Source organism: Bos javanicus, chromosome 15 (assembly GCF_032452875.1).
Source record: "Bos javanicus breed banteng chromosome 15, ARS-OSU_banteng_1.0, whole genome shotgun sequence".
NCBI lineage: Eukaryota > Metazoa > Chordata > Mammalia > Artiodactyla > Bovidae > Bos > Bos javanicus.
The window spans coordinates 79,661,729-79,733,817 of record NC_083882.1 but is presented as its reverse complement, the minus strand read 5'-3'; the positions used below and the strand labels follow the sequence as shown (position 1 = coordinate 79,733,817).

Genomic DNA, 72,089 nt, shown 5'->3' with positions numbered 1-72,089 from the left:
TTTGAAAAATGTTATTTTCTGTCTCTAATATACATTAGAATGTAACTTGTAACACTGACTGTCTTGGAACTATGCCACATGCCGATATGTTGTTTTTATTATCTTTGATAGGTTAATTTTACCATTTTTGTATGAGCAAAATGACGTTGCACATGTGTTCTATTTTTCATATAATTTATAAGTAAGATAAAAGGTTTAAAAGATTATAATGCACATTTTTAACAAATTGCTACTATTTGCATATGTGACACTTGATAGTTTTGGCCTGGATAGTTTCTATTTTACTGATAATAAGATTTAGCCACTGCTTTCAAAAATGCTTCTGTTTTATACATTGTGGAGACAGAAAAAGGGAGGTGGTAAAGGAAGTTTCTTGTCCATCCCCACATCATTCCATGTAGCAGCTGTTCCTCAACTGTATCCTGTCTGCTAAAAATCATTCCTCTCTGCTTCTGACCCCCACTAGATTCACTGTTGGTCACTCTCTGTAATTATTTGGTTCTCATGTTGTTCAAAAAGATGTCATTATTTGCCATGCAGATCTGGGAATCAGGGTCAGCTTTTGGAAAGTCATACTCTCTTTTTCTGTATCAAAACAAAAATGAAGACATTACCCTATATTCCCTCAGCAAAGCTTAAGATCCTTTTATATTTTAGGGATTTGAAGAAATTACAATGGGTTGAAGGGACAGGAAGTGGTAGTGTAAAACCAAGTTATAAATGTGGTTGCTGTCAGATGTCAGGAATATAGTTTTACGTTGGGATGGTTGTAAAGTGATGTAATCTAAGACCCACTTAAACCGTCAACTGGAATGTTTTTTGTTTTTTGTTTTTTAATTTAGATTCAAATATTTGGTGTCTACCATGTGGGTGATATTGTGAGCTATTCTTGTAGGGCAAAATCAAAAACATTCCTGAATATGCTGAACAGTTTGCTATTTTTGGAAATACTGGCCAAAAAAAAAACATGATTGTATAAGTTATTCAGAAACATTTTAGCTTATTTTATCCAAGTTATCTTAGTACACATTTCATTGTTAGATTTCAGATTTATGTGAAGACATCAATATTGCCATGTTAAATTATTTATATTAAACTTTATTTTAATATATGCCTCTATTTTAATATATGCCTTTAATATATGCCATTGTTAAAGCAGCAACAAGGTGTTCTAAGTGGAGGTAAATTGTACAAATTCTAAAAAGAAGCAATGAATTACAATCCTGATTTTCAAGTTCTTAAATCAACTTCTTTCGGAGTCAGGGAGCATAGCTGCAGAGAAATCAATCTTGGAAATCATGACTGTCAATTGCCAAAGATAAAACTCAAGTAAAGAGAACATCTTTGTTGTTGCTATTTTTTTTTAAATAATTCCAAAAGTATAATTTAAATAGTTAAAAGCACAGCAGCAAGCTTCTATAGTAAACTGCAGAGTAAGGGCTAAACCTGAGATTGGTGATGTGAGAAGGGTTTAAAGGTCAGTGAATCTTTCAAAAGGAACCTGGTGCCCCTTCTGGGTAGCACACTGGATTCAGGGGAGGTTGCTGCAAAACCACACGTTTACCAAAGAAACTTCAGATACAGTTAAAGAGCTCCCAGAGCAGAATGGATGATAGCCTGGGAGGCTAAACAGAGACTAAAGTAAAACCAAAGTCCTAACACTGAAGCAAAACTGTAAAGAAATATATTAGTTTCATCGGTCTGCATTAACAAAGTACCACACACTCATTGACTTAGAACAACAAAGATTATTTTCTCACATTTCTGGAGCCTACAAGTCTGAAGTCAAGGTATTGGCAGAACCATGCTCTCTATGAAGCTCTAGGGGAGGTTCCTTCCTTGTTTTTTCCAGCTGCTAGTGGTCCCAGGCATTCCTTGGCTTGTAAGCATCTTTCCAGTCTCTGCTGTCTTCTCATGATCATCTTCCCTCTATATCTGTGTCCAGATTCCTTCATTCCTGTAAGGACATCACTCACACTGGATTAACAGTCCACCTTACTTCAGTATGACTTCATATTAACAATTGCATCTTCAACGACCCTATATCCAAATACTGACCCTATAACCCAATGATCCTATAAACAAAATCTGAAGTTCTTCAGGTTAGGAACTTAACACATCTTTTGGGGGAACAATTGCACTCATAATAAGTGCATGTAAGTGTGTGCATGCTCAGTTGTGTTCGACTCTGTGTGACCCTATGGACTGTAACCCACCAGGCTCCTCTGTCCATGGGATTTTCCAGGCAAGAATACTGGAGTGGGTTGCCATTTCCTTCTCCAGGGGATGTTCCCCCAGGGATTGAAACCATGTCTCTTGCCTAGCAGATGATTCTTTACTGCTGAGCCATTGGAGAAGCCCACTAATAAGTAAAGACAGTTAAAGATGTGCTGGCTCAAATGTATGGTGAAAACACACCTTATCTACACCTGCAAGCACAGTGAAGAAAGAAAAAAAAAAAAAGTGAGATTTCCTAAGCTTAAGAAAGAGATATATAAGTACCTAAAAAGGCTAGCAAAATGACCTAGATGACAGGTCAAAAGGGATCCAAAACCATTTAATGTGAAAACTGAAGGTCTTAAGACTTCCCTGTTGGCTTAAAAAGCCCAAGGATTCATCAAGTAATTAGGACAAAGGGATATATAGCCTAATATCTGAGATAGATCAGAAGTTTGAGTTTTCTCCTTCTGGTTAAGACAGAATACAAGATGACCTTCTCTCAATACCAGAATAGTTTCTGAAGAGACTTGATCATTCTCAGGTAAAAATCGTCCTAGTGAGTGGTAAGAGGCAGAAGTGAAGTGCCAAGTATATGTTTATGGAAAGTATTATAAAAGCAAATATAGCACTATAGCTAAGTGAACTCCCAAGATGCTGTGACTTAATAAAGTAATTTATTCCTTTCTCAGACAACAGTATGAGTTAAGGGGTTTGGGAAGGGCAATTAGACCCTCAATATATGTTTTCCATCTTTATCTAAAAAGTGATCATTTCAGCGGCAACATTTTCAAGTGGGAAGGAAGAGAAAAAGTCTGTATCTAATGGCTTTAACATACATAAGGTGATCTTTAGGTTTCAGGCATCACTTTCTACTGATGGCTCATTGCCAAGACTTGTCAACATTATGTATCCCACTGACAAGTGGCAATGGGAATGTGGTGAACAGCTGGATGACAAAGGTTTTACTTATAAAATAAAACATCAAATAGTGGACACTGAGGAATATGTCTGCCATAAGCATCACAGAAAATGTGATCTTAAAAGGTAAAGCTATAATGAACTCTGTCAATACGATTGTTTCTTGAGCAGCCTATTGTTTCATACTTGACACCAACTTGTTAGAAGCAAACTTGGATGATTTGAAAACATTAAAAAAAAAAAAAAACTTTGTTAATGTAGTTTCCAATACTAATCAAATGGTACTCTTTCTTCCTGCTCAGAACCTAAAGTTATGAAAAGGAACTCTCCTCCCACCATTTGCCTTTTCTCAGAACCAATCTGAGGGAATGTGACTTGTGGGCAATTAGTAAATTAGCCTGAGTAACAATACTTTCTGTGCTTAAATGAATACATCTTTCCAGTGATATTACCACAAGTAAATGTTACTTCTCAGAGTCTTTCTACACATGTTCAATTGTCCACCCCTTTTAATTGGATTAGCCCTTAAACAAGAATAAACTCATTCATGAGAAATTACTTCTACTTCTGATTTGCTTTTATGCTGGTATTATTAGCAAGAGTCAACAAGGACAAAAAATGTATTCCACTTATATTAAGAATGAAGGTAGAATAAGTGGACACCAGTGAACATAAATTGAATAGGAAACTTGTAATCAGATCCCAATGGATACCAGTGTGAGCTGTGCTGATCACATTTTAACACATGTCTAGTGCAATGGCATTCAGTTTTACAGTGATTCTTATCTGGTTGATCCACTCTAGTTATTAAAAGCTTGACTTAGGCAGCTAAACCGGAGAAGGCAATAGCACCCCACTCCAGTACGCTGCCTGGAAAATCCCATGGATGGAGGAGCCTGGTAAGCTGTAGTCCATGGGGTCGCTAGGAGTCCGACACGACTGAGCGACTTCACTTTCACTTTTCACTTTCATGCATTGGAGAAGGAAATGGCAACCCACTCCAGTGTTGTTGCCTGGAGAATCCCAGGGATGGGGGAGCTGGTGGGCTGCCATCTATGGGGTCACATAGAGTCGGACACGACTGACGCGACTTAGCAGTAGCAACAACAAACAGCTAAACACAGACCTAAGAATGTAATGTTAGTGACAAGAATTTGGAATCAAACAATAGCTTCATCATAGCAATCAAATGTTTAACAGGACATTCTTCTGATTAAAAGATTTTAAATGACAAAAATCCACATTGCTTCATCTTTTTAAACTATGAGAAGGACATGATAGGCTTTAGTCATAAATATTTCACCTATTTAAATTAATAAAGAGAAAAACAACTAGCCAAAATCCAAATCAATGAGTAGAATCACGGTGAGTCAACAGATTGTTTGAAACACAAATAGTATTAATTCTAGAGCAATATATACTGAGAATTAATCTTCTGAATTCATGACACTAGTTTGCCGGGGTCCAGCCCCGGGGGATCCAGGGAATTCAAAGGGGAGACAGCTTCAGCGATCAGGATACGATAGAATTTAAGATATAAACAGTGGTTAAATAAGGATAGCTCAGTGAGAAAATTCAGTGGAGAAAAGAGGCTGAATAACTTGGTTTATGTGGAAAGCTAATAAAATTCCAAGACAAGGAATTTGCATCACCTACATTGGCCGCAGGCGTCCTCCCGTTCTCCCAAAGGAGAGGAGACACTAAGGCCTCCCCGGTCAGATCTTAGAAGCCCAGGCATAATTAGTAGGCTTGACGAGCCTCCATTCTTCAGATGGGAATTCAGCCAGAAGGTGAGAGAAAGAGCGACATGGCGAGACCAAGCTTTGGTGAACAAGGCCCGCACTTTATTTTCCAAAGTAGTTTTTATACCTTAAGTTGTGCATAGAGGACAATAGGGGAAGGGGTAGAATCATGCAAGGACAGCAGTCCTTGATCCTTATTGAAGCCAGGCTTTCAAACTTATCATATGCAAAAGTTTAGGTGATTTACATCAACTTCTGGTCAGAAGGCCTGTTAACATTTTATGACCCTTTCTTCAGAAAATTTATTTTTCTCTAAAGGTGATTATTCTAAAGTCAGGCGCCACCCTCTGAAAGCATTAGATAAAGTTGCATTCCTATAGGGCAAAGGTGTGGTGGGCTATATCAAGAAAAGAATTAACTCAAGGGTCCAAGGTTACAAACAAAAAAGCTACTACTTACATTGCTATACACCGATTTTATTAATCAATACACTCCCAGGGACACAGTAGGTAAGGGATATGGAAACTTAGCAGCAAACATTGGCCCAACAAGTGAAAAACCCTTCACCAATACAATTTCTAATCAATCTTTTAACTGCTCAAAGGAACCTGTATTTAGACAGTTTAGAACATCTCATGTCTTTCATGGTTGGGAGGCTGTGAACAATCACATGTGGCCAGAAGAACCTGTTCAGGCAGGCTAGAGGACTTCCAAAGGAGTTGGTAGGTTGAAACACTCTTGTCACGCCCAGGAACTTTATTAACTGGAGCTGTAAGTTAACTCTTTTTCAGAGAGAGGTGGTGGGGGACAGTCTCCTGTAAAGTCAGAGGTGTAGGTGAGAGCACAAAGCAGTAAAGTAGGCAGACTCTGGTTTTGGGGGTAGGTGCTCGAGAATTTCCAGGGGGACTCCTGAAGCTAGATCCCACCTTTGCATATGCCAAGCCTCCTTCCTCATGACCTTTGCCAAGGGCAGAGTTCCTCACACTAGTTGAAGATTCTGAATACATTTTTGTTTTCAAAAGTCCATGCATGCATGAATGTTATTGAAAGCTTTCTTGGTAAATGTGAATTCACCAACTTTTATATTCATGGAAAAGTGATGAAGTCTTAATTTTTCTCATGAACTTATATATTACTTATAAAACAAATGAAGAGCAATTTTATATAGAAAGTATCCTAAGAAATCATATTCAACTCTTACAAAGATACCCTCCAAATTAGCATGTGCTTATCCAAATGTACTTATCATTTATCCGATGACTACACTTAGCACAATTTTACATACACTGTGACTCCCAGTAATAGGTCAGGGTTAGTATGTTTGCACACGTAGATAAAGGAGGCTTAGTCCTGAGAATCCATTCATGGGGTAAACCATCGCTGTGTTAGACTGGACTTCTTAGTATATTTAAGTGTTGCCTGTATACAGTCTATTTTAAACAGGGAATTTATATGCCTGGACATTTATAACAAGAAGTGGCATACATGGAATTATGTACTGCAGGTTCACTGCTTCAAGTTTGCCTTGACGATTGCTTTGTTGACCACCTCTTTCACATCTTTGTTCCTCAAACTGTAGATCATGGGATTCAGCATGGGAATCACTGTGGTGTAAAACATAGCCACCATCTTCCCCTGCTCCACAGACTCTTCAGTGGGCCTCCTGAGATACATGAAGGGGAGAGTCCCATAAAACATTGTAACAGTGGAGAATGCCTTCCTCCTGCCATCGGCAGAGCACATGCACAGCATGGCTGCTCCACTGAGGGTATAGGAAATGAGAACCACTGAGAGGGAATGCGTGAAATTAATCCCAGCAATAACAATCATGGTGCATTCTTTAATGTGGACCCCTCCACAGGCAGTCTTGATAGAGGAGGGTCAGCACAGTAGAAGTAGTTGATTTCAAAGTTTCCACAGAAGCACAGGCCATATGTCCACAGTGTGCAGTTTAGGCTGACAGAGAACCCCTAGATGTATGTCACAGAGATGAGACGATCACAGACAGTCCTGGACATTTTACTGCCAAAAAGCAGAGGGTTGCAGATGGCCATGTAGCGATCAAAGGCCATCACAGCCAAGATATATACTTCCATGTGGACAAGGGCTGTGAAGAAGTAACACTGCACCAAACACCCCACATAGGAAATGGTTTTTGTTTGATAGTAAGTTTTCCAGCATCTTCGGAGTGACATTGGAAGAGAACCACACATCCACAAAAGACAAATGACTCAAGAAAAAGTACATGGGGCTCTGAAGCTGGAGGCTGATGCTGATCAAAATAATCATACCAATGTTCCCTATCAGAGTGATCATGTAAACTACTAGAAACACCACAAAAAAGAGAACTTGAAGCTCCTGATGACTGGTCAACCCCAGAAGAACAAATTCTGTCACATCTGTGAACTTTGGCATTGCCTTCACTTAGACCCAGTCTGCAGTGCCTATGGATAAATTAAAAGAAATGAATGAATTTATTTTATTCTTGAAAATTTTGAGTCATGTTTATTAGTATTCTAGTTCAAATGATATAAAAATCAATGTAGACTTTGCACAAAGTCTAATATAAGACTATATAATCACATTTATTTCCTTTAATAGGCCTTATAGGTAATTATTGCAATATTTATTAGTTTCTTAACTCTAAAACAATTACATTCATATACAACTAGTATTAGACACTTATTTTTGCTAAATTATTACAATGATGTTAACCTCATAGAGTTCCAGTAAAAGTAAAGCTAGACTGAGAGTCATTAGAGAATGACTAAATCCATTTCAACGTATTGTCTTATAGAAAAAGACTTGAGACTCATAAATGTAAATATTCAACCAAGGTCAGACAACCACTTTGTGCCAAACAGGGAAGTGAGAAGAGTGAATCATTGAAATTCCATTGAATACTAATTTTGTGTATGATGGTTGCCTCTCATTGTCAGTATTAATACAAATACACATGCAATATTAACTTACTCATTTTCCTTTGACTTGGAAGATATCCTTTTTTTAAAAAAATGTATTTATTTATTTTTGGCTGTGCTTGGGATCCTCTTGGTTGGGGTGTGTGGGCTTGTCACTGCAGTGGCTTCTCTTGTGGAACGCTGACTCTAGGTGACCAGGCTTAAATGGTTGTGGCTCACAGGTTCTAGAGCGCAGGCTCAGTAGTTGTGGCACTCGGGCTTAGTTGCTCCATGGCATGTGGAATCTTCCTCCAAGCAGGGATCGAACTTATGTCCCCTATATTGGTAGTCAGATTCTTATCCACTGTGCCACCAGGGAAGTCCAGAAGGTATCTTCTTATCTACACAATTTTACGGGATGATTGTCTTAAACCTTGGTCTTACAATCTAGTCATTGACATACTTTTCTACACTATGTCAGCTTATGATATCAAAAGCTTTCAACTTATGAAAATCCTAGTCATGTGTTATTTTATTTAGCTATATATTTCACTTGCTTGATTACTGCTGCTTGCAGGATGAGGTAAGAGGTATTTAACAACATGGACTGTATCAGTTTAACAGTTAGAAAAGTAAACTGCAAATGGTTCAATCACCATATCAAAATTATATCAATAGATAAATTCTATATACATATAAAATAAAATTCAGGTGCCATGTTTTTAAAATTACTGTCTTATTTCAGTTTCTACTGCTTTTCAGCAAAAATCCATTATTTGTCTAATTATTTATTTTCAAAGTTAATGTCATTACAAGGAAAATGTCCTCAAGGAATATTTTCTCCATTTAATACATTTCCCCAGATAAGTCTTCTGAGAAATAAACTGCTCTGAGTATTTAGGGATGCATTTGTAGGATTAACATCATCTTTGGAATTTAAGATCCCCATAATAATATTGCTTTAAGAGAATATTATGACATAAAATGGGCTTTAGTTATAATTGCTTATAATAATTAATTTACATCAAAACCAACTTTATGTCAAATATATTTGCTATATTATATTTATTATTTATTACTTTAAATCTAGAAGTAGTCTAAGTTTTGTAATATAAAATTGAACAAGCTACATGAGATTCTGGTTTACATCATAATTGTTCAGTCCACTAAGTCATATTCGGCTATTTGAGACCCCATGCACTGCAGCACGTGAGGTTCCTCTGTCCTTCACTATCTCCCAGAGTTTGCTCAGATTCATGTCCTTTGAGTTGGTGATGCTATCTAACCATCTCATCCTCTTATAATTAGTTGTACCAATAATGCAAGTAAAATTTTGTTAATTAGGTAATTATGGATTCACCAAGTAGAGTCAAGAGTTTTTATACATGAAAATTCTTGGTTTTAGCTTTATCTCCCAGTGAAAATCAGCAACTCTCAGCTGGCTTAGTATATCCACACTTAGCAGCTGGAATATCTACGATCGTGAAAATATAGGGTACAGGTGAACTCAGACCAGAACTGAAATATCATGTGCCTATGTTATGTGCCCAAATCGTTTTCTCTATGGTGTATATAATTACCATATGAATAATTTCAGGGGTAGGAAAATACTTCACAGTGATTAATCAAATTCCAAATTGTGAGTTGCTGCTAGTTGGAGGGAGACATGATACAATCACAGAGTTTATACACTTTTAAAAATATTTCCTCCTTTAATTTTTCATATTTTCATTCTCTTTTTCCTCAATATTTTACATGGCTGGTTGCTGCTGCTGCTGCTGCTTCTAAGTCGCTTCAATTGTGTCCAACTCTGTGCGACCCCATAGACAGCAGTTCACCAGGCTCCACCATCCCTGGGATTCTCCAGGCAAGAACACTGGAGTGGGTTGCCATTTCCTTCTCCAACGTAGCTGGCTACTGGTGCATAACTGAAAAGTCACCTCCTCAAAGAGATCTTTGACCATTCTGTGTGCATCCTGCCTCTTCTTATTTCTGTGTTTATCAGCATGCTCTGTTTTTGTCTCACTCCATTCCTTAAATTGTCTTATTTGTATATTTTTCATTCACTCCCTTTCAGGCAGTTCAGTTCAGTTGCTCAGTCATGTCAAACTCTTTCTGACCCCATGCACTGCAGCACGCCAGGCCTCCCTGTCCATCACCAACTCCTGGGGTTCACCCAAGCCCATGTCCATTGAGTCAGTGATACCATGCAACCATCTCATCCTCTGTAGTCTCCTTCTCCTCATGCCCTCAATCTTTCCCAGCCTCAGGATCTTTTCCAATGAGTCAGCTCTTCTCATCAAGTGGCTGTAGTATTGGAGTTTCAGCTTCAACATCAGTCCTTCCAATGAACACCAGGATTGATGTCTTTAAGGATGGACTGGTTGGATCTTCTTGCACTCCAAGGGACTCCCAAGAGTCTTCTCCAACACCACAGTTCAAAAGCATCAATTCTTCAGCATTCATCTTTCTTCACAGTCCAACTCTCACATCCATACATGACCACTGGAAAAACCGTAGCCTTGACTAGATGAACCTTTGTTGGCAAAGTAATGTCTCTGCTTTTGAATATGTTATCTAGGTTGGTCATAACTTTCCTTCCAAGGAGTAAACATCTTTTAATTTCATGGCTGCAATCACCATCTGCAGTGATTTTGGAGCCCTCAAAAATAAAGTCTGACACTGTTTCCACAGTTCCCCACCTATTTCCCATGAAGTGATGGGACTGGATGCCATGATCTTCGTTTTCTGAATGTTGAGCTCTAAGCCAACTCTTTCACTCTCCTCTTTCACTTTCATCAAGAAGCTTTTTAGTTCCTCTTCACTTTCTGCCATAAGGGTGGTGTCATCTGCATATCTGAAGTCATTGATATTTTTACCAGCAATCTTGACTCCAGCTTGTGTTTCTTTCAGCCCAGCGTTTCTCATGATGTACTCTGCATATAAATTAAGTAAGCAGGGTGACAATATACAGCCTTGACATACTCCTTTTCCTATTTGGAACCAGTCTGTTGTTCCATGTCCAGTTCTAACTGTTGCTTCCTGACTTGCATACAAATTTCTCAAGAGGCAGATCAGGTGGTCTGGTATTCCCATCTCTTTCAGAATTTCCCACAGTTTATTGTGATCCACACAGTCCAGAGTCTCTTAGACTGCAAGGAGATCCAACCAGTCCATTCTAAAAAGATCATTCCTAGGTGTTCTTTGGAAAGAATGATGCTAAAGCTGAAACTCCAGTATCTTGGCCACCTCATGTGAAGAGTTGAGTCATTGGAAAAGACTCTGATGCTGGGAGGGATTAGGGGCAGGAGGAAAAGGGGAAAACAGAGGATGAGATGGCTGCATGGCATCACCAACTCGATGGACATGAGTTTGAGTGAACCCTGGGAGTTGGTGATGGACAGGGAGGCCTGGGGTGCTGTAATTCATGGGATCTCAAGGAGTCGGACATGACTGAGTGACTGAACTGAACTGAACCACACAGTTACAGTCATCTCACACACTACTAAAGTAATGCTCAAAATTCTCCAAGCCAGGCTTCAACAATACATGAACCGTGAATTTCGAGATGTTCAAGCTGGATTTAGGAAAGGCAGAGGAACCAGAGATCAAATTGCCATCATCCGTTGCATCATGGAAAAAGCAAGAGAGTTCCATAAAAACATTTATTTCTGCTTTATTAACTATGCTAAAGCCTTTGACTGGGTGGATCACAATAAACTGGAAAATTCTGAATGAGATGGGAATACCAGATTACCTGACCTGCCTCTTAAGAAACCTATATGCAGATCAGGCAGCAACAGTTAGAACTGGACATGGAACAACAGACTGGTTCCAAATAAGAAAAAGAGTACATCAAGGCTGTATATTGTCACCCTGCTTATTTGACTTATATGCAGAGTACATCATGAGAAACGCTGGGCTGGAGGAATCACGAGCTGGATCAAGATTGCCAGAAGAAATACCAATAACCTCAGATATGCAGATGACACCACCCTTATGGCAGAAAGTGAAGAGGAACTAAAAAGCTTCTTGATGAAAGTGAAAGAGGAGAGTGAAAGAGTTGGCTTAAAGCTCAACGTTCAGAAAAGGAAGATCATGGCATCTGGTCCCATCACTTCATGGGAAATAGATGGGGGAACAGTGGAAACAAGGCTGACTTTATTTTTCTGGGATCCAAAATCACTGCAGATGGTGATTGCAGCCATGAAATTAAAAGATGTTTACTCCTTGGAAGGAAAGTTATGACCAACCTAGATAGCATATTCAAAAGCAGAGACATTACTTTGCCAACCAAGGTCCATATAGTCAAGGCTATGGTTTTTCCTGTGGTCATGTATGGATGTGAGAGTTGGACTGTTAAGAAAGTTGAGGACTGAAGAATTGATGCTTTTGAACTGTGGTGTTGGAGAAGACTCTTGGGAGTCCCTTGGAGTGCAAGGAAGTCCACCCAGTCCATTCTAAAGGAGACAAGTCCTGGGTGTTCATTGGAAGGACTGATGCTGAGGCTGAAATTCCAATACTTGGGCCACCTAATGTGAAGAGTTGAGTCATTGGAAAAGACCCTGATGCTGGGAGGGATTGGGTGCAATTGGAGAAGGGGACGACAGAGGATGAGATGGCTGGATGTCATCACTGAATTGATGGACATGAGTTTGGGTGAACTCCAAGAGCTGGTGATGGACAGGGATGCCTGGCTTGCTGCAATTTTTGGGGTCAAAAGAGTCAGACAGGACTGAGCGACTGAACTGAGCTGAGTCATTCAGTTGTATCCAGCTCTTTGTGACCCTGTGAACTTTAGCCCACCAGGCATGTCTGCCTATGGGATCTCCAAGCAAGAATACTCGAGTTGGTTGCCATTCCCTTCTCCAGGGGGTCTTCCTGACCTAAGGATTTAACCCAGATCTTCTGCATTGCAGACAGATTCTTTACCATTTGAGCCACCAGAGACGCCTCTTCCACTGTATGACTGCTGCTATGTCGCTTCCGTTGTGTTCGAGTCTGTGCGACCCCATAGACAGCAGCCCACCAGGCTCCCCTGTTCCTGGGATTCTCCAGGCAAGAACACTGGAATGGGTTTCCATTTCCTTCTCCAATGTATGAAAGTGAAAAGTGAAAGTGAAGTTGCTCAGTTGTGTCTGACTCTTAGTGACTCCATGGACTGAAGCTTACCAGGCTCCTCTGTCCATGGGATTTTCCAGGCAAGAGTACTGAAGGGGGTTGCCATTGCCTTCTCCCTCCACTGCACGACTGTGTATGCTTAATGCTCTATTATGGTTTTATGTGAGCTTCCCAGGTGGCACTAGTGGTTAAAACAAAACAAAACAACAAAACTACCTGCCAATGCAGGACACTTAAGAGATGCTGGGAAGTTAAATCTTTGGGTCAGGAAGACTCCTCGGAGGAGAAGGGAATGGCTACCCAGTCCAGTATTCTTGCCTAGAGAATCCCATGGACAGAGAAGTCAGGCAGGCTACAGTCCAGGTCCATAGGGTCTCAAAGATTCAGACACAACTGAAGTGACTTAGCATGCATGCATATGGTTATATGTACTTGGGAAACAAAAATACATCCTTTGTGGGAATTACCTGGTCATCCAGTGGTTAAGACTAGGTGCTTTCACTGTCGTGGGTCCAGGTTCCTGGGTGGAGAACTAAAATCATACAGCTTAGCAGCATGCTCCCCACACACAAAAAATGTCCTTTGCACAACTACAAAATAGTTAATAATATTAGTGGTGTATACATTCGATCATTTTAACTCATTGGCCTGGCAATTTATGCCCATCCATAAAACTTGTTTCCTTTCCTCCCCAGATCAGTATACTCACACTGCTTCCCCTTCAGTTCTTATAACAAGAGCCTATTTCTGCTTATGAAGAATTATGAAGGAAATTGCTGATTTTCTTCCAAAGCTATTCTTGGTTTTCTGTTGCAATAAACCTTTTATTAGACAGCCTTGGGCATGACCCTGCCCCAGGACCCATGACACATGGGGCACATGGTAGAAGTGGAAGAAATGTTCATTCAATACAGAAAATGAGTGATTATCAGACTTTCAAATACGTGACTGACACAGGTAAGAGAGGCATATATCTAACACTTATATACACCTCAGGTTAAGGCTGAGAAGCCCTAGTGTTACAATTAAACCATACTTTGGTAATTGATATAAACATATTTGGTGCATATAAGTTAGCGCTCTGAGTGGATCTTGAGAGAAAAACTTCTAACTTGAGAAAATCCACGTGCTCCCTAGGAATAGGAATCGACTCCTCACAGAAGTTTTGGATCTAGTATCTTTCAGAGAAACCTACCTCTGACCCAGGATACTTTTCAACTGCCAATTAATTTTATCACCTTAATATTTTTCTAAGTTTAATTTTTTAAGGCCATCCTCTACAGGACACTAAATAGCCTCATGTGATGCCCTTGGGTTTTATGGTACAAATATGGTTCTCAATATAAGTAGCCAGGAGGATCACTCATTTATCACAGAGAAATCTAGGCAGGACAACTCACTTAGCAAGAGACTGAGTTTCATGATTCTATTCTTCAGGCCCCAAAGATATAGATAAAGAAGAATCTACTTTTGTAATTCATGTAAAAATGACCGTCTCTTTTACCACCATTTCCTTGAGGCTACCCACGTAAAACTTACAACTTCTTCACCTGCATGTCCACGCTGAAAGTGAAAGTGTTAGTTACTCAGTAATGTCCAACTCTTTGCGACCTCATGGACTGTAACCCACCAGGCTCCTCAGTTCAGTTCAGTTGCTTAGTTGTGTCCGACTTTTTACGACCCCATGAACCACAGCACACCAGGCCTCCCTGTCCATCACCAACTCCTGGAGTCTCAAACTCATGTCCGTTGAGTCAGTAATGCCATCCAGCCATCTCATCCTCTGCCATCCCCTTCTCCAACTGCCCCAATCCCTCCCAGCATCAGAGTCTTTTCTAGTGAGTCAGCTCTTCACATCAGGTAGCCAAAGTATTGGAATTTCAGCTTCAGCATCAGTCCTTCCAATGAACACCCAGGACTGATCTCCTTTAGGATGGACTGGTTGGAACTCCTTGCAGTCCAGGGGACTCTCAAGAGTCTTCTCCAACACCACAGTTCAAAAGCATCAATTCTTCAGCATTCAGCTTTCCTCACAGTCCAACTCTCACATCCATACATGACCACAGGAAAAACCATAGCCTTGACTAGATGGACCTTGGTTGGCAAAGTAATGTCTCTGCTTTTGAATATGCTATCTAGGTTGGTCATAACTTTCCTTGCAAGGAGTAAGCGTCTTTTAATTTCATGGCTGCAGTCACCATCTGCAGTGATTTTGGAGCCCAGAAAAATAAAGTCTGACACTGTTTCCACTGTTTCCCCATCTATTTCCCATGAAGTGATGGGACCAGATGCCATCTGGTTTTCTGAATGTTGTTAAGCCAAATTTTTCACTCTCCTCTTTCACTTTCATCAAGAGGCTTCTTAGTTCCTCTTCACTTTCTGCCATAAGGGAAATGTCATCTGCATATCTGAGGTTATTGATATTTCTCTTGGCAATCTTGATTCCAGTGTGTGCTTCTTCCAGCCCAAAGTTTCTCATGTTCCATGGAATTCTCCAGGCAAGAATATTGACGTGGTTTGTCGTTTCCTTCTCCCGGGGTTCTTCCTGACCTTCTGGGTCTCCTGTATCAGAGGTAAATTTTTTACTGTCTGAGCCACATAGGATACTTAGCTCATATTGCTTATACAGTCTTTATTACATTGTATTACATATAGTTTCAATTGCCTGATTTATAATGTGAAATTAGAACAATCTGAAAAAATGCACAGTGTTCTATTACTGCACTCTTCGTAATTATTTAATACAAAGCATTTGTTAGGTCTTATGAAGGATGCAGGAAGGTGTGTAACATCATATCCTGTTCAAGTGGGGGTAGTGGTAAAGAATCCTGCAGGAGACACGAGAGACAAGTGTTCAGTCCCTGCTTCAGGAAGATCCCCTGGACAAGGAAATAGCATACCCACTCTGGTAATTTTGTCTGGGAAGTTCCACGGACAGAGGAGCCTGGTGGGTTACAGTCTATGGGGTTGCAAAGAGCTGCACATGACTGAGCACACACACACACACACACACACACTTCACACCTATTGGAACACATAGAGACACACTGAACACAAAATAGACATACCAAATTAATCCCTACCTATCCTTACCTGGTTTCCCTCGTGGCTCAGCTGGCAAAGAATCCACCTGAAATTTGGGAGACCTGGGTTAGATCCCTGGGTTGGGAAGGTCTCCTGCAGAAGGGAAAAGCTACCCACCCCAGCATTCTGGCCTGGAGAATTCCATGGACTGTATAGTCCATGAGTCGCAATCAGACACAACTGAATTTCACTCTCACTTTCACTTTCTCCCAGAAACTTTGGAGCTTTTTCAACCTAAGAATGTTTGAAATAAATTCTTGGCTTAGTATTTTTAAGACAAAATAGCTAATAGAGTTTCATGAACCCCTGAGAGCTGAGTTCATGATTGCAATTTCAGGGCCCAAGTATGCAGGAGTCCTCAGTTCCTTCTCACTAACTATGGCGAAAATGCATCAGGTAAACTCTCTGGCAGTAGGTCATTACAGTGTAATCTGCACTCCCTCAAGGAAATGTAGATTTCAGAAGAAGAAACTGTGGCATGTGTGTGTGTGTGTGTGTGTGTGTGTGTGTTATTGAGGGAGAGATCAAGAAAGAGAGAGGGTGACTGGGAAAGATAAGTACACTTTATGTTGAAGATGCTTAACTATAATGATGTCAGTAAACATAGAAACAAATGTAACAGTAGCATTCAGTTTTATTTTTTTTTTCATTCAAACACTTTTATTTTTTATATCAGTTAATTGTTTTGTTTTTCTGTGATTTTTTATTTATTTTAAATATTTATTTTATTTTATTTTTTAACTTTACAATATTGTATTGGTTTTGCCATATATCAACATGAATCTGCTACAGGTATACAGTTTTAAAAACCATTTTACAAAACAATATTGTAAAGTAAAATAATAATAATAAAAAAAAACTATTCCAAATGAAAACTATCCTTAATTTAAAAGCTTTAAAATTACATTTTAAAATTTATTAGTAATCATCAACTAATTTGGAATGCCAAGAGTTTTCCAATAAATGGTGAATAAATAGTCTTACAGACAAAAGGAATTACATTTAGTTCACCCAAATAGTAACATTAAGTAAGAGCTTAAATTCTTTAGGGAGGTTAAGTTTTGCATTACAGACACAATGACATTATTATAATTTAATCAAAATCTCCAGTTTGTTTACATGCAAACAGCTTTGAAATGTTGCCCATGATGTATGTGTGAATGAATGGAAATGAGTTTATGCCTGCTTCTGCTTTCCCCTGAGGAAAATAAAAACTCACGATGGACAAAGAGGACTTCCCTGGTGGCTCATTGTAAAGAATCCACCTGCCAGTGCAGGAAACACGGGTTGATTCCTGATCCAGGAAGATCCCACCAGCCATGGAGCAGATAAGTCCAAATGCTACAACTGTTGAGCCTGTGCTCTAGAGCCTGGGAGCCACAACTCTTGAGCCCATGTGCCAAAACCATTGAAGTCCACATGCTCTAGAACCTGCGCTGGGCAACAGGAGATGCCACTGCAATGAAAAGCCCATGAACTGCAACTAGAGATCAGCCTATGCACCTAGAGATTCCCTCCACTGGCCACAGCTAGAGAAAAGCCCTCACAGAAATGAAGATCCTACGTATCCAACAATAAATATATTAATATAATAATTAAAAAAAAAAACACTGGACAAAGAGAAATGTTTGTTCTCCTATACATCATTCTTATTTTATATCTACATCTCTGTAGATAAATTATGCATTTTGTGATGATTTAAATGCATGATCTTAATGTGTGAATGACATTTCAGTGGCTATGTGTTTCTGTATCAAGACATCAGGATATTTATTTGTTTACTTATATCAGAAGACATAGAAACATTATGGATGTCCAAGTTGTAAACTTGTTGCCTTATCACTGTACTAGAAGAACCAAGCTACAAGAGAGAAGCCAAACTATGTTTGCACTATTAAGTCAGGATGTGTTATTAAGAAAAAAGAGAGCACCCAAATATTCCTTCTTTCAAGTAAAAAGAAATTAATATTTGAAATCATACTTAGGTCAAAAATGTGCAAAATAATCCATGTGAATATTAATTTAATTTGTGAGGAGAAATCTGTAGTTTTGTACTTGCAAAATGACATATTCACTAATTCTAGCTACACCTCAGTTAGAATGATGGCACTTTGGCTGGGGTACATGACATGTGCACAGTCTGGCCACACAGCAGCTATTAGAATCAGTAAAAGAGAGACACTTATGCTGTTGTGTCTTTAAATACAAAAATGTTGGAAAAGGATTACATATCATAGTATTTCTATTTTCAAAACAAAGGTCTCTGAACAGATCCACCTTTCACATCGAAAAAGGCATTAAATATCAGGCTTAAGTTTTTCAACTACCCAGTGATGTTATTATAATTTGAACAAAATTCCCAATTTGTTTATGGGCAAAGAGCTTTGAAATGTTGCCCATAATGCACGTGTGAGTCAGTGGAGATGAATTCACATGTGCTTCTCCTTTCCCCACAGGAAAATAAAAACCATTAGCAAGACCACCATCTTTATGCACTTACATTAGAGAACTGAATGAAATATGTTGTTATTTCTTCTACCTCAGATTGTAGTCTAGTAGATAAATAGATAAATATTTCATAAATTCATTACTACATTTTTTTTTAATTTTATTTTATTTTTAAACTTTACAATATTGTATTAGTTTTGCCAAATATCGAAATGAATCTGCCACAGGTATACATGTGTTCCCCATCCTGATTAAGAAAATCAAAATCTTTTTATTCTAACAAAGGATATAAACAATGTCAATACATATACCTGTGAACTTGGGCTGAAATAATCTTCTCTATTAATTTACTAATTTTAGCTAAGCATGACTACTTGTATCAATGAGAGAAAATTCACTTTTTCCCTCTGAATTTTAATTTTTTCTTGTTTTTTTTTTTTTTGTAAAGGGTAAAGTTCTTACTTTTTGTGAATTCTCTAAAGCTGTGTACTAAGCAGTAATCTTTTGACAAGTGAGTGTTGATGAAATGCAGAGGACAAAAGTAACACAACATTACTTTGTTAAAATTGTCCTGCCGATCACTTTGTTCATGGCCTCTTTCACATCTCTGTTCCTCAGACTGTAGATCATGGGGTTCAACATGGGGATCACCGTGGTGTAAAACACAGCCACCATCTTCCCCTGCTCCACAGACTCCTCTGTGGGACGTTGGAGATACATAAAAATAAGGGTTCCATAGAATATGACGACAGCTGTCAAATGGGATCCACAGGTGGAGAAGGCCTTGCACCTCCCTTCCGCCAAGTTCATCCATAGAATGGCAATGAGGATGAACAGGTAAGGTAAGATAACTACATTTAGAGAATATACAAAGTTAATGCCAGCCAGTATGAGCATTGTATATTCTTTTACAAAGGTTCCAGCACAAGCCATTTTGATGAGAGGTGGGTCTGCACAGTAGAAGTGGTTGATCTCAATCTTCCTACAGAAGTACAAGCCATAGGTCCATAATGTTGCTGCCAGACTAATCAGAAAACCATACACATACGGGAAAGAAATCAGTCGGATACAGACAACCCTTGACATTTTGCTGCCATAGAGCAAAGGGTTCCCAATGGCCATGTATCTATCAAAGGCCATCACAGCAAGAATGAAAACTTCTACATGGACAAGAGCAATAAAAAAGAAACACTGTACCAAACAGCCAGCATAAGAAATCGTTTTTGTCTCTGATAACAGGTTTTCCAGCATTTTAGGAGTGACATTGGAGGAAAACCACACATCAACAAATGACAAATGACTCAAAAAAAAGTACATGGGGCTGCTGAGTTGCGGACTGACCTTAATTAACAGGATCATGCCGATATTACCCACCATGGTGATCACGTAGACCAGCAGGAAACTGACAAACAAGAGAACTTGCCATTCCCGATAACTAGTTAGTCCCAAAAGAATGAACTCTGTCACATCCGTGAAGTTGAACATTTTCTCTTCTCTAAGTCAATTTTCCATACAAACTTCTATGATAAGTTTTAGTAAATAAATTTAAAATCAAATGTTGATTATTATCAATTTACATTTTATTCATGCTGTCTTTTATTTTTTTAATTAAATAACTATGACTTCATTTTGACAGTCTTTTTCAGCAATTTTTTTCTGAGCACCTGCTGTTTAACAAGCTCCCTGAAGGTATCTACATTGACAAATATAATACACTGACCCACTTACATAAGAGTTGTACAAAATGTGATTGAAACATGCTATTCCTAAAAATTGTAATTGTCCAAGTGTCCAAGTGTATACATGTGTGTGTATTCAGTTGTGTCCGACTCTTTAGGACTCCAGGGACTATAGCCCTCCAGAGTCTTTCCAGGCAAAAATACTGGAGTAGATTGCCATTTCCTCCTCCAGGGGATCTTCCCAACCCAGCGCTGAACTGGAGTCTCCTGCATTGGCAGGTGGATTCTTTACTACTTAGCCACCAGGGAAGCTCAAGACTATTTCTTAAATATCTCTTGCTTTCAACTGGCATTTTGGTAATTATTCATTTTAAGATATTTATGGAGGGTAAGATTTCTGTTTTTAATGTCACTCAAAAACAATACTTTTTCTCCATTTTAATATAAGCATGTTCTCCAGGATTATGGGCTTCCCTGGTGGCTCAGACAGTACAGTGTCTTCCTGCAATGTGGAAGACCTGGGTTCAATCCCTGGGTCAGGAATATCCCCTGGAGAAGGAAATGGCAACCCATTCCAGTATTCTTGCCTAGAGAATCCCATGGACAGAGGAGCCTGGTGGGCTGCTGTCCATAGGGTCGCATAGAGTTGGACATGACTGAAGTGACTTACCATGCACGCATGCATCCAGTACTCTTTCCTGCAAAATTCCATGAATGGAGGAGCCCGGTGGGCTACAGTCCATGGGGTCGCAAAGAGTCAGACAAGACTGAGCGACTTCACTTTCACTTCCAGAATTATAGGGCAAAACCATTTAATCCAATAAACTGTCAGCCCTAAATATCAGATAAAATTTGTTTTTAATCTAACCTCATACTTGGACTCATTTAAAGAGGGACAAACTGTTCACAGTAATCTTTGAAATAAAGGATTAAATTACTTACATACTTTCATATATTGTGTGTATTCCCTGGACAAGGACTCTGACAAACCTAGCATGTAATTATAATCTACTAGATACCCTCCACTGTTATGTTCTGCAGATTCAAAGATAAGACCAGGAGATCAGTGTCACTAGTGAGAAGTGGTAGTAATGTAATTAAACCTTGTAAAATCATGATGTATTCCTACAGTGTTATAATACGGGGATAAAGCAGGGAATGATTGACTCTTCCGTGGAGATCCAGTGGTCTAGGAAAGCTTCTTGGATAGTTACAAATTTATTTTCAAATACAGATTGTATCATATGAACCTCTCCAGGACAGTACTTCACAAAATATTTTCATGAGAAAATACTAGTGCCTTGCATTCTGTTAATAAGTATTATGGAGGAAAATCCACAAGCGTTTATTCATCAAATAATGAGAAATCTTTGTGTCTTATCCAAATTCTTATAATTATGCAACTTACCTCGTAAAATATGCAAAACTGTTTGGGAAAGAATTCTAATACACTTAGTCTAGCTAGCATTTACTTAGCTTTAAATGAGAGAAAGGAGAAAGAGATAGAGGTGACTTTAAGTATATGAAAGGATGTGCATAGGTTTTATGCAATCATGACACCATTGTATATAAGGGACTTGAGTTTCTGCAGATTTGGGGATCCTGGGGGGATAGGGTGGAGGGTGATGCTCTAGAAGCAATCCTTCTGAGATACGAAGGAGAGCCATATTTGTCCTAAATGTGCCACAGTATCATTTTGAGCTGCTTGTGAACCTGCTCAGTCCAAGGGAAACAGAACAATAAAAATGGAACACAGAACTGTTTGTAAACCACCCAAACAATGCAACTTAATAAAAAGTTTTAAAAATAGTATGTTAGCTTTTGAATAAGATGAGTGTCCTCAACAAAAAAAAAAAAATGGATTTTTAAAGATTGAGATATTAATGAAAGATGTTTTAGACACCATCATAAATGATAGAGAAAATGTAAAGATGAAGGAGAGATTCTGAATGGAAAGAGATTACAAATATGTTAATAGAGCATGTTGATATTGTGTTAACAAAATGTGCCAGGATTTTCCACTTATTTTTAAAACAGCAGAAGAGGAATTTTTATTTGGAATGTCAGATCTCACTGCATCTAACTGTACCAAGGATGATCCAGAAAGATGATATATAAAAGATCAGTGTTGTTAGTACCTCACAAAGGCAAAATAGATGAAAACCTGTGTGGTGGTTAGACAGGTAATTGAGAGCTCTGAGGAACTCACAGGGAAAATGGAATAGTCAGGTCTGATCTTAGGAATTATGGAGACTGGAAAAAAGAGAAGGGTTTGGAGACAGACAGTTTTGCTCACCACCTTCTTCAGGCAAAAATATATACAAAAACTACCCATATTGTATCACCCTGGCTTTCAAATTAAGTTAACAGTAATTGTAGATTATTTTCCCCCAGGACCAGAAAAGAGGAAACATTAAGTATTCCAGATAGAGAATTCTGTTTCTGTTCTAAAGTGGTTTTGAATTCTGGCCCCAGGACTTATTTTGTGAACTTAGGCAGGCTTTGCTCTTAGTTTGTTTTGTGTTTCATTTTTCTGTGTCTTAAGATGATGTAACAAGTATTAATTAACAGTATTAACTTCATTGTTTGAGAGTATGAAAAGACATATTCAGCTCTCTTGCAACCCCATGGATGGTAGCCCACCAGATTCCTCTGTCCATGGGATTCTCCAGGCAAGAATACTGGAGTGAGTTGCCATTTCCTCCTCCAATAATAAATAAGAAGGTGCAATTATTACTGAATGCATTGTGGAAACTGTAGCTTCATTAATAGCTTTTAATAATCAAATATTCAAATCTAAATATAAAATTTCTGTCTCTGACAAATAGACACCTCCATACATGGATAATATAAATGGAATAATTAATGATGAATATAATAAAATAAAATATATAATGAAAGCTTCATCTTCCAGCTCCAGATAGATGTGTTTGTATACCAATCTCTAAATAGAGCAAAGTATTCCCAGGAAGGATGCAGAATGGGAAAGTGAATGTTGTGTAAGAAATGAGATGATGCCAGGTAGAAAAGAAACTGGAAATCCACAAGAGAAGTTTCCCTTAAATTATTGCCTTATTTAAAAAAAAAAAAAAAAAAACAATTAAGAATCTTCTAGAAATAACCCTAGGGAAAGTATATCTCTAGAGGAAAAGTTGATCACTGAGTTTCTGTTTTGTAACAGATTAACAAAAAATCCACCTCCCCCATTCAAGTTATTTTGAAAGTATTCTGGGATCAAATAACGTTCTTTGCTTTGAGTTTGCATCACACTAAACTTGGTGATGACGTTCCTCAACATTCATAAGCCCAGCTTGTGTTCTGTGCTTCATGGCTCACAGGACCTTGGCCTCTAGTCCCTTATCATGCCTATGGTCTCATATTCCATTAATTTTCTCACTGCCCTGGGCTGCAGCCACACTGGCTTCCATTTGTTCTTAAAACTTTCCTTGAATGCTTGCATCTGCCTTTTCCTTAGTTACTCCATCTTCTAAAACACTGCTCCGTAAGGACCTCCATGGCTCATCTCTAAACCACCTTCATGAGGTTTTTGTTCAATTATCCTCTTCTCAATGAAATCAACCTTCATTCTCATATCTGAGCCAGAGATCCCCCTTTGCTCCTTTATCTTACAAGATGATTTTTTCCAGATTTTTCTATAACATCACTAATATACTCTAAGATTTATTTATGTATTTTCCTGATGGTTTATGCTGGTTTCACACAAATGGAATATAAGTCTCATGAGATCAAGGATTTCTTTTTCTGTTTTGTTCACTGATAACAAATAACTAAAACAGAGCCTCAAACATAACAGGCACTCAGCTAATATTCGTTGGACAAATAAGTGAATTAATTAATTCAACTGAAGGTTAAAATGCTTAGAAGTAGGCCAAAATAATTATAAATAAGTTTATGTATTTATTATTGGCATTTTAATATGATTAGGGATAGAGAGATTATTAATTTACTAATGGTAATGTCTTATGAGAATTAGTGTTGGTATCTTGCTTCAGACTGCATGCAAAAACTAAATTGCAAACTATATAAATTAAATATTTAAATATGTGAATATGTGTGTAATGCAATAACTTTTATGTGAATGATTATATAGTTTCTCATAGTAGTTAAAACTGCACTAGTTGCATAATTACCTCTGAAATCATATGGCTTTCAAATTGATTAAGTTTTATAATCTAGGGCAAGAATACAGCTAGGTAGAGAAATTAGTTCTGCTGTTGGTAAATTAGGCAGTTTAGAGTTACACACATAAATAGAAGGAGAAAAATAGCATACAAGATTATGTTATTAATGTTGATTATTTTATGTGACAACTAATTTAACCCTGAGGTAAATTCTTACACAAAATTCCTAGAAAGTATTGATCAAGTTGAATACTCTGGAACATACACATGCACACACATGTGCAAACACACATATAACCTATCTGTATATGTGTAACATATATAACATTTATACTTACATATATAATGTTGACGGATAATTTTGTTTCATTTGTGGAAATCATTGTGAGAAAAACTTTATTTTTAAAATTTTCTTATAAAATATTGATAAATAAAATGAACAGAATTTGAATATTGACAAGAAAGTTTAAGATTCATTCACAATCAAGCAGCTATCTGTGCCTCAAATTTTTCTCATCTTTCAAATAAAAACATTTTGAAAACCAGGCAACAGTATTGCTAAAAACAAAATTCAGGATATCTACTATATTGATAATGTGTTCATTTTAAAATCAGATATAAAAGAATCACATTACATACATATGTACTAGGACTAGCAAGGTTTCTGCTAGTTTCTGCTATCACCAACCCCAAAAATACTTTTTAAAAATAAAACAAAATAAGAGTAAATCTATTTTTCTATTTTCCAAAAATTGTCTAAAGATAAGTTGTTGAAATATATTTACAGAAACACATTCCAAACTCCAAATCAACAGTGAGATTATATTACCTTCTGATAGTCATTATAAGATAAGACACAAATAGGGCCTTAAATAGAAACCATACAATTAAAATACGCTTACATATAAATGAGGTTTATTTAATTAATTAGTAAACATTTGAAAATCCAGACTCATCTAGGATACAGTTGCATTGATTAATATTATTGCATGAGGCTTGTAGCATATTTTGAATAAAATATTCCACAATCAGGGATATTATCTACAATTATAACAATGAGATACAGTGAAATAACAGTCCATTTAAGCACCTAAAAATAACAGATATCCCAAACCAATATCTATTTTAGGTGCAAGAAAAGACTATTACACTTTCTCTAAAATCAGAATCTAAACAGGGAACACGTGTATACCTGTGGAGGATTCATGTTGATATATGGCAAAACCAATAAAATATTGTAAAGTTAAAAAATAAAATTAAAAAAAAAAACAGTGAATTTATAAAAATTGCAACTATTTTACATAAAATTTTTTCCAGTCACACCTACTAAACTTAGATTCCATAGACCCAGAGACTCTTGTTTCAAATGTGCTTATTTTATGTTTACACTATTATTCCATTTTCAATTATATATAATCTTCATCTATTCATGGAAAACATAAATGACAAATTTCCTCAAAATTACCCAAAAGAAATGATAACTGTCTACCCCTTCTATTGAACCATGGGTCTCATCATATACTTTAACTTTCAATTTTATTTAGTTAAAGCTGTTCTGCTAATTGCTTTGCTCATGACCTCCTTCACATCTTTGTTGCTGAGACTAAAAATCATAGAGTACAACATTTAGGAATTACTGTGGTGTAAAACATAGCCACCATTTCCCCCTGTTCTACAGACTCTTCAGTTGGACTTCTGAGACACATGAAGAAAAGATTTCCATAAAATATGGGGACCGCTGTCAAGTGGGGTCCACATGTAGAGAAAGCTTTCTTCCTTCTGCTGAGCACATTCTCAGGACACTGATAAGGATAAATGTGTTCAGTTAAGTTCAGTTCAGTTCAGTCACTCAGTCATGTCAGACTCATTGCGACTCCATGAACCACAGCACGCCAGGTCTCCCTGTCCATCACCAACTCCCGGAGTTCACTCAAACTCACGTCCCTCGAGTCGGTGATGCCATCCAGCCAACTCATCCTCTGTCATCCCCTTCTCCTCCTGCCTCCAATCCCTCCCAGCATCAGAGTCTTTTCCAATGAGTCAACTCTTCGCATGAGATGGCCAAAGTACTGGAGTTTCAGCTTCAGCATCATTCCTTCCAAAGAACACCCAGGACTGATCTCCTTTAGAATGGACTGGTTTTATCTCCTTGCAGTCCAAGGGACTCTCAAGAGTCTTCTCCAAGACCACAGTTCAAAAGCATCAATTCTTCAGCGCTCAGCCTTCTTCACAGTCCAACTCTCACATCCATACATGACCACAGGAAAAACCATAGCCTTGACTAGGCGGACCTTTGTTGGTAAAATAATGTCTCTGCTTTTGAATATGCTATCTAGGTTGATCATAACTTTCCTTCCAAGGAGTAGGCGTCTTTTAATTTCATGGCTGCAGTCACCATCTGTAGTGATTTTGGAGCCCCCCAAAATAAAGTCTGACACTGTTTCCACTGTTTCCCCATCTATTTCCCATGAAGTCTTGGGACTGGATACCATGATCTTCGTTTTCTGAATGTTGAGCTTTTAAGCCAACTTTTTCACTCTCCACTTTCACCTTCATCAAGAGGCTTTTTAGTTCCTCTTCACTTTCTGCCATAAGGGTTGTGTCATCTGCATATCTGAGGTTATTGATATTTCTCCCGGCAATCTTGATTCCAGCTTGTGTTTCTTCCAGTCCAGCGTTTCTCATGATGTACTCTGCATATAAGTTAAATAAATAGGGTGACAATAAACAGCCTTGAAGTACTCCTTTTCCTATTTGGAACCTGTCTGTTGTTCCATGTCCAGTTCTAACTGTTGCTTCCTGACCTGCATATAGGTTTCTCAAGAGGCAGATCAGGTGGTCTGGTATTCCCATCTCTTTCAGAATTTTCCACAGTTTATTGTGATCCACACAGCCAAAGGCTTTGGCATAGTTAATAAAGCAGAAATAGATGTTTTTCTGGAACTCTCTTGCTTTTTCCATGATCCAGCAGATGTTGGCAATTTGATCTCTGGTTCCTCTGCCTTTTCTAAAACCAGCTTGAACATCAGGAAGTTCACAGTTCATATATTGCTGAAGCCTGGCTTGGGGAATTTTGAGCATTACTTTACTAGCGTGAGATGAGTGCAATTGTGCGGTAGTTTGAGCATTCCTTGGCATTGCCTTTCTTTGGGACTGGAATGAAAACTGACCTTTTCCAGTCCTGTGGCCACTGCTGAGTTTTCCAAATTTGCTGGCGTATTGCGTGCAGCACTTTCACAGCATCATCTTTCAGGATTTGAAAGAGTTCAACTGGAATTCAATCACCTCCACTAGCTTTGTTCGTAGTGATGCTTTATAAGGCCCACTTGACTTCACATTCCAGGATGTCTGGCTCTAGGTCAGTGATCACACCATCGTGATTATCTGGGTCGTGAAGATTTTTTTGTACAGTTCTTCTGTGTATTCTTGCCATCTCTTCTTAATATCTTCTGCTTCTGTTAGGTCCATGCCACTTCTGTCCTTTATCAAGCCCATCTTTGCATGAAATGTTCCCTTGGTATCTCTCATTTTCTTGAAGAGATCTCTAGTCTCCCATTCTGTTGTTTTCCTCTATTTCTTTGCATTGATCACTGAGGAAGGCTTTCTTACCTCTTCTTGCTATTCTTTGGAACTCTGCATTCAGATGTTTATATCTTTCCTTTGCTCCTTTGCTTTTCACTTCTCTTCTTTTCACAGCTATTTGTAAGGCCTCCCCAGACAGCCATTTTGCTTTTTTGCATTTCTTTTCCATGGTGATGGTCTTGATCCCTGTCTCCTGTACAATGTCATGAACCTCATTCCATAGTTCATCAGGCACTCTAATCTATCAGATCTAGGCCCTTAAATCTATTTCTGACTTCCACTGTATAGTGATAAGGAATTTGATTTAGGTCATACCTGTATGGTCTAGTGGTTTTCCCTACTTTCCTCAATTTGAGTCTGAATTTGGCAATAAGGAGTTCATGATCTGAGCCACAATCGGCTCCTGGTCTTGTTTTTGCTGACTGTATAGAGCTTCTCCATCTTTGGCTGCAAAGAATATAATCAATCTGATTTCGGTGCTGACCATCTGGTGACGTCCATGTGTAGAGTCTTCTCTTGTGTTTTTGGAAGAGGGTGTTTGTTATGATCAGTGCATTTTCTTGGCAAAACTCTGTACATCATTGCCCTGCTTCATTCTGTATTCCAAGGCCAAATTTGCCTGTTACTCCAGGTGTTTCTTGACTTCCTACTTTTGCGTTCCAGTCCCCTATAATGAAAAGGACATCTTTTTTGGGTGTTAGTTCTAAAAGGTCTTGTAGGTCTTCATAGAACCGTTCAACTTCAGCTTCTTCAGCAATACTGGTTGGAGCATAAACTTGGATTACTGTGATATTGAATGGTTTGCCTTGGAAACGAACAGAGATCATTCTGTCGTTTTTGAGATTGCATCCAAGTACTGCATTTCGGACTCTTTGGTTGACCATGATGGCTACTCCATTTCTTCTAAGAGATTCCTGCCTGCAGTAGTAGATATAATGGTCATCTGAGTTAAATTCACCCATTCCAGTCCATTTCAGTTCACTGATTCCTAGAATGTCGACATTCACTCTTGCCATCTCTTGTTTGACCACTTCCAATTTGCCTTGATTCATGGACCTCACATTCCAGGTTCCTATGCAATATTGCTCTTTACAGCATAAGACCTTGCTTCTATCACCAGTCACATCCAGAGCTGGGTATTCTTTTTGCTTTGGCTCCATCCCTTCATTCTTTCTGGAGTTATTTCTCCACTGATCTCCAGTAGCATATTGGGCACCTACTGACCTAGGAAGTTCCTCTTTCAGTATCCTATCATTTTGCTTTTTCATACTGTTCATGGGGTTCTCAAGGCAAGAATACTGAAGTGGTTTGCCTTTCCCTTCTCCAGTGGACCACATTGTGTCAGATCTCTCCACTGTGACCCGCCCATCTTGGGTTGCCCCATGGGCATGGCTTAGTTTCATTGAATTAGACAAGGCTGTGGTCCTAGTGTGATTAGATCGACTAGTTTTCTGTGAGTATGGTTTCAGTTTGTCTGCCCTCTGATGCCCTTTTGCAACACCTACCGTCTTACTTGGGTTTCTCTTACCTTGGGCTAAGTATCTTTTCATGGCTACTCCAGCAAGCGCAGCGGCTGCTCCTAACCTTGGAGGAGGGTTATCTCCTCACCACCGCCCTTCCTGACCTTCAACGTGGGATAGCTCCTCTAGGCCCTCCTGTGCCCGCACAGCCACGGCTCCTTGGACGTGGGGTTGGTCCTCCCAGCCGCCACCTCTGGCCTCGGGCATGTCGGTGTGGGGTAGCTCTTCCCAGCCGCTGCCCCTGACCTCAGACACAGGGTAGCTCCTCTTGGCCACCGCCCCCACCCCTGACCTCGGATGCATGGTAGCTCCTCTCAGCCGACCCCCCTAACCTCGGACGCAAGGCAGCTCCTCTTGGCTGTTCCTGCGCCATCGCAGCCTGGCACTCTTGGCCACTGCCCCTGACCTCGGACGTGGGGTAACTCCTCTTGGCCGCCGCCCTTCGGGCATTGGGTCCTCCTGGCTTCTGCCCCTGACCTCAGACATGGGGTAGCTCCTCTCGGCCACGCTTAGTGCGCCGGTCGTTGCAGCCGCCTGCATAGCTAAACAAAAATAAGCCAGAATATAAGACATTTTAAATACTGAAAGCAAGTATCTGTCTTTCTACATTCATACCCAAATAAATTCTCCTCTGAGAATGGACAAGTGATATTCTCAGATAAGTGGATAGAGAGGGACTCTCACTGAAAGAACTGATTAAGGATATATATCACACAGAAGAAAACTAAACCATAAATGAAGAATGGGTGCCATATAATGTGAAAGTGAAGTCGCTCAGTCGTGTCCGACTCTTTGTGACCCCGATGACTGTAGCCCACCAGGCTTCTCCGTCCATGGGATTCTCCAGCCAAGAATACTGGAGTGGGTTACTATACTAGTGAGAGAAAAATTGATAAATATGAAAGTTAAAGGAACATGAACATTGAATCACCATTTAATATAACTGTAATCATATACAATAAAGATAATATTTAAAGTTCATTAATAAATAATTTACTATTGATGATTTATTCTATACCTGCAAATGACAGTTTATAAGTTAGAAGCAGGATGAATTCATAATTAAAATATTGTATATTCCTTTTGGGAGAAGGCAATGGCACCCCACTCCAGTACTGTTGCCCACAAAATCCCATGGATGGAGGAGCCTGGTAGGCTGCAGTCCATGGGGTCGCTAAGAGTCAGACACGACTGAGCGACTTCACTTTCACTTTCCACTTTCATGCATTGGAGAAGGAAATGGCAACCCACTCGTGTTCTTGCCTGGAGAATCCCAAGGACGGAGAAGCCTGGTAGGCTGCAGTCCATGGGGTTGCACAGAGTCTGACACAACTGAAGCAACTTAGCAGCAGCAGCATATTCCTTTCATTATTTAATAGCAATGTAGATATACTGATTAATGAAGACTAAGTTAAGACAAGTATGCATACACAGTTTAAGGGAACTTACTAATAATAGAAAATAGAATGTGTCATAGTCAAACAAGGATTAAAAAGGAAAGAAAGTTGCAAAATATGATTTAATTCACAGTAGGTAAAGAGGAGAAAAAACACAAAAAAGTTTGTGAAAAGCACAAATTAAGTTGTCAGAAATATTCAAAAGTGTCAATATCCACAATAAAATAAGAAATAGTGATCAAAAGGACTCGGGGCCTGAAAATAAAAAAGGTAAAAAAAAAAAAAAAAAGGTAAAAATAAACATACTGGACATAACCAACCAAAAACAAAAAATAAACAGCCAAATATATGTGAATATCAGACAAATAAGGCTTTTAGACTTTATACATCATAGAAGGGATAGAAAGTATAAGTGATCAAAGGAATAATACCAGTTCAGCAGTTGATAAGACCTAAAAATATAGTCTAAATAGTTTTAAAAACTACAAAAGAAAATAGGCAAGTCCACATCATCATTCTCCATTTTCATGTCTGAAAATTCAAACATCTGTAAGGACACTGAAGATCTGATAAAAGAAAATTTACTGGATAGACTTAATAGGACGCTGCTCTGCTCAGTTCCCATCTCTTCTAAGCATGTTTCAGTGTCATAGTCTTTCCCCCAGATATGCTTCAGGAGGAGATGACAAAGATGAGCCCTAGTGTCCATGACATGGAGAGGTGATGGATCTGAGTTTCTGAAACAATGAAATAAAAGGACCTGCTGTTATAGCACAGGGAGGACTTCTCAATATTCTACAATAGTCTAAATGGGTAAACAATTTGAAAAATATAGATTCATGTATAGTTATAACTGAGTCGCTTTGCTGTACACCTAAAACTCACACAACATTGTTAATCAACTATGCTCCAAGATGATAAGAAAGCTGTGGCTGATATACACAATGGAGTATTATTCAGCCATTAAAAAGAATACATTCGAATCAGTTCTAATGAGGTGGGTGAAACTGGAGCCTATTATACAGAGTGAAGTAAGCCAGAAAGAAAAACACCAGTACAGTATACTAATGCATATGTATGGAATTTAGAAAGATGGTAACAATAATCCCGTATCAGTTCAGTTCAGTCGCTCAGTCATGTCCGACTCTTTGCGACCCCATGAATCGCAGCATGCCAGGCCTCCCTGTCCATCACCAACTCCCGGAGTTCACCCAGACTCACGTCCATCGAGTCAGTGATGCCATCCAGCCATCTCATCCTCTGTTGTCCCCTTCTCCTCTTGCCCTCAATCCCTCCCAGCATCAGAGTCTTTTCCAATGAGTCAAATCGTCACATGAGGTGGCCAAAGTACTGGAGTTTCAGCTTTAGCATCATTCCTTCCAAAGAAATCCCAGGGCTGATCTTCTTCAGAATGGACTTGTTGGATGTCCTCGCAGTCCAAGGGACTCTCAAGAGTCTTCTCCAACACCACAGTTCAAAAGCATCAATTCTTCAGCGCTCAGCCTTCTTCACAGTCCAACTCTCACATCCATACATGACCACTGGAAAAACCATAGCCTTGACTAGACGGACCTTTGTTGGCAAAGTAATGTCTCTGCTTTTCAATATGCCATCTAGGTTGATCATAACTTTCCTTCCAAGGAGTAAGCATCTTTTCATTTCATGGCTGCAGTCACCATCTGCAGTGATTTTGGAGCCCCCCAAAATAAAGTCTGACACTGTTTCCACTGTTTCCCCATCTATTTCCCATGAAGAGTTGGGACTGGATGCCATGATCTTCGTTTTCTGAATGTTGAGCTTTAAGCCAACTTTTTCACTCTCCACTTTCACCTTCATCAAGAGGCTTTCTAGTTCCTCTTCACTTTCTGCCATAAAGGTGGTGTCATCTGCATATCTGAGATTATTATGAGACAGCAAAAGAGACACTGGTGTATAGAACAGTCTTTTGGACTCTGTGGGAGAGGGAGAGGGTGGGATGATTTGGGAGAATAGCACTGAAACATGTATAATATTATATATGAAATGAGTCACCAGTCCAGGTTCAATGCATGATACTGAATGCTTGGGGCTGGTGCACTGGGATGACCCAGAGAGATGGTACAGGGAGGGAAGAGGGTTCAGGATGGGGAACACGTGTATACCTGTGGTGGATTCATGTTGATATATGGCAAAACCAATACAATATTGTAAAGTTAAAAAATTAAAAAAAATAGAAAAAAAATTTTAAAAATGAAAAATGTGGCATTGCGTGATATCCTAACACTGCTAGTTATCCTGACTCTGGTAGTCTATGCTGCTTTATATTTTGGATGTATGCTGGAAATGGTTCATAACAAAACAACAAAAAAATGGAACCTCAAAACTAGTTTTGTGATGGTGATATAGATAGATTAAAACACTTAAAATATATAATAAAAATATTCTGTAGGATATTTAGGATTTACTTCAACAATCTTATGAATGAAGATTCTATTGGACCAGTACTAAATGCTAAAGATATATCTTGGAGTAATAACCTGAGATTCCTAAAGGTTTTCACTTCAATATAATTTGAATACAAAAATACAAAAAAAAAAAAAATCCAACAAGCAAGTTCACATATTTGGTGACTATGGGTAATATAGATAGAATAATCTGTTTTTTGCTAATGTTATAGAGCAATGACAATGCTGTTTGGTCTTGTGTCTTAATATATGTGTGGTATTATTTTAATATACTGAGTCAAAACTAACAATTTGATAACATTCTTCCAAGTCTCATAGGTGAATTATAAAAGGAAAAGAATAGTCAATAGGCAAAATGACTTGTTAAATTAAAGTGCTCACTGATTGATCAGAGAATACAGATATGTTACATACCAGTGACCAAAATGTCTACACTATTTGGCAAATAGCTTCTCTTGAATCACTCTTCTTACTGCTTTTTATACATTTTTTCCACCAGTGGATCTTCCTAACCCAGTTCTGAAACCTGCATTTTCTGAGTCCCCTGAACTGCAAGCAGATCCTTTACCACTTAGCCACTGGAAAAGCCTCTTTAACATTTCTAAAAATTGTAAATCACTATGCTGAACACCAGGCTTTCCTGGTGGCTCAGACTCTAAAGAATCTGCCTGCAATGTGGGAGACCTGGGTTCGATTTCTGAGTTGGGAAGATACCCTAGAGAGGGGCATGTCAACCCACTTGAGTATTCTTGCCTGGAGAATCCCCATGGATTAGAGGAGCCTGGCAGGCTACAGTCCATGGGATCACAAAGAGTCGGACACGACTGAGCAACTTTCAGATGTTGTATACCTGAAACTTAAAATTACAAATCAGTTATAAATCATTTTTTTTTGTCTTTTACTTTATTTTTTTTCAATAATGCACTCACTTTATTTTTTACCATAATTCATTTTAATTTTTAAATTTTATTTTATTTTTTAACTTACAATATTGTATTGGTTTTGCCATATATCAAAATGAATCCGCCACAGGTATACATGTGTTCCCCATCCTGAACCCTCCTCCTCTTCCCTCCCCATACCCTCCCTCTGGGTCGTCCCAGTGCAAAAGCCCCAAGCATCCAGTATTGTACATCAAACCTGGACTGGCGACTCGTTTCATATATGATATTACACGTTTCAATGCCATTCTCCCAAATCATCCCACCCTCTCCTTCTCCCACAGAGTCCAAAAGACTGTTCTATACATCAGTGTCTCTTTTGCTGTCTTGTATACAGGGTTAGGGTTAGGGTATTACTCAGCCATTAAAATGAATACATTTGAATAAATTCTAATGAGGTGGATGAAACTGGAACCTATTATATGGAGTGAAGTAAGCCAGAAAGAAAAACACCATTACAGTATACTAATGCATATACATGGAATTTAGAAAAATCAGTTTTTTAAAAAATCAACTTGATTTACCTAACAGAACCAAGTTCTGCTCAACTCTCATCTCTTCTGAGTTTTCCAGCATCGTAAGCTTCCCCAACTTGTATGTCCCGGGGGAGACGCCAAAGGTGAGCAGTCAGGTCCATGAAGTGGAGATTTGTGCAAATTTGAAACAAGTGTCATTGTGTGAAAACTTAATGATGATTAGTTATGCTTCGAAAAGTGCTCTTTATATCATTCACTATTTTTGTCTGTGAGCTGTTAACAGAGCATAATTTAAAAAAAAAAAAAGTGAAACCCTAATATAAGTTAGTGCTGGAGGCATTTTGGTTAAAAAATTTTTTAAAGAAATAATTTTTAAAAATCTAAAGGAAATTTGGCATTTCTGTCAAACATTTAATCAATGAGGATTCCGTTAGTATAGTTCTTAAGTAATAATTTAAGATACCCAAAGATCTTGGATATATAATGTGAACAAAGGGAAAAACCAACCAACCAAAGAAAAAACTTTTCTCCTTATATGATTGACAAGTTTTGGAAAATAATTTGGAAAATATTAAACCCCTCAAATCAAACAAATTGGCATTGTCTTAGGATCATTGGTAATTCTGCCTTTTATAACTTTCTACCTTAATGAGTACTGTGCACAGAATTATCTGTCCTTTACTAATATTACAAAAATAGCAATGCTGTCTGGTCTTGTCATTGAATTTCCACGTGGTATTCCTTTTAAATACACTGAAATGACACAAGATAATGATCTGACAGATTCTTTTCAAAAGGAAAAACTAAGTCAATGACAAAAAGTGACTTATTAATTTAAAATTCTCTCTAATCGGTCAGAAAATACAAATATACTACATACCTCTGGCCAATTAAACCTCTGTACCTAATTAAACAAAAATTTTCTCTTGCATTACTCTCCTTATTGCTCTTTTAACATCTTTGTTCCAAAGGCTGTAGATCAAAGGGTTAAGCATAGGACTCAGAAAGATATAAAAATCAGCTGCAATTTTGGTCTGTTCTACAGATGCCTCAGAAGGCGGCCTCAGATACATCCAGAACAGTGTGCCATAAAACATAGTGACAACTGTCAGATGAGCCCACCAGGTGGAGAAGGCCTTGCGCCTCCCTTCTGGAGAACGCATTTGCAGAATGGCTGTAAAGATGAAAATGTAGGAAATGAGGATGATGGTGAGAGAAAACACGAGATTGGAACCAGCCACCACGAACATGGCAGTTTCATTGACATGAGTGTCTGAGAAGGCCAGGACTAGGAGACGTGGGTCCACACAATAAAAGTGGTTGATTTCACTGGGTCCACAGAAGGAGAGGTGGAGCATCAGGATGGTCTGTGCAAGACCGTTTGCAAAGCCATATGTATAAGATGTAGCAACGAGAGAGAGGCAGACACCTGGGGACATTTTGCTGCCATATAACAAGGGTTTGCAGATGGCCGTGTAGCGGTCATAAGCCATTGCTGTGAGCATATAGCTATCTGTGAGCCCCAAGGAAATGAAAAAGTCAAACTATATAAAGCAACCAAGGAAGGAAATAGTTTTTCTCTTGGATAAAAGATTGACCAGCATCTGAGGAGTGACATTGGTAGCATAACAGAGATCTACAAAGGAGAGGTGGCTGAGGAAGAAGTACATTGGAGTCTGAAGCTTTGAGTCAGTTCTGATTAACAAAATCATGCTCACATTGCCGAAGACTGTGATCAGGTAGATGACTAGGAAGACCACAAAAAGGACAGGCTGCAACTCAACTCGATCTGTCAGTCCCAGGAGGATAAACTCAGTCACTTCTGTGTAGTTTTCCCTTAACATTGTGTTTGCTCAGCTTCCAATGATGTCTAAAGTAAATGAAATAAAAATGCATTTTTTTTATCATTTTCCATTACTCACATCATCAATGCCTACTTCTTTCAAACTTCTAAATACATATTGCATAAAGAAGTTACATAGGGGACTTTCTAGGTGATCCAGCAGTTAAAACTTTATTTTGCAATGCAGGGAACGAGGATTTGAACCCCTTTTAGGGAGCTATGATCCCACATGCCTCATGGCCAAAAAAAAAACAAAACATAAAACAGAAGCAATAGTATAAGAAATTCAGTAGTTTTTAAAAATGTTCCACATCAAATTTTTCTTTAAATATCCAGAAATAACCTAGTAATCATGCACTAGATGCTTCAATATTTAACTTAATATAGAGCACAATTACATAGTTTCAAATGCTTTTCTGCAAGTCTTTTCATAGTTGAGAAGCTTAGATCTTTTCTACAAATCATTATCATGAATAGGTCACTTACAATCCCTTTAAATATTGCTTTTCTTTAAAACTATGATTCTTTGTTTTCAGGATGATTTTGATGTGGTGTCTAAAGTGTCAGTAATTGAAATTCATTCTGTTCCCCCAACAGGTGAACCATTTAGAGAAACGGAACAGATATATCTTTATAGAACCAGTGTCTGCCTACCTGCCACTCTAACCTCAAGGTCATTTTCAAGCTAGTTCCTCACCCTGTGATGCATGTTCATTTTATCCACACTTGCCTATCTCAGGTTGCCCTTACATTACCAAATCTTACTTCAGTAAGATATCCCAGGCTCTCCTTAGCTTTGTATATTTCAGCCAATTATTTAGGGCAATAATTGACTTAGCAGCAGCAGCAATTGGCTCATGGGACACAAAATTAAATCGGCATTTTTGTATAAATACAGGTAAAAATACAGTACATAAACAATATGTGATTATTTTTATATATCCAGATTTATCAGTGATGTTAAATATTAAAGGAGGGAATAATTGGGATAAAATAATGTATTAAAAATGTCCCCTTGAGGAGAAGACAATTTTTTAAAAAGTGATTGACATACCCATCCCCAAATTGTAATAATTTTGTTGTAACTTTACCTCATTTTAACTCTTTCAGAATGTAAGAATAAGCTGTATGATAGAGATTCAATTTGAGTTCTGTAAAGGTCACACTGATAATAATAACCTTATTTTTTATAAAACTGAGAGAGTATGTAAGAAATCATAAAGTGCATTTTGCAACTTTTGTACATGATAAAGGAGACCATTTCCTTGGAAGAAAATCTATGATGATCCTAGACAGCATATTAAAAAGCAGAGACATTACTTTGCTGACAAAGGTCTGTCTAGTCTAAAGTATGGATTTTCCAGTAGTCAGGTATGGATGTAAGAGTTGGACCATAAAGAAAGCTGAGCACCTAAGAATTGATGTTTTTGAGCTGTGGTGTTGGAGAAGACTCTTGAGAGTCCCTTGGATTGCAAGGAGATCCAACCAGTTCATCCTAAGAAATCAGTCCTGAACATTCATTGGAAGGACTGATACTGAAGCTGAAGCTCCAGTACTTTGGCCACCTGATGTGAAGAACTGACTTGGCAAGGTAATCTTAGAGAGTAGTGGACAGAAATGGCTCGCGACACTATAAAGCTTTCTATTCTTGACAGACACTCTCGACCTGAGGCTGTGTCTTGTACCCTTTGATCTATTTCTTTTTCCATTGTGATACCACTCCATGGTATATTTATAGATACTTGTACTATGAGAAAAATAGAATTTTGCTTAGCTGGTAAAGAATATGCCTGCAATGCAGGAGACCCCACTTTGATTGCAGGGTCCAAAAGATCCCCTGGAGAAGGGATAGGCTTCCCACTCCAGTATTCTTGGGCTTCCCTGGTGGCTCAGATGGTAAAGCATCAGCCCTCAATGCAGAAGACCTGGGTTTGATCCCTGGATTGGGAAAATCCCCTGGAGGAGGCCGTGGCAACCCACTCCAGTATTCCTGCCTGGAGAATCATCATGGGCAGAGAAGTCTGGTGGGCTACAGTCCATGGGGTCGCAAAGAGTCAAACAAGATTGAGTGACTAAGCACACACCACAGCAAACTGTTCAATACATAGTCCTACTGGAGAAAGAAGGTGACTTCCCAGTGACAGCACAAATATGAAGAAGCTGAGAAATTTATACCATAATTGTCACAGAGGGATCAGCACCCTAGGGTTCAATTATTTCTCACAGAAAATCATTTAGACTATAAACCACCTTGAGTGATTTACTCTTTTTAAAATCTTAAGCCCACTGAGGCCATGATTCTTGCCTCTCCCCAGTATCTTCAGGGAATCAAATCTTCTGAAATGGTATACTAATGGGACTCATTTTTTTTTTAACTTGTGCCTAAATGTCTTGATATTTTGAGACTTGACTTGGGTAAGTTATTAAGTTATCATGCAGATAGATGACTGAATGATATAGGAAAACCATCAGACAGTCAGATAACTTTTGCTGCATTTGGACTACTTATTTACTGATTCTGAACCTTGCTCTTTATATTTTAATTGTTATAATAATAAACACATAGCAAATAGAACACCATGGATATACAGATATATAAATGTGCTAATGATGCTTCCTGTGTCAGTATAGACCATCTATACAGTTTACCTTTTTTATCTTTTTCTTTTTTGGTCTACCTGGAGCTTAATTCTTAAATTACATCAATAGGGCTCCTTGAGTGTCTAGTTTCCATATGAGTTAGGCAATGGAACAAACCAGGAGCATAACAGAAATGAGAGGAAGAGAAAAGTATCCAAACTTCATTTTCTCCCAGGTTTACAATGAAGTGTTAAGGTGGCTGCATCTTTTCAAGGAAAATTCCTGCTAAGGTGTGTGTTGAAAACGTGGCCTGGCAAGCTTTTCCTGGATCTTATGACACTAGAATCCTGACAGAGGCCCTGTGTTGACTGCTTCAGTACTGGTATGACAATTGCCTTATGAACTTAGCCTACAGGTACTTCAAGTTCTTGGACTGATTCACTTAACACTGCCAGTATTCTCCTTATTAAGTTAAATTCTTTCCATTAAATTCTCTTAAGTTAAAACATCTGAGTAGGATTTTGATTTGTCTCACATCCCTGACCCAGACCAGAGTGTTGCACAATAATTGCTCAATAAAGGTTGCGATTGAAGTGATATATCTAGCTTCGCCATTGCTGGATACTAAAAGGACCATTGAATCATCATCCTTCTGGGTCATGGATCACTTGAAGACTACACACAGGAGTCAGAGATTAAAATTACTAGAATTGTGCTGTACTTATTCACTCAACTAGTCTGACTCTTTGTGACTTCATGGACTGTCGCCTACCAGGCACCTCTGTCCATGGGGATTCTCCAGGCAAGAATGCTAGAGTGGGTTGCCATGGCCTCCTCCAGTGGATCGTTCCAATCCAGGGGTTGTACCCAGGTCTTTGCATTGCAGGCAGATTGTTTACTGTCTGAGTCACCAAGGAAGCCCCAAAACACTGGAGTGGGTAGCCTACTCCTTCTGCAGGGGAACTTCCTGACCCAGGAATTGAACCAGGGTCTCCTGCATTGCAGGTGGATTCTTTAGCAGCTAAAATACCAGCATTATTGCAGATAAAACTGGATATGAGAATATGGCTTATACATGCTTCTCCACCCCTTTCTTGAGAATTAGAGTCACCTGGGCAAACAGAATAGTAAGATAATTCTTGCTCCCTCCTCCCCTTTGACATGATCAAGCAGCATCTCTGACTGAGATGGACCTGGGTATCAACTACACAGAGCAGAAAAGGACATTTCTATTGATGATGAGGCACCTCTGGTGATCTTTTTCATCATGTCATGTGTTTCCATTCATCAAACCAGTGTAGTTAAGTGGGAATCTATAGAGAGGATCTGAAGTGCCCCTCAAAATCAACACTGCTTTTACACTTGCCTCTGGATATCTTTGAAAGAAAGATAATGTACACTATTGTACAGTAGAATACACAAAAGCACAACCATTTGTAGAGGATTTACACACATAATGTACACCAGTCATGAGAACTAACTTATGTGATTCAACATGTGAACAACACATTCACATCTTTGAAAATTCAGAGTTTGAAGGTTCATATGTAAAGGACTTATTGTATATGAATACAGTTTTGCTGTTTGTGAGAACATGGATTCACTTGGAGGGCATTAAACTGCTGAAATAATGCATAAAAAGAAAACACACACAAATGTTGTATGATATGACATGTATGTGGAATAGCAAAAATACAACAAACTTGATAAGTAAACAAAAAAGCAAACTCGCAAATATAGGAACAAAACTATGGCTACCTGTGGGGAAAAGGAAGTGGGGAAAGGCAATATAGGGTTAGGGGGAAATCGAGTTATTATAAGAATATGTAAAATCATGTGTTTGAAACTCTTGAAAATTTTAAAGCATTGCAGAATTTTAAAAATCTTTCACTAAACGAGGATGGAGGTCCTAAGATGGCAGAGGAATAGGGTGGGGAGACCACTTTCTCCCCCACAAATTCATAGAAGGGTCATTTGAACACTGAGCAAATTCTACAAAACAACTTCTGAATGCTGGCAGAGGACACCAGGCAACCAGAAAGGCAACCCATTCTCTTCGAAAGGAGATGTTTTATCATCAGTGTGATATGGATGAAGAAGCCTTGAGGCTACTGTAAGACTGAAAACCAGAGGCAGGAGGCTTAAATCCAAAACTTGAGAACACCAGAAAACTCCTGACTCCAAGGAACATTAATTGACAAGAGCTCATCCAAAAGCCTCCATAGCTACACTGAAACCAAGCCCCACCAAAGAGCCAACAAGTTTCAGAGCAAGACATACCAAGCTAATTCTCTAGCAACACAGGAACATAACCCTGAGCATTAATATACAGGTGGCCAAAAGTCACACCAAACCCATAGACACCTCAAAACTCACAACTTTATACTTCATTGCACTCCAGAGAGAAGAGATCCAGCTTCACCCACCAGAACACCAATGCAAACTTCCCTAACCAGGAACCCTCGACAAGCCACTCATCCAAACCCTCCCCCAGGGAGGAACCTTCACAATAAAGAGGAACCACAAACTTCCAGCATACAGAAAGGCCACTCCAAACACAGCAATCTAAACAAGATGAAAAGGCAGATAAATATTCAGCAGGTAAAAGAACATGATAAATGCCCACCAAACCAAAAAAAGAGGAGGAGATAGGGAGTCTATCTGAAAAAGAATTCAGAATAATGATAGTGAAAATGACCCCAAATCTTGAAAACAAAATGGAGTTACAGATAGTCTGGAGACAAGGATTGAGAATATGCAAGAAATGTTTCACAAGCACCTAGAAGAAATAAAAGAGTCAATCAATAATGAATAATGCAATAACTGAGATCAAAAGCACTCTGGAGGGAACCAACAGTAGAATAACTGAGGCAGAAGATAGGATTAGTGAGGTGGAAGATAGAATGGTGGAAATAAATGAAGCAGGGAGGAAAAAATAAAAAAAAGAAAAAGAAATGAGGACAACTTCAGAGACCTCTGGAACAGTGTCAAATTCCCTAACATTCGAATCATAAGAGTCCCAGAAGAACACAAAAAGAAAGGTCATGAGAAATACTTGAGACAATAGTTGAAAAGTTCCCTACAGTGGTGAAGGAAATAGCCATACGAGTCCAAGAAACCAAGCATGTCCAAACAGAATAAACCCAAGGAGAAACACACCAAGGCACATATTAATCAAATTAATTAAGATCAAACACAAAGAATGAATATTATCTTTCAACAGAAACTCTTCAGGCCAGAAGGGAATGGCAGGACATAAAGTGATGAAAGAAAAAAGCCTACAACCCAGATTACTGTACTCAGCAAGGATCTCATCCAAATATGAAGGAGAAATCAAAAGTTTTACAGACAAGCAAAAGCCGAGAGAATTCAGCAGCACCAAACAAGTTCTCCAACAAATGCTAAATGATCTTCTCTAGACAGGAAACACAGAAAGGGTGTATAAACTCGAAACCAAAACAACAAAGTAAATTGAAACGGGATCATACTTATCAATAATTACCTTAAATGTAAATGGTTTAAATGCCCTAACCAAAAGACAAAGACTGGCTGAATGGATACAAAAAAAAGATCCCTATATATGCTGTTTACAAAAGACCCACCTCAAACCAAGGGACACATACAGACTGAAAGTGAAGGGCTGGAAAAAGATATTTCATGCAAATAGAGACCAAAAGAAAACAGGAATAGCAATACTCAGATAAAATAGACTTTGAAATAAAGGCTGTGAAAAGAGACAAAGAAGGACACTACATAATGATCAAAGGATCAATCCAAGAAGAAAATATAACAATTATAAATATATATGCAACCAACATAGGCATACCACAATATGTCAGGCAAATGCTAACAAGTATGAAAGTAGAAATTAACAGTAACACAATAATAGTGGAAGACTGTAATACCCCACTTAAACCTATGGATAAATCAACTAAACAGAAAACTAGCAAGGAAACACAAACTTTAAATGATACAATGGACCAGTTAGACCTAACTGATATCTATAGGACCTTTCTCCCCCCCCCCCCCCAAAAAATGAATTTCACCTTTTTCTCAAGTGCATATGGAACCTTCTCCAGGATAGATCACATCCTGGCCATAAATCTACCCTTGGTAAATTCCAAAAAATGGAAATCACTTCAAGTCTCTTTTCTGATCACAATGCGGTAAGATTAGATGTCAACTACAGGGGGAAAAAAAAAACTATTAAAAATGCAAACACATGGAGGCTAAACAACACACTTCTGAATAACCAACAAATCACAGAAGAAATTTTAAAAAAAGAAATAAAAATATGCATAGAAACTAATGAAAATGAAAACACAACCCAAAACCTATGGGATTCAGTAAAAGCAGTGCTAACGGGAAGGTTCATAACAATACAAGCTTACCACAAGAAACAAGATAAAGATCAAATAAAAACCTAAGTCTACTCATAGAGCAACTAGAAAGAGAAGAAATGAAGAACCCCAGGGTTAGTAGAAAGGAAGAACTCATAAAAATTAGGGCAGAAATAAAGGGAAAAAAAGAAAAAAGAAACAAAGAAAACTATAGCAAAAATCAACAAAGCTAAAAGCTGGTTCTTGAGAAGATGAATAAAATAGCCAAACCATGGCTCTGGGAGGTGGGAGGGGCTTCACGGAAAAAAAAAAAAAAAATAGCCAAACCATTAGCCAGACTCTTCAATAAAAAAAATGGAGAAGAATCAAATCAACAAAATTAGAAATTAAAATGGAAACATCACAACAGACAACACAGAAATACAAAGGATCATAAGAAACTACTATCAGCAACTATATGCCAATAAAATGGACAACTTGCAAGAAATGGGAAAATTCTTAGAAAAGTATAACTTTCCAAAACTGACCAAGGAAGAAATACAAAATCGTAACAGACCTATCACAAGCACAGAAATTGAAACTATAATCAGAAATCTTCTATCAAACAAAAGCCTAGGACCAGATAGCTTCACAGCTGAATTTTACCAAAAAATTCTACCATTCTACCATTTAGAGAAGAGCTAACACCTATCCTCCTCAAACTCTTCCAGAAAATTGCAGAGGAAGGTAAACTTCCAAACTCATTCTAAGAGGCCACCATCACCCTAATACCAAAACCAAATAAAGATGCCACAAAAAAATAAAACTACCAGTCAATATCACTGATGAACATAGATGCAAAAATCCTTAACAAAATTCTAGCAAACAGAATCCAACAGCATATCAAAAAGATCTACATCATGACGAAGTGGGCTTTATCCCAGGAATGCAAGGATTCTTCAATATTTACAGATCAATCAATGTAATATAGCACATTAACAAATTGAAATATAAAAGCCATATGATTATTTTAATAGATGCTGAGAAATCCTTTGACAAAATTCAACATCCATTTACAATAACAACCCTCCAGAAAGCATGCATAGAAGGAACATACCTCAACATAATAAAAGCAATATATGATAAACCCACAGCTAACATTATCCTCAATGGTGAAAAATAGAAAACATTTCCCCTAAAGTCAGGAACAAGACAAGGGTGCCCACTCTCACCACTACTATTCAACATAATTTTGGAAGTTTTAGCCACAGAAGAAGAAAAGAAATGAAATCCAGATTGGAAAAAAAGTAAAACTCTCACTGTTTGCAGATGACATGATCCTCTACATAGAAAACCCTAGACTCCACCAAAAAATTACTATGCTATGCTATGCTAAGTCACTTCAGTCATGTCCGACTCTGTGTGACCCCATAGACGGTAGCCTACCAGGCTCCCCGTCCCTGGGATTCTCCAGGCAAGAACACTGGAGTGGGTTGCCATTTCCTTCTCCAATGCATGAAAGTGAAAAGTGAAAGTGAAGTCGCTCAGTCGTGTCCAACTCTTAGCTAATCAATGAATATAGTAAAATTGCAGGATATAAAATTAACACACAGAAATCTCTTGCATTCCTATACACTAACAATGAGTAAACAGAAAGAGAAATTAAGGAAACAATTCCATTCACCATTGCAACAAAAAGAATAAAATACTTAGGAGTAAATCTACCTAAGGAAAAAAAAAAAAGACCTATATATAGAAAACTATAAAACATTGATGAATGAAATCAAAGATGACACAAATAGATGGAGAAATATACCATGTTCATGGATTGGAAGAATCTATATAGTGAAAATCCGTATACTATCCAAAACAATCTATAGATTCAATGCAATCCGTATCAAGCTACCAATGGTATTTTTCAGAGAACTGGAATAAATAATTTTGCAATTTGTATGGAAATACAAAAACCTCGAATAGTGAAAGCAATCTTTAGAAAGAAGAATGGAACTGGAAGAATCAACCTGCCTAACTTCAGACTATACTACAAAGCTACAGTCATCAAGACAGTATAGTACTGGCACAAAGACAGAAATATAGATCAATGGAACAAAATAGAAAGCCCAGAGATAAATCCTCAGACCTTATCTTTGACAAAGGTGGCAAGAATATACAATGGAGAAAGACAATCTGTTTAACAAGTGGTGCTGGGGAAACTGGTCAACTACTTGTAAAAAAAAAAAAAAAGAATGAATCTAGAACACTTTCTAACATCATACACAAAAATAAACTCAAAATGGATTAAAGATCTAAATGTAAGACCAGAAACTATAAAACTCCTAGAGGAAAACATAGGCAGAACACTCTCTGACATAAATCACAGCAGGATCCTCTATGACCCACCTCCCAGATTAATGGAAATAAAAGCAAAAATAAACAAGTGGGACCTAATTAAAAGCTTGTGCACAGCAAAGGAAACTATAAGTAAGGTGAAAAGACAGCCTTCAGAATGGGAGAAAATAATAGCAAGGGAAGCAATTGACAAAGAATTAATCTCGAAAATATACAAGCAGCTCCTGCAGCTCAATTCTAGATAAATAAACCACCCAGTTAAAAAATGGGCCAAAGAACTAAACAGATATTTCTCCAAAGAAGACATACAGATGGCTAATACACACATGAAAAGATATTCAACATCACTTATTATCAGAGAAATGCAAATCAAAACCACAATGAGGTATTATCTCACGTCAGTCAGAATGGCTGCTGTCAAAAAGTCTACAAACAACAAATGCTGAAGAGGGTGCACAGAAAGTGGCAAAGATGATGGATGTCACTTCCATAATTAGGCTATATAAAATTGTGACTTTTGTCTTGCCAGTAGTATCTCTTTCTCTCTGGATTTGAGATAAAGCAGATATATTGTGAGTTTCCTTAGGAAGATACCATTGTGACAATGAACTGTGTGTGGACACTTTCAGGAGACAAGAAACTGAAGCCAATGAGGTACCATCTCACGCTGGTCAGAATGGCTGCTATCAAAAAGTCTACCAACAATAAATGCTAGAGAGGGTGTGGAGGAAAAGGAACACTCTTACACTGTTGGTGGGAATGCAGACTAGTACAGCCACTATAGAGAACAGTGTGGAGATTCCTTAAAAATTGGGAATAGAACTACCATATGAACCAGTAATCCCATTACTGGGCATACACACCAAGAAAACCAGAATTGAAAGAGACATGTGTACCCCGATGTTCACTGCAGCACTGTTTACAACAGCCAGGACATGGAAGCAACCTACATGTTCATTGGTAGATGAGTGGATAAGAAAGCTGTGGTACATATACACAACGGAGTATTACTCAGCTATTAAAAAAAATGCACTTGAATCAGTTCTAATGAGGTGTATGAAACTGGAGCCTGTTATACAGAGTGAAGTAAGTCCAAAGAAAAACACCAATACAGTATATTAATGCACATATATATGGAATTTAGAAAGATGGTTACCATGACTCTCTGTGCAAGACAGAGACACAGATGTAAAGAACAGCCTTTTGAACTCTGTGGGAGAAGGCAAGGATGGGATGATCTGAAAGAATTGCTTTGAAACATGTATGTTATTGAAAGGTTTTCATTGACCCACGAAAAGATGCCAGGATTCTTGGCCTCTGGAGGAGAATTCAACCCAGGGCCAGAGACAAGGCTTGATCGCTCAGAGCTTTTGTGTAACAAAGTTTTATTAAAGTATAAAGGAGATAGAGAAAGCTCCTGACATAGTCATCAGAAGGGAGCAGAAAGAGTGCCCCCCTGCTAAGTCAGACATGACTGAGCAACTGAACTGAACTGAACTGGGCAGTCTATTAATGAAAGAAAGGAATGTCTTAAAAGTCAGAATGGTACCAGGCCCCTCATCCATAAGATGCATTTTGGGATAATCTTGGCACCAGAAGATTCATCCCAGGACATAAAACGACTGACTTGAATCTTGTAGAAGGGCAGATTACCATACAAATGGTTTTGTTTACACAGATTCAGTTCAGTTCAGTTCAGTTCAGTCACTCAGTCGTGTCCAACTCTTTGCAACCCCATGAATCGCAGCACGCCAGGCCTCCCTGCCCATCACCAACTCCTAGAGTTCACTCAGACTCATGTCCATTGAGTCAGTGATGCCATCCAGCCATCTCATCCTCTGTCATCCCCTTCTCCTCCTGCCCCCAATCCCTCCCAGCATCAGGGTCTTTTCCAATAAGTCAACTCTTTGCATGAGGTGGCCAAAGTACTGGAGTTTCAGCTTTAGCATCATTCCTTCCAAAGAAATCCAAGAGCTGATCTCCTTCAGAATGGACTGGTTGGATCTCCTTGCAGTCCAAGGGACTCTCAGGAGTCTTCTCCAACACCACAGTTCAAAAGCATCAATTCTTCAGAACTCAGCTTTCTTCACAGTCAGGGGAACAATATCTGAGTATAGCATGCTGGTTTGTCAAGTAGGTTCTGAGCTATTAGGTGGAACCAACTTGAAGACAAAGTCTGGGGTAAATGCATAGTACATTAGCATAGCTTAAGACAAACGTTTCCATAAGAAAAATGCATTGGTTAGCTCAAGGTTTGAGAATAGTTAACTTCAGGTGAAACCAAGTGTCATTATGGCAACACAGCATTTTAAGAGAAACCTCCTTTTAAATTTGTATAGAGAAGGGAAAAAAAATATCGCTAGTTCATTTCCTCCTGACACTCAAGAGAGAGAAAAATGTCTGACACTTGCAGTCTATTTCCTCCATTTGGAAACCCCTAGCCTTCCTGCCTGTTACCCTCTCATTATCATATGTGAAAGAGATCACCAGTCCAGGTTCAATGCATGAGACAGGGTGCTCAGGGCTGGTGCACTGGGATGACCCAGAGGGATGGGATGGGGAGAGAGGTGGGACATGAGTTCAGGATGGGGAACACATGTACACTCATGGCTGATTCATGTCAATGTATGGCAAAACCCACTACAATATTATAAAGTAATTAGCCTCCAAATAAATTAATTAATTAAAAAAAAACAATACAGGGAAAATATTATGTTTTATATATTTTGGTATTTCTTTGCTTTTCTACAATTAATATGTTCAATTATTTTTGTAACTAAGTTAGTGTGATTTAATTGTTAATATTAACTGTGTTAAAAGTGGTGTTCACTGAAAATAGTATCTTTGAAATGTAAACCTTATACTATCAAATGAAACTCAAGATTTATATATAGCACATGATTCCAATTTTTCTTTATCAATTATAATAATATATGTGCATAATATTATTGAGAAGCAATATTTAAAAACACAAAGAGAATTCATTAATTGGTTTAGAACACATAACTCATAAAATTTATTTCTTCACATTTGTTTTTATTTTCTAGTCATTATAATTAACATGTATGTTTTATAATCTGAAAAATATATTCATAAAATATGGCCAAAATAAATCTTCCACATATCAAAATTGCCTGCTTTACATGCAACAAGACAGTTCTATTATATTACCCACAAATTATCCTGAGGACATGTAGAAGAAATTCACATTAGCTGTTATTAGTTATCTTGCTCTCATTACAATCACTATGATCATTTATAGCATTAAACTGGTCAATTCATCATCCCCAACATCCCATCCAGTATTTGTTGTATAATAAGGGGTTTAGCTGTGTTTCTCAGGTGATTTTGGTGCTAAAGAACCCACCTGCCAAAGCAGGAGAGGTAAGAGATGTGGCTTCGATCCCTGGGTTAGGAAGGTCCTCTGGAGGAGGGCATGGCAACCCACTCCAGTATTCTTGCCTGGAGAATCCCATGGTCAGAGGAGCCTGGTGAGCTACAGTCCACAAGGTCACAAAGAGTCAGACACAACTGAAGTAACTTATCATGCACACAAAAGAGGTTCAGCCACTTCAATATGAATTGAAAAGAGAGAGAATTTGGAATCAAATTGCCTTTGTGCTACTAAGTGGCTGAATGACTTTGGGTAGGTCATTTAGTCTCTTTGTGCCTAACAAGGTAAAGCTTATAAATGGAGATGATCATTTTCTCACTAGTTCATATGTTAGGATTTAATGCATAATGACATAAAAGTGAGAACTCAAATATAATTGTGTTACTTATGATTATTTTCATACATGTTGATGTATACTGTCAAGAATTTCTGAGGTAAGTTTCACACAAAGACTTACAGAGTACAAAAACATAAATCACAAATAGAGGTCAATAAGTAGAATATTAAACAATGAGAGACTCCAAATAGATCAACCATTGGATTAAGAATTGCAAAGACTGAGTTTAAATTTGGGTCCTAAAAGCCACAGTGGTTTTCAAGACTACAAAATTTAGGCAAAATGTTAAGTACTTTACAATGATTTTAAAACACATTTTCAAACTGGATATAAATCTTGACATCAGAATATTCTGTTGGCTAAGAGTGAAACACAGCTCTTTGCTTAACCAAAAGAAGAGATTGCTATACGTCATGTCCCAATGTCTAAATGAATCTGATCCTCAAAAAAAAAAAAAAAAAAAAAGGAACCTGGAGTTCTATCAACAGTTAGAGTTCTGTGTTACTCATTTCTAATCTCTATAACACAAAGTTGTTATGGACACTTAGTCATATCAAGTGAACAGATGTTTAAACTGCAATTTTATGAAAGATTTCTCTTAATCATTTGCTGCATGGCTTGGATCACATCCTTGTTCCTCATACTGTAGATCAATGGGTTCAACATTGGGCTCAAAAAACTAAAAGACTGCAAATATTTTGGACTCCTTTACAGACTTATCAGTTGGAGGCCTCAAGTACATGCAGAAGAGGGTTCCATAAAATAGAGTGACTATTGCCAGGTGGGAACCACAGGTAGAAAAGGCTTTGTGCCTACCTTCCACAGAACGGATCACCAAGATAGATGCAATGATGAAAACATAAGACAGGAGAATGATGAACAAGGAGCTCGAGAGAGTGAAACCAGCAACCACAAACATTGCCATCTTTTTGACATAGGTGTCAGAGCAGGCCAACATTATCAGAGGAGGATCAGCACAGTAGAAATGGTTGATCTCAAGGGAGTCACGGAAGGACAAAATGAAAAGTCAGCAGTGCCTGAGAGAGACCATTGAAGAATCCACAAGTATAAGGGACTGTGACTAGAAAGATGCAAACGTCCTTGGACATCCTGGTGCTCTAAGGTAATGTAGAGGGCTGCAGATGGCTACATAGTGGTCCAAGGCCATTGAAGCAAGGAGATAAAACTCAGTGATCACCAGGGCAATGAAGAGAAGGCACTGTGTGAAGCATCCAGCATAGGAGATGGTCTTCTGGTCTGAGAGGAAATTGTGCAGCATATTTGGAGTAACATTGGAGGAATAGCAAAGGTCTACAAAGGAGAGGTGGCTGAGGAAGAAGTACATGGGGGTCTGGAGGTGGGGATTGGTCCTGATCAGCATGATCATGCCCAGATTCCCTGCCAGTGTGACTAGGTAGATCACCAGGAACACCCCAAACAGGGCCTTCTGTAGCACTGGGTCATCTGTGAGTCCCAGGAGAATGAATTCAGTCACTGCAGTGTGGTTAGGGGAAGACATATTCTCATCCCTTAAAAACTGAAAGTGGTAAAGTGAAGAATTCTATCTGATCTTGATTCTGCATTTATTCCATTCTTTTGTCATTTACTTTTGATCTATCTCTCTATAAGGAAATTACTCTTCTCAACCAATGCATCAGATCATCTATGTAAATATTTGCACCTTATCTCTTTGAGATATATTTTTCTACATATATACTGGAAACACACACTCACAAACTCACACATTCTCTTTCTCCTTATTTGTAAATCGTGTATACACATATACAATTAAACCTATTTTCTTGGAAAACTCCATATTCAGTATTTTTTTTTTTCCCAAATTCTGTGAAAAAGAAAGCCAAAAGAATGAAAACCAGGTCTGGAAAGCAGCAGGTCAGTGGCATCATTCAAATGGACAAATGAAGGATGCAGAGTTTCTACGGTCCCTGCACCTCTGATACACTATTGTTTTTGACACACATTAGAAGATATGTTCAGTCCAGCATTTTCTCCTGAAACCCATACTTGTCTAGCTTAAATTCATTCAGAAGACATTTAATTAGTAGATGCATCTCTTGACATATGGCTAAGAAGGTACAGAATGAAGAATTGTTCTTTTTGCTTTTTAAAGGCCATGGCACCCCACTCCAGTATTCTTGCCTGGAGAATCCCATGGATGGAGGAGCCTGGTGGCTACAGTCCATGGGGTCGCAAAGAGTCGGACACGACTGAGCGACTGCACTTCACTTTCACTCATTATTTTAAGGAGGCTTTTTTTTTTTTTTTCCTATTCTAGCTTCTGGGGTTACATGAGTGAGCAAATTACATATCCTGGTGAACCATATATTGCAAGAGAGGTAATAGGTATTGAGCACATGGACAAACGTTTACAGCAGTGTGTCATTTAGAAGAAAACACTATGAGGAAAATTAAAGGTGGAGTGCTTTTAGATGGCCATTCAAAGAAAACCTGAGAAGACAGAAAATGAACAGTAAATAAAGAATTCAAATATCTGAAGAGGGATTTGTTTCCATTATTTTTTAAAGCTGACACACCTCTGAATATATTTGTTTAGGAAAGCACATTAGGATAATATTTAAATGCAGACTTAGCTTCCAGCTGGAATTATCATTTCTGTTTTTGTGTGTGTGTGTGTGAAAGTAAGATATGACTGGAAGCATTATGCCTCAAGAATTTCACCTTAAGGCTTTTTAAATTTAGTTTTCACATACACATCAGAAGAGCCTCTTTATAATACTTAATTTTTCAGAGATGCCATGAAATATTAACATTTGAATAGACAAAACAAGTATAAATGATGAAAATAATTTTTTCAATATTGGTGAGAATATTAATTTTCACACAAAATAAAAATCATTTTTAGTGAACAAATGTAGAAAATGACTTACCTGTAAAACTGACTTACTATATTTTCTAAAACAAGGTGGGAAGATTTATAGTGTTTCTTAGGAATATTCCCTAGTGTATTTAAAAAAAAAATCTTATAATCCAATTAAGATAGATTTTTTTCCCTCAAGGGCATAACCTTAATTTCATGCTTTGAGATCTTTAGATTTCCTTCAAGACCAAAATCTGTATGCAACATCTTTGTACCCTGCTTTATACTATGTGGCTGAGATCTTTGGCAAAAATAAAGAAGTTCACCATCACTTTTAATACTATGAAAGGACAAAAATGTGGTTGGATGAATTTTGCACTTTTTGTGTATAAAAGTGACTGAGAACCAGGATCATTCATAAAATTGATGTATCATAAAATTGGTGATTTAGGAGGAGAGGTCAAATATGAGTAAAGAATATCTGAATATTGTTTGATATTGCATTTGTTAGAGAATAAAGGAATCTAGAGATGGTCTCAAGTAGCCTCTACCTTCCAGGGCATTGATAACTCCAGCCAATTCAATCAAAGGAATTAAAGTAGAGTCTCATTAAGACAAGAGAGGCATCTCTGATTATTTTAAATTTCCAAATACTGGGTTACAGTCTGATAAATCAGTCAGTGAATAAAGCTGTATATCATTATAAAAATATATATTGTCATCAACTTAGCACATTAGGAGAGATTGAGCATAATGGTGTATTTTTCAGATTGGGGTCAAAAATATTTATTTATCCCAACATTTTCTGTTTTACCTTGATTCCTTGAATAAATTAAATAAAAATTTAAAGTGTAAAATCCTAAATATTCCCATGAAATAAAAGTTTCTTATATGATTGTAAGGCTAATTGTAGGATAGTAGAGCTCTTATTGGAGAAGGCAATGGCACCCCACTCCAGTACTCTTGCCTGGAAATATCACATGGAGGGAGGAGCCTGGTAGGCTGCAGTCCATGGGGTTGCTAAGAGTCGGACATGGCTGAGCGACTTCACTTTCACTTTTCACTTTCATGCATTGGAAAAGGAAATGGCAACCCACTCCAGTGTTCTTGCCTGGAGAATCCCAGAGATGGGGGAGCCTGGTGGGCTGCCGTCTCTGGGGTTGCACAGAGTTGGAAATGACTGAAGCGACTTAGCAGCAGCAGCAGCAGCAGAGCTCTTTATTTCCTGATGCCTTAATGTAAAGATTCCTTATCTTGCCTAAAGATACTTGAAGGTTTGACCCTTCTTTAAGCTGAATGTCAGCACTGGTTTCCTAAAGTACTTATATATGTATGTAAGTACATTCTGATATGGGCTTCCCTGTTGGCTCAGATAATAAAGAATCAGGAAACACTGGCTCAATCCCTGAGTTAAAAAGATCCCCTGGAGAAGGAAATGGCAACCCACTCCAGTATTCTTGCTTGGAGAATCCCATGGGCAGAGGAGCCTGGTGGGCTACAGTCTATGGAGCACGAGAGTTGGACACGACTCAGTGATTAAACCACCACCACCAGTATATCCTGATATACTTTAATATAGAATACCGTTGTGATAATCATAATATTTACAACCAGAGTTTTCCAAGAAGAGGTAGGATTAACTCAATAGCAATTGAACAAGTAGGAAAAAAGTAGTGAATTAACTCTGGAAAGGCAAAATAACAATACTTTTCAGTATGGGATCACTTGATCAAAAGTTCATGCATAAGAAACAAATGCTTATTTACTTTACATGTATAACAACAAATAATATTGAAGAGCACAGAATTTACCTATCTACCATTGATACTGGTTAAAAGAAGGCTTTTCAGTGTTCTTATTTTATTTTCCTAAAAAGCCTTCAGGAGACTCTATTTAATTTATATTTGAAGACACACATTCCTTAGTTAAAGGTTATTCCTTTAGAATAACCTTTAGAATATTCCTTAGAAGCAGAGTGATCTCTGCTTCAATTGCAAAGACCAGTTGACACATGTCTGCTAAAAGAACACATAATTGCTTTAGCTACACAAATGTCAAACAGTCAGATAATTGAAACTATCCCACTGACACTGCTATTTGTGTTCTTGTGATTATTTAATTCACTATATTTTTGGTTATAGAAGATTCAGTAATATACTGGAAGTCCTAATCTATCTAATAAATTGTACTGATTCAAAGGGAAAAAAAATAAAAGCATCTTATTCATAGATTGCTTAATAGTTTATATAGAATCTCCTTTTAAGATACACAAATAAAATGTTAACTAGATTTATTGTGGTGATCATTAAGTTGTACATCACATTTGTTAATATGCAGAAGGAAAGCTAAGAGTACGTAGTAGAAGGTCACAAGGTAAAGATCAATATGCATAGATTATTTATATTATTATGTAAAAACCAACCAAAACTAGAAAATAAATGCTTCTATATATCACTTATAATAACATTAAAAGAGTAAGCACTTAAAAATGATTTTTTAAATAAAACTTCAAAAGTTACATACAGATAACCACAAAACATTGCATGCAGAGAGAAATTAAAGGAGACTTAAATAATGGAGAGATATATCTTCCTTGTGGATTGTAATATTCAGTAGTTTTAAGTTCAATATTTTTAAGTTACCAATTTGCCTAAAATTGATCAATAGTTTTAATGCCAGTTCAGCTGGCTTATTTTTAATAGAAAAACTGATTCTAAGTTATATAGAAATTGTTAAAAAAATGTTAAATTAGCCAAAACAATTTTGAGACAGAAGAAAAATCTTTAAATGATTTACACTATCTAATTTTAAGAGTTAGTAAGGAACTACAGCATTCAAAACAATAAATTTAGCTACACTGAACAAGATATTTTCAATAAGGGTGAAACCACTTTATATTGGAAGGAGATGTTATCTAGGACTTCCAAAGCTAAAGAGAAGTCAAAGTTTCAAAGGACAAGGTTTGCCTCACTTCAAACGTTCAAAGGATTGACTGACTCTCTTGTTAGGGGCTAATGTAGCTCGAGGCTTCAACTGAAGCCAATGCTCATTTACCACTTCAAAAATTCTAGGGCCCTTATGAAGTATGCTAAATCTACTCTGCCTCTGCTCTATAAATAAAACAACAGTGTAAGATGATAGCACATCTGCTTACAACATGCTGCTGCTGCTAAGTTGCTTCAGTCGTGTCCAACTCTGTGCTACACTATGGACTGTCGCCTGCCAGGCTTCCTCTGTCCATGGGATTCTCCAGGCAGGAATACTGGAGTTGGTTGCCATGCCTACTCCAGGGGAATCTTCCCGACTCAGAGTTTGAACCCATGTCTCTTGTATCTCCTGCATTGACAGGCGAGTTCCTTACCACTAGTGCCGCCTGAGAAGCATGGTTCGCTAAATATTTTAAGCTCACTGTTGAGATCTACTGCTCAGAAAAAAATAAAATAAAAGGAAGAAAATAAGATTTCTTTTTAAAGTACTATTACTTATTGACAATGCACCTGTTCACCCAAGAGTTCTAATAGAAATGTACAACAAGATATGTGCTGTTTTTATGCCTGCTAACACAACAGAGCAATCACATTCCCCATCCATTCTTCTGCCTATAGATCAAGGTATCATTTCAACTTTTAGATGTTATTATTTTAAAAATATGTTTTGTAAGGCTATGGCTGTTGTAGTTAGTGATTTATTTGATGTCTGGGCAAAGGAAATTGAAAGCTTCCAGAATGGATTCATTATTGTGAATGCCATTAAGAACATTCATGATCCATTTGGAAGATGTAAAAATACTAACATTAACAGGATTTGAGGTAAGTTGTATCCCACCTTCATGAATGACTTTGAGGAGTTCAAAATTTCAGTGGAGAGAGTAGCTGCAGATGTAGTGGAAATAGTAAGAGAACTTGATTAGAAGTAGAGACTGAAGATGTGACTGAATTGCTGCAATCTCAGGATAAAACTTTAGTGGATGAGGACTTGCTTCTTGTGGATGTGCAAAGCATATCGTTTCTTGAGATGGAATCACTCCTGGTGAAAAATGTTGTACAGATTGTTGACATGACAACAAAGGATTTAGAATATTACATAAACTTAGTTGATAAAGCACTGGCAGCCTTTGAGAGTATCAGTTTGAGCTTTCAAAGTTCTTCTGTGGGTAAATGCTGTGGAACAGCATTACATGCTACAGGCAAATCTTTTGTGACAATGTCAATTGATGTAGCAAACTTCATTGCTGCATTTTAAGAAATTGTCACCACAACCCACATTTTGAGCAACTGCCACCCTGATCACTCAGCAGTCATCAGCAGTAAAGCAATACCCTTCACCAGTAAAATGATTGTAACTCACTGAAGGCTAAATTTTAATAAAGTATTTTAATTAAAATATATACACTTTAGACATAATGCTGTTTCATACTTAATAGACTACAATATAATATAAATATAACTGTTACATGAGCTGGGAAACCAAAAAATTGTGTAATTTGCTTTATTATGCCATTCACATATTGCAGTGGTCTGGAACAAAGCCTACAGTATATTTTACATATGTCTATTTTGAGTTTTTTATGCTCCTAAATAGGGAGTTGAACTACGATAATTGGTTTTTTCAAGCATATACGTTTTCTGGAATAAATGGGATTTATATAGAGCAATCATATTCCCCAGGATGCTTGGAATATTTGGTCCAATTCCACTATTAGAAAAAAAAAAAAAAGCAAAAACAAAACAGGAACCCTCATGACAGAATGACATGGAGCCAGAGTAAACACATGTGGATTTGACCATTTCTAAGTTCCCTCTGAGCCCTAAAAGCCCATGCTTTGGCAATTCTAAGTTTAGAAGCAAAAAGTAGATGTTTTAAAAATGTTGCCAAAGGAAGTTTTGACCTCCTTCTTTCTCAGACTATAGATGAGAGGATTTAACATGGGGATGACCACTGTATAAAACACAGACAGCACTTTGTCTTGGTCCATTGAGAAGCTGGAGCTGGGGCACAGATACATGAACAGGATTGTGCCAGAGAAGACGGTGACCACCATCAGGTGGGACGCACAGGTGGAGAAGGTTTTGTGTCTCCATCAGCAGAGCGGATACTCACGATGGCAGTGAGGATGCAGAAATAGGAAGTGAGAATGGTCAGGAGGCAGCTCAGCTCATTAAAACTGGCAAAAGCAAGAATGACAGCTTCATTGACACGAGTGTCAGAACAAGTAAGTTTCAGGAGAGGTGGAATGTCATAGAAAAAGTGGTTGATGACACTGGAGTGGCAGAAAGACAGCTGGAAGGTGAGGCTCGTGGGAATGGCAGCATTTATCAAGCCAGGAAGGTATGTGGCCAGCACCAGCATGACATTAAATTGGGAGGACATAGTGACCGTGTAAAGGAGAGGTTTGCAAATGGCCACGTAACAGTCATAGGCCATCACGGTCAACAGGAATCCCTCAATGCCAGCAAAAGAACCAAAACAGAAGAACTGAATGGCACATTCATTGAATGAAATGACTGGGCTCTCTGCCCAGAAATTTACGAACATTTTAGGGGCAATGACAGAAGAGTAACAGAAGTCAACAAGGGACAGGTTACTGAGGAAAAAATACACTGGCGTGTGGAGATGTGAGTCAATCTTGATTAAGAGGATCATGCCAAGATTTCCAAACACAGTGATCATACAGATGACTAGAAATGCCATCAAAAGAAGACTCTGTAGCTCTGGATGATCGCTGAACCCCAGGAGAATAAATTCAGTCACTGTCGAATGGTTGCTCATCCCTTTGTCTCAGAGTGGATGATTGGCTTGCTGAGATAAGAAAGAAATCGGTGATATAAATTATTAAAAAAAAGAAAATCAAACAGTTTATTCTCTATTGTAAAATTACTTCTAAAATGTCCAAAGAACATGTATATTAAGGCTTTTTATTTTTTTAACTGCAGAACAACAAAAAGATTTCTTAAGTGAACTCAGCAACTTTTATTTTAAAATGAGCATTTATCCATGCGTGTGTGAAATTGTTGATGATCAACCCCTGCTTGTCTATATCTTACCTTACTTCCCAAAGTTTTTCACCTCCTCCATTGATCTTTTTGCCTTCACTGTCTATCATCCAGTTCCTCTGCATTCTCTTTGGCAGTGAAATGTGAGACATACTTGGATATATAATACTTCCTGAATTCAGTTCAGTTTTTTTCCTGTTTTCTCTTAAGCCCACTCCAATCAAACTTTCACTCCATCACTACACAGAAATTGTTCTTGTCAAGGTTGTCAGGGTTCTTTATGCTGCTAAATTCAGTGGTCAATTCTCAATCTTCATCTTTTTGATCTATCAATAATATTTGGCAGAGTTAATTGCTAACTACTCCTTGAAAAACTATCATCTCTTGTCTCCCAGGACACACCATTCTGAGTTTTCCTCCTACCATATGGGCTGCTCCTTCTCAGCCTTCTTTGTTCATTCCTCTTTTCTCTGACTGTTAAGATTGGAGTAGCTCAGAACTCAGTTTGTGATCTTCTTCTATTTTTTTTTCCTATTTACACTCTACTTTCATGATCTTATTCAGTCTCATGACTATAAATACTATCTATATATTTACAACTCCTGAATTTATTTCAGCCCTGACCTCTTTCCCAAATCCCAGACTTATAATGCAATCACTTACTCACATTTTCACACTAATATCAAATAATGACTCAACCTAACTCAAAGCTGATTTGCTTATGTCTTCCTTTAACTTTCCCAAACATAACATTCTCGGTCTCAAGTCAGTGACAACTCTCTACTTCCATGTGTTCAAATAAAAAATAAATACAAGTAAATAAATATTAAAGAAATTGTTCTCTTTTCTTTCTCACATACTGTGTAACTAGTCTATCAGATAATTATGTTGTCTCTATTTTCAAAATGTCTACTTCAACAAGCCGACTTTATTTATTTCTACCATTAAGGCTCAAGTCAACATCATCTTTCACCTAGATTACTACAGTAGTCCTTTAACTGACCGTTCTTTCTCTAAAATCAGTTAAATTCCACCCTATAAAATACCACTTAAAAAAATTCACAGCCATTTTTTAGATCTCTGCTTTATACATATAAATATATATATACATCTATATATATGATATAAAGTATATTCTAAATGACATATATGATCTTATATGTATGTATGTCCTTACATATGTTTATGTATATAGATAGATAGATAAAGGCTGACAATTGCAGTAGTTTCTCAAAGTGTGCATATAAGAGCATAAAATAATTTTATTTAATGTACTACACAGTGTATTAAATATGCCAAGTGCTTTGGCACTCTTTCTGCACAAAATTAATTAAATTTCCCTGCTTCATACATGAGAAGGCAATGGCAACCCACTCCAGTGCTCTTGCCTGGAAAATCTCATGGACGGAGGAGCCTGGTGGGCTGCAGTCCATGGGGTCGCACAGAGTCGGACAAGACTGAAATGACTTAGCAGCAGCAGCTTCATACACACACAAAAACACACATATATACACAGAAAGATGTATGTGTACATGTGTGTTTGTATGTGTATGCATAGGTTGAATATTCTATAAAGTCCTCATCTCTTATTAGTCGTCCTAAACCCCTTTCTTCTAAAAAAAAAAAAATAATAATTGTGTTAGTTTAGTTGCTAACCTTCAATTCAGTGTTTCAGACACAATTTAGAGACATAGTGTTTTTAAAATTTTTGTTTATTGATCTTAATTGGAGGATAAGTACTTTACAACATTGTGATGGTTTTTGCCTACATCAATATGAATCTGCCATAGGTACATGTGCGTCCCCTCCATGCTGAGCTTCCTTCCCTGTCAACCCTGTCCCTCCAGGTTGTCACAGAGCACTGAGAGATTTTGTCTTAATTCCTTGAATGCTTTTTGAATCCTCTTTGAAGCTTTCTATATCTAATCACTTAGAGATAAATTAAATCATCTTACCTGCTGTCCTTAAGACATACTCACTGAAAGTAGTGGTGTTTATAAGTTTAGTTTTATTTATTGCTTTTTGGAGGAATACAAAATTTTTCCCCCACAGCGTGAAATTTATAGCTTTGATGAAAATGGAAGTGGCTTAAGGAACTCATCTGTGACAGACTTAAGATATGGTTAATTAATTCAACAAAGAGTATAAGATGCTACTTCTGAATTTGAGGCTGAGGGTCAGATTATTAAGGTTGCAATGATGCTCTTGAGATGTAATCATCTTTGCAAAACACTAAAAAAACAAAAGCCTGAAATATACTAACCCAAAATTAAGACATCCACTTTTTTTTCCCTGAGATAATTGAACTATTTTCTCCCCAGGGAGTCACTTATACCTTTGTGAGTGAGTTAGGCATTTGAAGTACAAAATGTATTTTATGGTCTTAAGACTCCATTGTGAATAACACTGAATTAAATTAAATGATATAAAATTTATTAGGTCTTGCCTCAAATATTCACAATTCCACTGAAAATATAATCCATACTCATATTTATTTTAAAAGGCAAGAATACTGGAATGAGGTACCATAACCTACTCCAATTGATCCATCACTCCCCAAAGACCTTCCTGATTGCAGTTTTTTCTCTCTTTTTATTTGCTCACTCTGTTCCATGTATACTTGTTCCCTTACTATTCTTTTAACAAACCAAGGAGGATCTCCCCTCAGGGCCTTTGATTCACCACAGGTATTCATGCAATGTTATTCCTATGCAGGACTTGCTCAAATGTTATTTCCACAGGTTGCTCTACTCCCATACAACCCTTTTCTCTCACTTTAATTTCTTTAAAGCACAACTCTTATCCATGTCACACACATGCATCCCACACAAACAGGAACAAATGCCTGTGCAAATGTGCATAAACACTTTGATGTTGACAATAAAGTCTTCCTCACTCAAAAACAAGTTTAATGAAATCAATAATTTTGTTTTCTCACGTGGTATATCTTCAGCATGTGTTACCTGCTGAATACATTTTTCCACTAATGTCCTTGAGAGAAACATCGGTTAATAATTAAAAGTGGAATTAACAGGAGACTGGAGGGTTGAAACACAAGGTGGAATCAAGATTGCCGGGAGAAATACCAATAACCTCAGATATGCAGATGACACAACCCTTATGGCAGAAAGTGAAGAGGAACTCAAAAGCCTCTTGATGAAAGTGAAAGTGGAGAGTGAAAAAGTTGGCTTAAAACTCAGCATTCAGAAAATGAAGATTATGGCATCTGGTCCCATCACTTCATGGGAAATAGATGGGGAAACAGTGGAAACTGTCAGACTTTATTTTTGGGGCTCCAAAATCACTGCAGATGGTGACTGCAGCCATGAAATTAAAAGACGCTTACTCCATGGAAGGAAAGTTATGACCAACCTAGACAGCATATTCAAAAGCAGAGACATTACTTTGCCAACAAAGGTTCATCTAGTCAAGGCTATGGTTTTTCCTGTGGTCATGTATGGATGTGAGAGTTGGACTGTGAAGAAGGCTGAGCACTGAAGAATTGATGCTTTTGAACTGTGGTGTTGGAGAAGACTCTTGAGAGTCCCTTGGACTGCAAGGAGATCCAACCAGTCCATTCTGAAGAAGATCAGCCCTGGGATTTCTTTGGAAGAAATGATGCTGAAGCTGAAACTCCAGTACTTTGGCCACCTCATGGGAAGAGTTGGCTCATAGGAAAAGACTTTGATGCTGGGAGGGATTGGGGGCAGGAGGAGAAGGGGCCAACAGAGGTTGAGATGGCTGGATGGCATCACTGACTTGATGGATGTGAGTCTGAGTGAACTCTGGGAGTTGGTGATGGACAGGGTGGCCTGGCGTGCTGCGATTCATGGGGTCGCAAAGAGTTGGACACGACTGAGGGACTGAACTGGAGGGTTGTTCCAGGGGGATAGGGTGAGTTATCTCCTCCTTTGTGGTCTCTAACAAACATTTTGGGGATGAAGTGGTCTCATTTGGAACATTGGTATTCCACCTTCTGGTCTGTAGTGGAGAGTGGGATGGAAAAACATAGGAAACAGACATTTAGCTGATTGCAAATCATTGCTTAGTCCTTCTTCCACATATCATCTCATGAAAGACAGTTTTTTCCCTGTTGATCCAACATTGACAGCCCCGATCCCATTACAATGAGCAATAAATAGATAATTGTGTTTGATAAATGTTTATTGAAAATTATGTGAAACTTTGGCTGGGCTACAGATAAAAAGAACGCTTTGACTTTGAGATTACTACACTCCAAAATATTTCAGTTAATTCACAAAGTCAGTAAACTATACCCCCATTATTGCTATGGCACCCTTATTATTAAACAACTAGGACTTTCTTCTATAGTATTTGGTACTCTTGACATCCATGTGAATGGAAGAGTGTTACTATTTACAATAGATGCTATGATATACTACCCGGATTGGACTTTCAGTATTGAAGTATTTACTTCCCCAGCTTCCTAGGGCATCACAGCTCACACCTCATAGCTGAGCTCTACTCTTGGAATATCCCTGCTGAAAGGCATTGTCATTCTGAAAGTTAGACTGCTTCCAGTGAGTGACCCATATCTAAAGCAGGTTATTATGGAGGTATAAATTTGAAACATTTCTGAGAAGGATATGAGAAGGATATTCTGATAAGGTATAAATTTGAAACATTTCTGTTCAAATTTGAAACATCTCTGAGAAGGATAATCTCAGCTCCAGATCTCCACATGGAACTGGCTGAATACTCTGTTGCAATTTCATCACAAATTAGTTTCTTCTACCCAATCCTATTTCCCTTACTTCTTTAGCAGCATTGTTCCTGAGAACACTCTCCAATAAATTTCCTAAAACAAATATCTGTTTCAGAGTCTATTTTCCAAGATCCAATCAAAGTCATATATATATATATATATATATATATATATATAATTAAGAGTAAAAAAGCTCAATATTGACATTGAGATTTAAATCTAGGCCAGCCAATTCCAAGTATTTTGATATTTTACCAGACACTGCCTTCCTTCACTGTATTGATTCATGCTATAGGCTAATAAATACACATTTAGGACACCAGGAATTTAAGAATGCATCTCATTTTACACAATATACTTTAACACAGAAAAACAGTTCAAGCAATTAGACAATACAGTTAACATGAAAACATTCTTATTCCACATAATAGGGGGATATGTAACATGGCTTCACAGTATCTGTTGCCGTAAGATCTTCTTTAAGGCCCCTTTCACATCCTTATTTTTCAAACTGTAGATGAGGGGATTTAGCATAGGGATCACTACCGTATAAAAGACAGAGACAATCTTGTCCTGCTCCATTGAGTAGCTAGTCTTAGGACGAAAGTACATGAAGGGAATTGTGCCAAAGAATATGGTGACGGCCATGAGATGAGAGGCACAGGTGGAGAAGGCTCTGTGCCCACCCTCTAAGGAGGGCATCCTCAAGATGGCAATGAGGATGCATAGGTAGGAAGTGACGATGATCATAACACAGCCAATGACATTAACGCTGGAGAAAGCCATGATCACGATGCCATTGATGTGGGTATCAGAGCAAGAGAGTTTGAGCAGGGCTGGTGTATCACAGTAGAAATGATTGATCTTATTGGAGCCACAAAAGGACAACTTGAAAGTCATTCCTGTGTGTGTGGCTGCATTTCCAAAACCTGCTAGGAACGAGGTAGCCGCTAGCAAGAAGCAAATTCTCCCAGACATGAGAACTGGATACAGCAAAGTGTTCCAAATGGCTACGTAGTGGTCATATGCCATCGTAGCTAACAAGAAGCACTCAGTCCCCAGAAAGGAGTCAAAGAAATAGAACTGGGCAGCACACCCATTAAAAGAAATGGCCTTGCTCTCAGCCACAAGGTTCACCAGCATCTTAGGAGTGACAGAAGAAGAGTAAGAGGCATCAACAAAGGAGAGACTGCTGAGAAAAAAGTACATGGGGGTGTGGAGACAAGGATCCATCTTAATTAACACAATCACCCCCAAATTACCCACCACGGTTGCCACATAGATCAACAGAAATAATCCAAAGAGGACGACCTGAAGCTCTGAATTGTCTGAGAGTCCTAAGAGGATAAATTCGGTCACTTCTGTTTGATTCCTGGTTTGCATCTCTTTTGTATATCTGACCATTTGAGCTGCAATAAGAGAAAAGATAGAACATGCTATTTGGTCAGATGAATACACAACAGTTGGTCTTCCCTGCTGGCTGTATGGTAAATGAGCTCGCCAATACAGAAGCTTCAGGTTCGATCCTTGGGTGGGGAAGATCCCCTGGAGAAGGAAATGGCAACCCACCCCAGTATTTTTGCCTAGAACATTCCATGGACAGAGGAGACTCATGGTGAAGCTGAAATGCCAATACTTTGGCCACCTGATGCGAAGAACTGACTCATTGGAAAAGACCCTGAGTCTGGAAAAGATTGAAGGCAGGAGGAGAAGTGGATGACAGAGGAGGAGATGGTTGGATGGCATCACTTACTCAATGCACATGTGTTTCAGCAAGCTCCAGGACTTGGTGATGGACAGGGAAGCCTGGTGTGCTACAGTCCATGTCGCAAGCAATCAGACATGACTAAGTGACTGTATGGATGTGAGAGTTGGACTGTGAAGAAAGCTGAGCACTCAGAATTAATGCTTTTGAACTATGGTGCTGAAGAAGACTCTTGCAAGTCCCTTGGACTGCAAGGAGATCCAACCAGTTCATTCTAAAGGAGGTCAGCCCTGGGTGTTCTTTGGAAGGACTGATGCTGAAGCTGAAACTCCAATACTTTGGCCACCTCATGCAAAGAGTTGACTCATTGGAAAAGACCCTGATGCTGGGAGAGATTGGGGGTAGGAGGAAAAGGGGGTGACAGAGGATGAGATGGCTGGATGGCATCACTGACTTGATGCACATGAGTTTGGGTGAACTCTGGAAGTTGGTGATGGACAAGGAGGCCTGGCATGTTGCAATTCATGGGGTCGCAAAGAGTCGGGCACGACTGAGTGACTGAACTGAACTGAATGGGAGCAACTGAACTGAATTAATATAAATCTTTTTTAAAAAAACTTAAAACAGAAGATTAAAGTAACTCAGCACCTGTGCTAATATCGATGTTAAAGGATCTACTGAGCACAGCTTGGGGGAAGGGTGGCAGGATCTGGTTCCATTCTTACAGACACCACTGTACAAGAAGTGCCTAGTCATGCTCAGATCCACTCAGTTTCCACTGGGACAGGGACTCAATACTCCAATAAGCAAAAAGCCTGGCATTTTTATACAGTACTGTAATACTTTCAATGTATCACTGCACCCATTATCTTATCTAAACCTCACCACAATTCAGTGAGGGAGATAATCAAGAATAAGCCCATGAGTATTAAGAAGATAATCTTTTGTTAGGTGAGGTCAGTGAAGTATAGGAATGTCTCAGCTAATCAGTGGTGAATGCTGGATAGAACATAGGTCTCTTGATGCCACATTATTTGTTCCTCAAAACTACACTGCCCCTCTTCTGATTTCACTGGGCAGATATTCAGCCTAGGTCCTTGTTCTTGGACTAAACTTGCTGTTTGAATTTCACAGAAGAGCATCTTCAGCAGGTATTAAAAAGAAGGAAAGGGTCTTTTCCTCTCATCTTCAACATGAAAGCTTCCATGAGAGTACTTTTCCATCAGAAATAGCAGAGAGAATAAAATGCCCTAGAAACTTGTGTGTGTGTGTTAGGCACATAAAGAAAGGCAACAATGTGTAAAAATAGCAAGTACTAAATTAGGCTACTCATTCCCTATGAGCTACAAGCTCTGTGTTAAGTATGTTTCCTGCATTATTTTATTTAAATTCTATGAGGTAAGCAGTACTATAGTCCTCTTTTTGCACACGAGAAATGAGAGGTACAAAAGATTGGTGACTGCTGCTCAGAGTCCCATAGATCGCCTATGGATGTCTAATTTACATCCAGTCAGTGCAGTTCTCCTTCTCTTAACATTCAAGGTCATTTATAAGGACCTTGTCAATAATAGGTGTGAGCACTAATATACAGAGATGTTGATATTGTAATTCTAAGAACTGTATTAATACATTAGAATCCATTTACCTACATTAGGAAAAAAAAAAAAATGTGTATATCTCCTAAAAAGAAAATACAGTGGCTGAAAATTGCCTTTTTCAGAACTCACTCTCATTAATTTGTCTTTTAGCAAAATACCATTCATTTTACATCTAGCATTGCAAATTACATGCCTCATTCTCTCCTCTTCCTTAGCAAATTCATTTATTGTTTTTGTGAAATATACTCTTTTCCCCAGCTGAGAGTTTGCAGTCAACCATCTAGTCCAGAGATTCTTCATCTGGGTTTTCAATTTCTAAGTTTGTGAAAATAATAGTAAGATTTCCTTAAAATCTCTGCTGTTTAAAAAAGCATTCAAGTCATATATTATTTATTCTCCTCAGCTTTCTCCTAAAGACTAAGAAATTTTGTGTTGATAAAAAAGGAGCAGTTATTTAACATACTTTCTTAGTCATTTAGTAATTTTTGGAACCTTGGGTCTGTGGGTAATTGGAGAAATTAACAAGATTGTGAATTTTTCTTCAGATCAGTAAGCTACATGGGACACAACTTTAATATTTTTTTTCTTACCTTTCTTAATTGGTTGACTTCTACTTGATCCCTTTGCTTGTTCTTATCCAATGCCCAAATTCACCAGAAAAAGAAAATCAGGAGGCAAGAAAACATAAAAACGTTTTAGAAAAGTGTCCTCTAATTGCCCCAGGTTAAGCCGTAGACACAGTTGTATAGGACTTTAGACACCAACCATTACAGAGATGAGAAAACTGAAACACTTATACCTTCCCTGTCATGAGAGAACTCCTTATTTTCACTTTTCCTTTAAGGTAAGAATCCCAATGTGTTAAAATGTAAAATACATTTCAAAATATAGAACACATTGCTGCAGTATATTTGTAATACTGTTTGCAGCTATTTCCAGTTGGAGAGTCCCTAGACCAGACTCTGGAGTAAGCATCCTGACGTTTTAAATAGGATATAGTTCTTGTTCTTATGGCTCCAAGGACTGTGTTCCCCATGTCATCTCATTTTAATATACTTGTGTTTTTTTTTTTTTTTCCCCCTCTGCAACTACGGGACTCACATGTCCGTTTCATGTTCCTCTCCTTTACCCTTGGGATACCTGGGGCTAAATAGAATGAATTTTCAGATGAGTAGTCCTAACCACTGTTTTGATTTGTTTTTTTTTTTTTTGATTCATTGCTTCATTGCTATGTCAGACTTTCACTAATTGCCACGAACAGGGACTGCTCTCTCATTGCAGTATGCAGGCTTCTCATTACGGTGGTCTCTTGTTGCAGTGCATGGGCTCTGGTGTGTGGGCTTCAGTAGTTGTAGCTCACAGTCTCCAGGGTGCTGAATGCTGTGGCACAGGCTTAGTAGCTCCAGCACCAGGTCTTTCTGGCATGTGGGATCTTTCCAGACCAGGGATCGAACCCACGTCCCCTGCACTGGCAGGCAGATTCCTAATCACTGAAACACCAGGGAAGCCCCTCTAATCACCATTAAACACCTTTTTATTGTCATCCCAACAGTTAGTGGTCTGGTCCCCTTGGGAACATTAAAAATATCCACAAAAGAGCAGGTTAGTTCAATAGTTCAATCTCTGATCTTGCCTTGTATAAGGACTTTGGGTACATAAGGGAAATTATGCTGCCTGAATCATGGTAATGGACTAATTGAGGGAGGTAAAGGGAGCCAGCAAGAACAGGATTAACCTGACTTGTGTGATTTTGGATAATGCATCAAACCTCTTTATATCTCAGCTTTTTGGTTTCTATATAGGAATACCGACACCCACCTCATAGATGGAATCTGTAGGTAAATGGATGAATGCATGTGAATTGTTGCATCAAATACATATAGATAGCTGACTGATAAGCAAGAGTTTCCCCCACCCTGGCTCTCCTTCCTACTGTCTAGAATAATAAATAGTTATCAGTGTATGTAGTCTAGATTGATGCTTACAAGTTTCCCATTGCCTAAATTTATCTTCCATATAAGAGATACAGAGTCTGAAATAAATTGATCAACATATGACAATCATTTATATTATCTATGTCACTTTGAGAAGATACCCCAATTAATTTCTCTCATTACAATCTAATCAATGTAATTTGCACTAAATTCTGGGGGACACAAAGACTTAAAAGATACATTGATCTATCTCTAGCAATTCAGACAATATTTACATTATTTTGGTTAAATCTTAGCCTTTTTTTAGAGGGAAAATACAGTAGGCTCCTATCAACACAGAGTCTGAAACATAATTGGCTAACAATGAAGTTTATTTAATAAGTAAATAAATAACCTTTCTTCAATTAATAGTGAATTCATTATTATACAGAAGTGTGAGTGGAAGCTGGAAGAAAGATCACACGGCACTAAGAGATCAATGATAAGGGATATAGGACTGAAAGGACCCTAGGTGACATCACAGTGGTGGAATGAGACCACTGAACAACATAGGAGTAATTAATCATGGACCATCCTAGTCAGCCCAAGCTGTGAAGCAGAAAGTCTCAAGGAGTTTCAGAATAAGAAACCCAGTTTAAGTGTCATTCAAAGAGGCACCAGACAGGGACTTCCCTGGCAGTCCAGTGGATAAGAATCCACCTTGCAATTCAAGGGACATGGGTTCAATTCCTGGTCAGGGAACTAGGATCATACATGCCCAGAGCAACTAAGCCTACCCTCCATAGCTACTGGAACCAGCTGGCCTCAACTACTGAGCCCATGTGCCACAACAAAAGTCCATGCACTGCAATGAAAGATCCCACATGAAGCAAGAAAGACTCCACATGCTGCAACTAAGGCCTGGCACAGCCAAATAAATAACTATCCTAGAAAACAAACAGCATTTTATCTCCCTACTACCAAGATGAGAACCATTAGAAGTTAGGATGCAATGAGAGCTGCATGGTGTTTTCTGAAAATTCACCTTGGAAATAAGAATGTGAGATTGGCACCATGAAAGAGAAACCACTGACAAGTTGTAACACAGTTTTCATGGAGAGCCATGGGACTTTCAAGTCCAAAAAACAAGCAATTACCATTTACTCATCACAAAACAGAAGTAATGCTGACTAACGAAGATATGACTTTTCCTCATATGACTTTTCTGATCTCAATCATGATACCACCAGAAGATTCAATTGACCAAATAAGGAAATTACCGTGCAGAATCCCTGATGAATAAATGCTCAAAAAATGTTAATTTTCTGCAGCCCATTTTTTTTCCCCTTTTCCTATCCACTAGGCTCTCAAACAGAGAAGGCAATGGCACCCCACTCCAGTACTCTTGCCTGGAAAATCCCAAGGACGGAGGAGCCTGGTAGGCTGCAGTCCATGGGGTCGCTAAGAGTCGGACACGACTGAGCGACTTCACTTTCACTTTTCACTTTCATGCATTGGAGAAGGAAATAGCAACCCACTCCAGTGTTCTTGCCTGGAGAATCCCAGGGACGGGGGAGCCTGGTGGGCTGCCGTCTCTGGGGTTGCACAGAGTAGGACACGACTGAAGCGACTTAGCAGCAGCAGCAGGCTCTCAAAAAAGATCAATCTCAAAAATTTGGGTTTTGCTGTTGTTGTTAAATTTCAGTCTTTTATTCCAAATTCTTTCAAATTAAATAGAGAAATATAGTTTAAATATGAGATGGTTGGATGGCTTCACTGACTCAAAGGACATGAGTCTGAGCAAGCTCAGGGAGATGTTGAAGGACATGGAAGCCTGGCATGCTATAGTCAATGGGGTTGCAGAGTCAGACATGGCTGAATGACTAAACAGCAACAAAATACGGCCACTCTGTATAGCATGGAAAGTCTCATCCTCTTTGAAGTGACTTCAGCCATCAGTAAGCAGAACTTTCTAAATTACAGTCAAAATAATCATGAAGGCAGTTTGGGGATTGTAAAAACAGTGCAGGTAACATTCATCATTGACTCAATTACCACAACTAGAGAGGCTGAAAAAAATTCCCTTGTGTTTCCTTCTTTTATCATTGAAGTTGAAGGGAGAGGGAGTGAAATTCCATAGGGAATGGTAGTTCATCAAATCTTTGAGTCTCCCGTGAGTGCAAAAACCATTTCATCATATTTCCTCTGGGAGAAGTGATGACTCTGAAACTTAAATACTTTCTGCAAATAGAAGCAAAAGTGGGATGAGCAGATGGCTCAAGGACAGCAGGAGGGTGATTGCTCATCTTGGGCTTCTTCTCAGAATACTTGTTCAGCATAACTCAGTAAGAGAAGAGGAGACATTAGACCTCTCCCCAAAGGTAAAAAACAAACAAACACAAAACCACACAAGTTAGTCCCATGTCAGTGTGTTTGGGGCTAAAAAGAAATATGATCTGTTCAGAGTGGAGTGTTATGCTACTAAGTGCTCCTTTGGGCATGGATTTCCTTGGCATCAGGTCCATGCCATCTTAAAGTTTACAAAGGAGATATAGACCATGGGTTTGACTTTTAAATATCTCACTCTAAGTCAGAATTTAAACTATTAGAATTGGAAGGCTCCATAGAGTTTGCATTCTCGCCCGCATTCATTTTGCAGATAAGGAAGCTGCATCTCACAGCAATTCATCAAGTTCAAACAATTAATTTAGTTGATGGGGGTATCACTATTAATCACACCAAGATTTAGCTTATTATGAATGTATGCATACTGTGTGCTAAGTCACTTCAGTCATGTTTGACTCTCTGTGACCCCATGGACTGCATCCTGCCAGGCTCCTCTGTCCAAGGGATTCTCTAGAAAAGAATACTGGAGTGGATTGCCATGCCCTCCTCTAGGGGATCTTCCAGACCCAGGAATTGAACCCGGGTCTCTTACATCTACCTGCATTGACAGGCAGGTTCTTTACCACTGGCACCACCTGGGAAGCCCATTATGAATGACCACACCCCAATGAAAGATGCACTATACTTCTCTACTTTCTTGTCTTTCTTGAGCCAATACACCAACTAGAGTAGATTCAGTCTGACTTCTTTCAGGTTTACTTAGAGGGTGCTACTTATTTCTAAGTTCATATTTTGGCTTAGTTTGGTTTACTCTTGCCCATTCCCTTCTTAGAATTCTTCAATGGACCAGTTTTCCATAAAAACAGAGAAAAAGTTTGCCAACAATGCTCCAGTGTGTCCATAGAGATGAATAACACTTTCCCTATTCTCCCAAGAGAGGAATCCTTGAATCTTAACTCTGAGTTGAGGCTGTTGGCTAGGCAATACAATCGTCCAAAGACACAGCAGTGTCTTCATCCTTGTTATGCTCCATGCCAAAATCCTGGGTGCTTCTAAAGATCAGAGAAACCAGAGAACTAATTCCATGCCCATGAATAATAGGCAAGATAGGAAAGAAAGACAGGTGGGCACAAAAGTAAAGGTCTATAACCTCCATCAAATCACATATACACAGAAGATGACAAAGTGAAGTGGATTCTAGAGTCCGAGCCAGCTCTGCTACTGGCTCTTGATTGTACAGAAGCTACTTAGTATCTAGCTTTGCTCTTTTCAGATGTTAGATGGAGATAACATTGGAACCTACTACATAGAGCTGTGATGAGGATGAAATTACATAATGTGTGCATGAAAGGAAAATTCTGGCATACAGTTAGCATTCTGGCCTTTTAAAAATTATCATTTTTCACTGCTTTAATCTTGTATTGCTCACCCTCTGCTCCAAGTATTTCACTTCCTGTGTATGTGTGTGTGTGTTGAGAGTAGGGTGGTATGATGTGTTATATCCTGAGACCCTGGGATCTTTTTGTGTGTGTT

At 38.3% G+C, this 72,089-nt stretch overlaps 2 protein-coding genes and 5 pseudogenes across 2 annotated transcripts; 1 reads left to right on the top strand and 6 right to left on the bottom strand.

Annotated features, from left to right (window-relative positions):
• LOC133261091 (olfactory receptor 8U3-like) overlaps positions 1-45 on the top strand; it is a 947-nt pseudogene extending 902 nt beyond the window's left edge.
• A 6,341-nt stretch (positions 46-6,386) lies between these two features.
• On the bottom strand, positions 6,387-7,295 carry LOC133261469 (olfactory receptor 5M9-like; annotated as a pseudogene).
• Positions 7,296-18,985: 11,690 nt separating this feature from the next.
• LOC133261468 (olfactory receptor 5M3) lies at positions 18,986-19,918 on the bottom strand. Its single transcript, XM_061439947.1, has one exon. It carries the CDS (start codon positions 19,916-19,918, stop codon positions 18,986-18,988), a length of 933 nt encoding a protein of 310 aa, XP_061295931.1.
• A 15,604-nt stretch (positions 19,919-35,522) lies between these two features.
• Positions 35,523-36,458, bottom strand: LOC133261467 (olfactory receptor 5M5-like; annotated as a pseudogene).
• Positions 36,459-50,005: 13,547 nt separating this feature from the next.
• Positions 50,006-50,955, bottom strand: LOC133261466 (olfactory receptor 5M1-like; annotated as a pseudogene).
• Positions 50,956-57,112: 6,157 nt separating this feature from the next.
• On the bottom strand, positions 57,113-57,699 carry LOC133261090 (olfactory receptor 5AP2-like; annotated as a pseudogene).
• Positions 57,700-63,444: 5,745 nt separating this feature from the next.
• LOC133261465 (olfactory receptor 5AP2-like) lies at positions 63,445-64,398 on the bottom strand. The gene has a single exon (XM_061439945.1). The coding sequence runs from the start codon at positions 64,396-64,398 to the stop codon at positions 63,445-63,447; it is 954 nt and encodes a 317-aa protein (XP_061295929.1).
• Positions 64,399-72,089: the final 7,691 nt, after the last annotated feature.

Bases quoted from the DNA above. Each gene is read 5' to 3' on its own strand.
- LOC133261468 (XM_061439947.1), bottom strand. From the start codon at position 19,918: ATGTTCAACTTCACGGATGTGACAGAGTTCATTCTTTTGGGACTAACT.
- LOC133261465 (XM_061439945.1), bottom strand. From the start codon at position 64,398: ATGGTCAGATATACAAAAGAGATGCAAACCAGGAATCAAACAGAAGTG.